Source organism: Triticum urartu, chromosome 3A (assembly GCF_056163025.1).
Source record: "Triticum urartu cultivar PI428250 chromosome 3A, HENAU_Tu73, whole genome shotgun sequence".
Lineage (NCBI taxonomy): Eukaryota > Viridiplantae > Streptophyta > Magnoliopsida > Poales > Poaceae > Triticum > Triticum urartu.
This window is the reverse complement of record NC_141875.1, coordinates 747,909,074-747,980,971: the sequence shown is the minus strand read 5'-3', so window position 1 is coordinate 747,980,971 and position 71,898 is coordinate 747,909,074. Positions and strand designations below refer to the sequence as shown.

The following is a 71,898-nucleotide window of genomic DNA, read 5'->3' as shown; positions in this document are numbered from 1 at the left end:
CAATTCTCTTAGGGTGGCCTTTAGGATACAAAGGTTCCTGAGTCATTCTACCAGTTCTAGTAGCCACTCTAACAGCATAATCATTTTTCTTACTACTCATTTCATTGAGAAAATCATTTTAAGCTTTAAGTACTTGTTCTACTTGAGTGGTAACCATAGAAGCATGTTTAGTAATGACTTTAAGTTCACCTCTAACATTAGCCATATAATCACATACGTGTTTAAGCATATCGGAATTGTATTTCAATTGTCTACCAAAATAAGCATTAAAATTTTCTTGTTTGACAATAAAATTATCAAACTCATCTAAGCATTGTCTAGCAGACTTATAGTGAGGAATATCACCTTCATCAAATCTATAGAGAGAATTTACCTTTACTACCTGTGTCGAGTTATCAAGACCATGAGGTTCTTCAATAGGTAATGGATTAAGATCATATGTTCCTTCAACAGCGGTAAATTAAGACCATGTATTTCTTCAATATGAGGTAAATTCTTAACATCTTCAGCTTTAATACCTTTTTATTTCATAGATTTCTTTGCCTCTTGCATATCTTCAGGACTGAGAAATAGAACACCTCTCTTCTTTGGAGTTGGTTTAGGAATAGGCTTAGTAATTGGAGCAGGAGCTGGCTCAGGAAGTGCCCAATTATTTTCATTTGTCAACATATTATTCAATAGAATTTCATCTTCATCCGGTGTTCTTTCCCTGAAAACAGAACTAGCACAACTATCCAGGTAATCTCTGGGAGCATCGGTTAGTCCATTATACAAGATATCAAGTATTTCATTTTTCTTAAGATGATGATCAAGCAAATCATTAAGTAACTTGAGAAGCCTCCCCCAAGCTTGCGTGAGACTCTCTTCTTCAATTTGCACAAAGTTGTATATTTCCCTCAAAGCAGCTTGTTTCTTATGGGCAGGGAAATATTTAGCAGAGAAGTAATAAATCATATCATGGGGACTACGCACACAACTAGGATCAAGAGAATTAAACCATATCTTAGCATCACCCTTTAATGAGAACGAAAATATTTTAAGGATATAAAAGTAGCGAGATCTCTCATCATTAGTGAACAGGGTGGCTATATCATTTAATTTAGTAAGATGTGTCACAATAGTTTCAGATTCATAGCCATGAAAAGGATCAGATTCAACCAAAGTAATTATATCAGGATCAACAGAGAATTCATAATCCTTATCGGCAACACAAATAGGTGAAGTAGCAAAAGCAGGGTCAGACCTCATTCTATCTTTAAGAGATTGCTTATTCCATTCAGCTAATAACCTCTTGAGTTCATATCTATCTTTGCAAGCTAAAATAGCTGCAGAAGCTTCCATATCAAAAACATAACCCTCAGGAATAACAGGCCTATCTTCATCATCACTTTCATCAATATAATCAATTTCATTAATTTCTTTCTCTCTAGCCCTAGCAATTTGTTCATCAAGAAATTCACTAAGGGGCACAGTAGTATCAAGCATAGAAGTAGTTTCATCATAAGTATCATGCATAGCAGAAGTGGCACCATCAATAACATGCGACATATCAGAACGAATAGCAGAAGCAGGTTTAGGTGTTGCAAGCTTACTCAAAACAGAAGGTGAATCAAGTGCAGAGCTAGATGGCAGTTCCTTACCTCCCCTCGTAGTTGAGGGATAAATTGTTGTCTTAGCGTCTTTCAAGTTCTTCATAGTGTCAAGCAGATATAAATCCCAAGTGACTCAAAGAATAGAGCTATGCTCCCCGGCAATGGCGCCAGAAAATGGTCTTGATAACCCACAAGTATAGGGGATCGCAACAGTTTTCAAGGGTAGAGTATTCAACCCAAATTTATTGATTCGACACAAGGGGAGCCAAAGAATATTCTCAAGTATTATCAGTTGAGTTGTCAATTCAACCACACCTGGATAACTTAGTATCTGCAGCAAAGTGTTTAGTAGCAAAATAATATGATAGTAGTGGTAACGGTAATAAAAGTAACCGAAGCAAAAGTAATATTTTTGGTGTTTTGTAGTGATTGTAACAGTAGCAACGAAAAAGTAAATAAGCGAGAACCAATATAGGAAAAGCTCGTAGGCATTGGATCGGTGATGGATAATTATGCCGGATGCGGTTCATCATGTAACAATCATAACATAGGGTGACACAGAACTAGCTCCAATTCATCAATGTAATGTAGGCATGTATTCCGAATATAGTCATACGTGCTTATGGAAAAGAACTTGCATGACATCTTTTGTCCTACCCTCCCGTGGCAGCGGGGTCCTAATGGAAACTAAGGGATATTAAGGCCTCCTTTTAATAGAGAACCAGAACAAAGCATTAGCACATAGTGAATACATGAACTCCTCAAACTATGGTCATCACCAGGAGTGGTCCCGATTATTGTCACTTCGGGGTTGCCGGATCATAACACATAGTAGGTGACTATAGACTTGCAAGATAGGATCAAGAACACACATATATTCATGAAAAGATAATAGGTTCAGATCTGAAATCATGGCACTCGGGCCCTAGTGACAAGCATTAAGCATAGCAAAGTCATAGCAACATCAATCTCAGAACATAGTGGATACTAGGGATCAAACCCTAACAAAACTAACTCGATTACATGATAGATCTCATCCAACCCATCACCGTCCAGCAAGCCTACGATGGAATTACTCACACACGGCGGTGAGCATCATGAAATTGGTGATGGAGGATGGTTGATGATGACGACGGCGACGAATCCCCCTCTCCGGAGCACCGAACGGACTCCAGATCAGCCCTCCCGAGAGGTTTTAGGGCTTGGCGGCGGCTCTGTATCGTAAAACGCGATGATTTCTTCTCTTTGATTTTTTTCTCCCCGAAAGCAAATATATAGAGTTGGAGTTGGCGTCGGAGGAGCTCCAGGGGGCCCACTGGGTAGGGGGCGCACCCTAGGGGGGGCGCGCCCCCCCACCCTCGTGGACAGGGTGTTGGCCCCCTAGTCTTCATCTTTGGCAAGGATTTTTTATTAGTTTTGAAAAGTTGTTCCGTGGAGTTTCAGGTCATTCCGAGAACTTTTGTTTTTGCACATAAATAACACCATGGAAAGTCTGCTGAAAACAGCGTCAGTCCGGGTTAGTTCCATTCAAATCATGCAAGTTAGATTCCAAAACAAGGGCAAAAGTGTTTGGAAAAGTAGATACGACGGAGACCTATCAGCGGTGCCAGAGCATCCCATGTCCTTCACTGATCAGCTGAAACAGCTGCCGGAGCTGCATAGGGTGGACGAACTAGCCATGAAGGATTTGATAATCCGGCTATGGCCAGCCGAAGCTATGCCAAGCCACTACTTCGGACTCATGAGGCGGATGGTGAACGCATGTCCTCGGCTGGACGTCGTCAAGCGCTCGGCATGCGTTGAAGGTGCACGCATGGCCTTCGCCTGTTGCAAGATGTGGTGGGCGAAGATGGACGTCGTCGAAGTGACCAGAGGGCCACCGGAGGTCAAGGAGCACCGCACACCCGAACGGTATTTTGTGGATGTCCTAAAGGGGCTCGCCTTGCGGCAGCACAATGTTCGCAGGACGTTGTATTTGAATAAATGTATTCATGTTGCCTTTGCATTGTATTATAAAAAAACAAAGCCTGTTTTGTGATGTAATTTTGTTATGCTTTAATTGTTTCCTCCTGTGCGGCCGTGTTGTATGTAATCTGAGGGTTGGCCAGTCGTCGGCTTCTGCCCTCACGTAGGTAGTACGGAGGTGTTCGGAATGGAATCTAAACAATCTTTATCCAATTATATGGTCCTTGAAGGAGTTGTTTAGTGCAACGAATAAGGCAATCGGACTATACGGCTTAAACGCCCTCACTTAGCCATAGGATTTTTATAATAAAGCATGGTCACAGCCCCTGGTTCAAGTCAGGGTGCTGTCAGCATGTGATCGGGAAGTGCCGATCTTTCGCATAATGCGGAAAAAATCTCCAACGATTTGTAACCCTCGAACAGCTGACCGGCTCTCGCCGTATCATGATAGTCAGTTTTCGGCTTTCTCTACTGAGGTGCTCATCTGGTCAAGGCCAGGGCACAATCGCAGTAGTTATCCCTTTACTACCCTAGCCGATTTGGCGAAACGTAGGGTAGCAAGCACAGGAGCCCGGCAACCCAACTATTGACCAAAGACATGATTCGGAGCCAATGCATATAATGCTAAATTCGGGGTGCCAAACTTATCTTTAAGGATTGTTTAGACTTTGTTGCCATATCATGGGGCGGTGTGGAGCCCCTGGGAAATATGAAACGTACCAGAGTGTACGGTTGCTAGAAAATAAGTAATTTAAAGGAAAACAGAGGAAGACCAGAGATAGGATCTGGGGCCCTTGAACTTGGATCAAGAACTGTTTCTATTATAATTGGATTAGTGCATCCAAGCACATAAGTACAAAATAATGCAATAAGCAAACAATTATTTGACATGCCACAACCGGAGGCGAGCTGCGCGTGGGTCCGAGAACAGTTAGAGTAATCGTTGGATTGGCCTCTAGGGCTGCCCCTGTGCGCTTGTGCTCCATGTCGATCCGGTGTATTTGTCCTTTGACGGGACCATAAATCAGGACGTTGAAAGAGGCTCGCATAAGAGAAACCTATAAAAAAGGGGAAAAGGAAATAGTAAAGTTATATGTGTGTCCGGGATCGGTCTAGCCGAACTGTAGATCCCGGGCTAGCTTGTGCCTCCGTCGATGTCCATGGAATTTTGAGTGCGTAATTATGTACGCGTGGTACGAATGCCACTACTTCATTGGGACTGGGACAGAGGCCGAGTTGCTAATCGAGCTCTTGACGAGCCGCGTTGTCCTGTTGCAGTGTACTCCAGAACCTCTTAGTGATGTCCAGGGGCTCGGCAGCCGTACTATGGTGCTGCTTGCGAAGGCCGCTCTGTACCTCTGCTGCTAGGGCGACAGTGTGCTCCTCTGTTCGGAGGGAGTGTTCAGTATTGCCATTGACTGTTATGACGCCGCGTTGACCGGGCATCTTGAGCTTGAGATAAGCATAGTGTGGTACTGCATTGAATCTAGCAAACACGGTTCGCTCGAGCAGTGCGTAGTAGCCGCTGCAGAAGGGGACGATATCGAAGATTAGCTCTTCACTTCAGAAGTTGTCCGGAGAACCGAAAACCACCTCCAGCGTGATTGAGCCCGTACAGCAGGCCTCTACGCCTGGTATGAATCCTTTAAAGGTAGTCTTTGTTGGTTTGATTCATGAGGGGTTAATGCCCATCTTCCGTACTGTGTCCTGATAGAGCAGGTTGAGGCTGCTACCACCGTCCATTAGGACTCGTGTTAGGTGGAATCCATCGATGATTGGGTCGAGTGTTGGGGAACATAGTAATTTCAAAAAAAATCCTACGCACACGCAGGATCATGATGATGCATAGCAACGAGAGGGGAGAGTGTTGTCCACGTACCCTCGTAGACCAAAAGTGGAAGCGTTAGCACAACGCGGTTGATGTAGTCGTACGTCTTCACGATCCGATTGATCAAGTACCGAACGCACGGCACCTCCGAGTTCAGCACACATTCAGCTCGATGACGTCCCTCGAACTCTGATCCAGCCGAGCTTTGAGGGAGAGTTCCGTCAGCACGATGGCGTGGTGACGATGATGATGTTCTACCGACGCAGGGCTTCGCCTAAGCACCGCTAAGATATTATCGAGGTGGATTATGGTGGAGGGGGGCACCGCACACGGCTAAGAGATCAAGAGATCAATTGATGTGTCTATGGGGTGCCCCCTGCCCCCGTATATAAAGGAGCAAGGGAGGGAGAGGCGGCCGGCCAGGAGGAGGCACGCTAGGAGGAGTCCTACTCCCACCGAGAGTAGGACTCCCTCCTTTCCTAGTTGGAGTAGGAGAAGGGGGGAGGAGAAGGGGGAGAGGAAGGAAAGGGGGCGCCGCCCCCCTCCTTGTCCAATTCGGACTAGAGGGGGAGGGGGCACACGGCCTGCCCTGGCCGCCCCTCCTCTTCTCCACTAAGGCCCATGTAGGCCCATTAAACCCCCGGGGGGTTCCGGTAACCCCCGGTACTCCGATAAAATCCCGATTTCACCCGGAACACTTCCGATACCCAAATATAGGCTTCCAATATATCAATCTTTATGTCTCGACCATTTCGAGACTCCTCGTCATGTCCGTGATCACATCCGGGACTCCGAACTATCTTCGGTACATCAAAACACATAAACTCATAATATAACCGTCATCAAACTTTAAGCGTGCGGACCCTACGGGTTCGAGAACTATGTAGACATGACCGAGACATGTCTCCGGTCAATAACCAATAGCGGAACCTGGATGCTCATATTGGCTCCCACATATTCTACGAAGATCTTTATCGGTCAAACTGCATAACAACATACGTTGTTCCCTTTGTCATCGGTATGTTACTTGCCCGAGATTCGATCGTCGGTATCCCAATACCTAGTTCAATCTCGTTACCTGCAAGTCTCTTTACTCGTTCTGTAATACATCATCCCACAACTAACTCATTAGTTACAATGCTTGCAAGGCTTATAGTGATGTGCATTACCGAGTGGGCCCGGAGATACCTCTCCGACAATCGGAGTGACAAATCCTAATCTCAAAATACGCCAACCCAACAAGTACCTTTGGAGACACCTGTAGAGCACCTTTATAATCACCCAGTTACGTTGTGACGTTTGGTAGCACACAAAGTGTTCCTCTGGTAAACGGGAGTTGCATAATCTCATAGTCATAGGAACATGTATAAGTCATGAAGAAAGCAATAGCAGAATACTAAACGATCGTGTGCTAAGCTAACGGAATGGGTCAAGTCAATCACATCATTCTTCTAATGATGTGATCCCGTTAATCAAATGACAACTCATGTCAATGGCTAGGAAACATAACCATCTTTGATCAACGAGCTAGTCAAGTAGAGGCATACTAGTGACACTCTATTTGTCTATGTATTCACACAAGTACTATGTTTCCGGTTAATACAATTCTAGCATGAATAATAAACATTTATCATGATATAAGGAAATAAATAATAACTTTATTATCGCCTCTAGGGCATATTTCCTTCATCGAGGACTAGTGCGACTGAACCGCCATGTCGGATACTAGTTGGGTGATCTCGACGATCGAAGGTGATCGGAAATGACAACCACGGATTGAATTTTGGGGCAACTAGCTCTACCGCGTAGACGTCCCTAAGTGCTCGCTTACGCTCCCTTTTGGGGATGTGTGTAGCATATATCATGTTCACCGTTTTGACTAGAGGGGAAAATTTCTTCAGCCCCCAAGTGTTCGGCTGCTGGGGCTCTTCGTCCTCGTCCTCACTTTGTGATCCCTTTTCTTTGTTTTCGGCATTTAACTTGCCAGTCTGTTTGAAAACCCAACAGTCTCTGTTGGTGTGATTGGCTTGTTTATCTAGGGTACCATGTATCTGGCACGGACGATCGAGTATGCGATCCAGGCTGGATGGTCCCTCATTGTTCCTTTTGTAGGGCTTCTTTCGCTGGTCGGACTTGGAGCCGCTGAATCCGGCGATAACGGTGGTGTCATCGGTGTTGTCGCCATTGCTTCGGCGTTTGTGTCTGTTGCGCTGGAGCTTGCCGGAGCTGCTCTTGGCCTCGGAGGGGCCTGTCTTGCTGGTTGTGTTTTTACTGCAAGCCAGGCAGCTGTCGTCACCCGCGCAAAAGCGGGTCATGAGTGCCGTAAGGGCTGCCATGGACTTCGGCTTTTCTTGGCCAAGATGGCATGCTAGCCATTCGTCCCGGATGCTGTGTTTAAAGGCCGCTAGGGCTTCGGCATCCGGACAGTCAACGATCTGGTTCTTTTTCGTTAGGAACCTAGTCCAGAATTCTCTGGCTGATTCTCCAGGTTGTTGAACTATGTGGCTTAAGTCATCGGCATCGGGTGGCCGAACATATGTACCTTGGAAGTTGTCAAGGAAGGCCTCTTCCAAGTCCTCCCAGCTGCCGATGGAATTCTCGGGCAGGCTGTTTAGCCAGTGTCGAGCTAGCCCTTTGAGTTTTAGTGGGAGGTATTTGATGGCGTGGAGGTCGTCTCCGCGGGCCATGTGGATGTGGAGAATAAAGTCCGCAATCCATACTGCGGGATCGGTTGTTCCGTCGTATAATTCAATATTGATGGGCTTGAATCCCTCGGCGAATTCGTGATCCAGCACCTCATCTGTGAAGCAGAGAGGGTGTGCGGCGCCTCTATATCGGGCCGCGTCACGGCGCACCTCCGATGAAGTCCGTTTGCGGTTATCGGTCCGGGTGTGACTAGGTTTGTCACGTCCGAATAGGTAGCCGTCATCCCGAGTCGGGAGGCGTCCTCGCGATCTGTAGATTGATCTGGTGTGTCCAGCTCCTGCCGAAGGTCATATGTATGGCCCCGAGCTGTTCTGCCCTGTTTTTGCGAGGCGGTGGGGAGGGTTGTTGTTCGGCCCGAGTTGCCGTTTTATCCCGACCGCGGGGTGGTCAGTCCGCCGCACTATCCCGACCACGTGGTGGTCGGTCCGCATTGCGTGAGGGAGGTATGGGATCTGGTGCCTCCTCATCGAACTGAGGTAGCAGTCTGCGCTTTGGGTAACTCTTGGATGGGCGCTCGAGACTGTATTCCTCGGCTGCCAGGACATCAGTCCACCTGTCAATGAGCAGGTCTTGATCAGCTTGGAGCTGTTGCTTCTTCTTCTTCAGGCTTCTTGCAGTGGCTATTAGTTGGAGCTTGAAGCGCTCCTGCTCGAGGGGTGCCTCAGGCACGATGAAGTCCTCATTGCCGAGGCTCTCATCATCCTCGGAGACTGGACGATAACTATCATCGGCTGGGTCATTGGGCATGGCCTGTTTATCAGGGTTATCTTGCCCGTTGTCTTGTTCCTCCTGTTCGGATGCAGCCCCGACAGGGTCTTCATTGTTTTCGGCGTCGCCCAGAGTACTATTTTCTCTGGTGCCAGTGTTGCCATCATTTGAGCGACGAGGCTTAGAGCGGCGTTTAGGGCGCCGGCGCTTGGACTGTGTCTTAGAAGGTTTATTCGCAACTGGATCTCCTTTGTCATCGTTGCTAGCTTTTTTAGGTGTGTCAACCATGTACACATCGTACGAAGAGGTGGCCGTCCAACGTCCAGTAAACGGCGGGTCTTGGCCTTGCTCCATGTTGACATCGTCGTCCATACTGTCGATGTCTTCGGAGCCGTAATCAAGCACGTCGATTAAGTCATCGACAGTGGCTATGAAGTGGGTGGCGGGTGGGAAGCGAAATTTCCCATCATCAGCCTCTGGCTCGAAGCGAACATAGTTCGGCTGTGAGTCCTTCTCCAAGGACAAGTTCTTTAAAGAGTTTAGCACATCACCCAAAGGTGAGTGCTGGAAGATGTCTGCGGCGCTAAATTCGAGAACCGATAACCGATCCAGCTTGGTGTCCGCAGGCGTACCCGGTCCGGGACTTATAGCTGGAGACGAGTCCGGAGTTCCATTGACGCAAATATTGCGAGGTGTCGGGTCCGTGTGCGGCTCCAACGCCGCGGACTCCATGGTCTTGGATGGCATGATCTGCTCCGTTTCTAAGGCCATTGCAGCAATAGGGATCATCTCCTGGATGTGATCTGATGACAGATTTAAGTCATGTTCATCGAGGCGAGGGGGAGCGATCGCTGCGGTCTCAAATCATTGAAGATCAAGTCTCCACGGATATCCGCGGCGTAGTTCAAGCTTCCAAATCTGACCTGGTGGCCAGGGGCGTAGCTATCGATCTGCTCCAGATGGCCAAGCGAGTTGGCAAGTCGTCGAACACAAAAATCTGTCCGGGGAGGAAGGTTTCTCCTTAAACAGCGTCACTATAGATGATTGAAGGGATCATCGAACCTTTCGTTGATGGCACAGTGGAACTCTCAATGAAATCACCAATGTCGGTGTCAAAACCGGTGGATCTCGGGTAGGGGGTCCCGAACTGTGCGTCTAGGATTGATGGTAACAGGAGACGGGGGACACGATGTTTACCCAGGTTCGGGCCCTCTCTACGGAGGTAATACCCTACGTCCTGATTGATTGATCTTGATGAATATGTGTGTTACAAGAGTTGATCTACCACGAGATCGTAATGACTAAACCCTAGAAGCCTAGCATGTATGACTATGGTAATGAATATATATCCTTTCCGGACTAACCCCTCCGGTTTATATAGACACCGGGGGATCTAGGGTTTACATAGAGTCAGTTACATGAGAAGGAATCTTCATAGTCGGTCGCCAAGCTTGCCTTCCATGCCAAGGAGAGTCCAATCCGGACACAGGTACAGTCTTCGGTCTTCATGTCTTCACAGCCCATCAGTCCGGCCCATGGTTAACAGGCCGGACGCCCGAGGACCCCTTAGTCTAGGACTCCCTCAATGTCCATCATGTTTGCTGCTTCTTGTTGCTTGCTGATTATAAGGGTGGGTGATCTATGAGATACTTACTAGACAGGAAGGAAGGAGAAGAGGAAAGAGGCACGGTTAGTATGCAGGTAGGTAGAGATTAGCGGAGTTTGTTTTGTTAATTGTAGAGCCAGCCATCCATCCATGGTGTTGCCAGTTGTTAATTTGTGTGAGATGTGAACCAGTACGTAGCAGCAAGTTGTGAAGATTGATCGATGCCTGCTTGGTAATTCCTCTGCCTCTGCCTGCTGACATGCCATCCCACTCTACTTTGGTACTCTCTCTATAAAGAAATATATTTTAGTAGGTGTTATATTTCTTTATAGAGGGAGTAGTAAGCACTGAGTCAAGATGCATGGTTTAGCTAGTGTAGGAGAAGAACATTCATTTTAGTAGGTTTTTGTTTTGAGACAAAGTGCATTTTAGTAGGGTTTTTGTTTTGATATAAAGTACATTTTAGTAGGTGTTGGTATGGTATAACACTCTCCAGGAGCACATATGCCCGTGTGTAGCAACGGAAGAGATTTTTTTTTGCTAGAAGCAACGAGAAAGATAATTAATGTATCATCCAAAAAAAGGTCTCCAGAATGGTAGGCCACTGAGCAAGGAGTTATGGTATTCTCGCTGGACATGCTTGACACGCTAAATTGTGATAGTGATGGAGTTGGTCGGTGTGGTGGTGAGCAACCAACTCATGCTTTTTTTGTCCTCCAGGTCTGCCTCCATCTCGGGGGTGTGCCTGTCTCCTCATTTGGTGGTTGCGCGGCGACCTTCGGGGCACAGTTGATTCGACCACTATATCCTACTATAGCGTAACCGGATGGACTATTAATTGCAGCACATAAATCACGTTTCATTAGCATAATCAGGCATGACTATCCCTTCATTTTAAGGGTTATTCTATTTTTATGATTTTACTGCTTAAGTGTCCATAATTTTGCTCTAACTAAAGCGAAACAACATATTCTCTTTTATTGGCACGTGCCTACAATTTGTTTCATCTATAGTCAACCATTATAGAACGAATGTGCACCGCTAACCAATGGTCAACGCGAATATTTAAAAAAACATTATACCGTCAGATTAAAAATATGTTTTCCATATTTTAGAACTATAAAAAAATATGAATTGGTGAATATTCTTGGAAACGTGAACAATTTTTTAAATCCTGAAATATTTTCTAAAAAATTCCAAATTTTTTGGAAAAACACGAACAAAATTAGAAACATGAATAGTTTTTGAAATTTATAAAATATATTTTGAAAACATGAAAATTTTATAAAAATACAATTATTTTGAATATTTTATTTGATTAAAGGGGAACATTCAAAACAATTTTAGAAAATGTTTTCTTAGATTCAAATATTATTTTGCATTTGTGAACAATTCGCTAAATCAATTATATTTTCAAATATAGAACATTTTATAAAATTTAATTTTTATTAAAAAAGTCTCGAAGTATTTTTAAAAACCGATTTTTTTTAAATGAGAACATTTTTGTATGTTGAGAAAATGTCGAACAGATTTTTTTTAAAGTTTCGCACATTTTTCAAAAGAGGAATATAATTTTGGAATTCTGACTATTTTTTGAACATTTGAACAATAATTGAAATCATGAATATTTTTCTAAATTTTTACTTCACAGGAAAAATGAAAGGAAAAAATTGAAAGATATATATAAAAGAGAAAGAGAAAGGAATAGAAAAATAGAAATAAAAATAGTACAACGAAAAAGAGGGCCGGCCCAATCTTAGGCGCACTGTGGGAAGTTTCAACTATTTATCGCTCCATGCGACAAATAATGTCTTCCCAACTGCATGGGCGATAATAAGTTGGTTGGCTTTGTTGGGCGGAAGCACGCGTGCCCAGATACGGACTTCTGGGCAATCCTATTTCTTTTCTAGCGGATAGACGCACTAAAATTTAGTACCACCTTGAATAGAAAAAAAACTTTTTGATGATGAGCGGATGAAAAAAAATGAAGAAATGCACCTTGCTTTATTAGCGGTATAGAATAGGTATAGTTGGGTAGGGGGCAACTTTTTGCAGCTTATTCTAGAAGCCATCAAAAGAACTGGCCCTAAGGGGGGAGACTGGAGGCGTGCTGCCTGGCCCGTCATCTCCTCCAAGCAAAAACACAAGGAAGGTATATATGCATATATGTCACTATGTCCTTTGCTCAAGTATTAGCATGTTACTAACTTTTCTATATATATGGAAATTAATTATGAGATCCCTCCATGTTTGCTACCCAGCAGCGGTTCTTTCTCCATTCGTCACATTCTCTGGCCACTCCCCCCCCCCCCCCCCCCCCCCCCTCTTATTTTCAAAAAGAGCATGAATTCTTTCTTATTACCTTGCTGTTGTGCCTGTGTGTGCATAATTTCAGATAATAAGGAAAGAGCAGCCGCACACGGAGACGGAGCCTCTGATCTCCCCCTTGTATGCCTCCAGCAAAACAAAAGTGAAGACTGTGGTGCGTGACACATCAACACTTGCCAGCAAAAAGGCAATGAAGGTATGCATATATATGAGCTTTCTGGCCAAGTATTAGCATGGTGTTAACCTTTTTTTATTTCGCATCTATCTATACTAAACCCTTGTTGTGGTAATTATGAGGTCTCTCGTGAAACTGCCTTAGGTTTATTTGGAAAAGAAGGCGAATTGTTTCTGATTACCTCGCTAATGTGTGTGCATTTTAAGTAACAAGGAAAGAGCAGCCGTTGATCTCCCCCTTGTATGGCTCCATCAAAACAAAGGCGAGGACTGGAGACGGGGTGTCGGGTAGCAAAAAGACAAGGAAGGTAAATATATCTATCATGTTTGTGGCAGGCCTGTTTTTGCTACCCCGCGGTTGTTTCCTCATTTGTGAAACTGTCTTGGGTTATATTATTTCTAAAAGGGATGGTGAAACTCTTGTTGTCTTATTTTGTTGCTGCTGTGTGTGCATGAATGAATGAATGAATTGTGTAGGTAACAAGCGGCGGCGGCGGCAGGGGCAGGGAAGAAAAGAGAAGGCAGCCATAATGGAGGAGATGAGCTGTGATGAGGAGTCGTCCCCGGTACCGGGTGAGGATTTCATCATGGAGCGGAGCGGAGGGCCTACTTTGCAGAGATTGATGCGTTGGAGCTGGTTGAGGAGTTTGTTTTGTCGGGGAGCGATGCAGATGCAGAGTAGAGGATGTCCATCATGTTTGCTGCTTCTTGTTGCTTGCTGATTATACTCCTAGATACTAGAAAGTCGATAAGGTAAGGGTGGGTGATCTATGAGATACTTACTAGACAGGAAGGAAGGAAGGAGAGGAGGAAAGAGGCACGGGTAGTATGCATGTAGGTAGAGATTAGTGGAGTTTGTTTTGTTAATTGTAGAGCCATCTATCCATCCATGGTGTTGTCAGTTGTTAATTTGTGTGAGATGCGAACCAGTACGTAGCAGCAAGTTGTGAAGATTGATTGCTGCCTGCTTTGGTAATTCCTCTGCCTCTGCCTGCTGACATGCCATCCTACTCTACTTTGGTACTCTCTTTGTAAAGAAATATATTTTAGTAGGTGTTATATTTCTTTATAGAGGGAGTAGTAAGCACTGAGTCGAGATGCATGGTTTAGCTACTGTAGGAGAAGAACATTCTTTTTAGTAGGTTTTTCTTTTGAGACAAAGTACATTTTAGTAGGTTTTTGTTTTGAGATAAAGTACATTTTAGTAGGTGTTGGTATGGTATAACACTCTCCGGGAGCACATATGCCCATGTGTTGCAACGGAAGAGATTATTATTTTTTACGAGAAGCAACGGGAAAGATAATTGATGTATCATTCAAAATAGGTCTCCAGAATGATAGGCCACACAGCAAAGAGTTATGGTCTTCTCGCTGGACATGCTTGACATGCTAAATTGTGCTAGTGGTGGGGTTGGTCGGCGTGGTGGTGAGCAACCAACTCATGCCTTTTTTCCTCCAGGTCTGCCTCCATCTCAGGGGTGTGCCTGCCTCCTCATTTGGTGGCTGTGCGGCGACCTTCGGGACACAGTTGATTCGATCACTATATCCTACTACAGTGTAACCGGATGGACTATTAATTGCAGCACATAAATCATGTTTCATTAGCATAATCGGGCATGACTATCCCTTCATTTTAAGGGTTATTCTGTTTTTATTATTTTAGTGCTTAAGTGTCCATAATTTTGCTCTAATTAAAGCCAAACAACATATTCTTTTTTATTGGCACGTTCCCACAATTTGTTTCATTTATAGTCAACCAGTATAGAACGAATGTGCACCGCTAACCAATGGTCACCGTCAATATTTAAAAAATATTATACCGTCAGATTAAAAATATTTTTTTTCATTTTTTAGAACATTAAAAGATATGAATTGGTGAATATTCTTGGATTTAAATCCTGAAATATTTTCTAAAACATTCCAACATTTTTGGAAAAACAGGAACAAAATTAGAAACATGAATAGTTTTTGAAATTCATAAAATATATTTTCAAAACGTGAAAAATTTATAAATATACAATTATTTTTAAAAAATTTATTTTATTAAAGGGGAACATTCAAAGCAATTTTAGAAAATGTTTTCTTAGACTCAAATATTATTCTGAATTTGTAAACAATTAACTAACACAATTATATTTTCAAATATAGAACATTTTATAAAATATAATGTTTATTAAACAAATCTCTAAATATTTTTAAAAACCGATTTTTTAATGAGAACATTTTTTTGTTGAGAAAATGTCGAACAGAAATTTTTTAAAATTCCGCACATTTTTCAAAAGAGGAATATAATTTTAGAATTCTGACCATTTTTGAACATTTGAACAAAAATTGAAATCATGAATTTTTTTTAATAATTTACTTCACAGAAAAAAGGAAAAAAATGAAACATAAATATAAAAGAGAAAGAGAAAGGACTAGAAAAATGAAAATGAAAATATTACAACGAAAAAGAGGAAACGGGCCGGCCCAGTCTTAGGCTCACTGTGGGAAGTTTCAACTATTTATTCTCCATGTGACAAATAACGTCTTTCCAACTGCATGGGCAATAATAAATTGGTTGGCTTTGTTGGGCCGAAGCGCGCGTGCCTAGATACGGACTTCTGGGCAATCCTATTTCTTTTCTAGCGGATAGACGCACTACAATTTAGTACCACCTTGAATAGAAAAAAAATCTTTTTGATGATGAACGGATGAAAGAAAATGAAGAAATGCACTTTGCTTTATTTGTGGTATATAGAATAGATATAGATATAGATATAGATATATAATATGACCTGGGCCGTGGGAATGAAAAAAACGATTGGTGTGGTGTGGCGTATATATATGCATGTTCGTGTGCTTGCCTAGTTGGTTTTGGTCTGGTCTAGTTTGGTTTGGAAATTAGAAGGAAAAAAACGCATTTGATTACTACAGTAATTTGCTAAGTTCATGACTACAAGTCTTGTATGTATGTCTCGTCTCTGGTGGCTTTAGGGCCATGGCGGCAGGGTGGATATCAGCCCTTGCTGATGAAAGGGCTCCGTTTTTAGATGTTTTTTCAAGTTTTGTTAGAATTGAAGACGAGACGGCGGCGGCTCTCTGAAGATGGAATAAGGTCTTCCCCGCCTATCCTCTGTTTCCTGTGGTGTGTTTAGCATTGTAAGTGGGCGTGTGGAGGTGTGTCTTCGGCGGATCTATCCTTGGTGGATTTGCTCGGATTTGGTCATAGTTCGTCTACGTTTGTGTTTTTGGAGGTTGGATCCTTTCGATCTACGCTACTCTTCATCGACGGCGTTTGCTGTTCTGCTGCGCTGGTCCTATGGGGTCTTAGCACAATGACTTCCCGACTGTCTAGTACAACAAGTTTTGTCTGACTTCAGTGAGGGAGGGGCGATGAAAGCGACACGCCTTCGGCTCGCTTCAGTGCTTGTAGTCGTCGCTAGATGGTCTACGGACCTGGATGTAATTTTTATTATTTCTGATGTTCATTGTATTGTCATGATTAAAGATGAATAGATTGAAAGTTATTTTAAAAACAGAAATATGATGTCTCCTAGCTTCATCCATGATGACATGCATGTCGAATTCATCCATCTATCTAGTATCTATTACTCCTAGGTTTTTGTTTCGCACATGACATGACATGCATGTATGTATGTATGTAATAATAAGTAGGTAGAAGAAAGCATGCGTGTTTTTGTTTCTATACTAGTTTTTCTTTTTGAAAGCATGCATGTTTTTGTTTCTAGTCTGTCTGTCTGTCTAGTTATACTACTATAATGACAAAATGATGGTGGGAAATTAAGAGGATGCGGAAAATATGTGTACGCGCGCGGATGGCCGGCCGGCCGTACGTGTGAATCGGATCATTATTCCATGGGATTCATCGACGGAACAAGGATGCAAACCAAAGCAGCTAGCCATGCCATGGATGGAATCGCCTCTCCAATCCTTAATTATTTGTCTCTCTCTCTCTCTCTGGCCTGCTTGCTGGCTATCTGGCGATGAGTTTGTCGACGGAGACAGAGACACAGTATTATCTTATTAGCTGCTGCAACCTGCCTGCACCTGCAAGGCAGCAAGGCCGGCCATCACCTTCTTCACCTCGGAATTAGCACGGCCGGCCGGCCGGACACAAACAAACAGAGCTAGCTAGGTGGGTATAGCTGGAACGGAAGGGATACGCGCATGCACGCACGTACGTATGCATCAGCCGGCCATGGGTGCGTCGTATCTCCAGCCCAGCCCAGCCCAGCCCAAGCCAGCCATGGAATGGATCATCACATCTTCTTCTATATGCTACATATATAAACCTCCGCATCACCACCGACCCTAAACCCATTCAGATTCAGAGCAAGAAACCAAGCTAATATAGGGAAAAGAAAGAAAGAAAGAAAGAAATATAGCTAGGGAGAGTGAGGATGGCGGAGAAGAACAGTAAGAAGGCGGTGCGCATGGCGCAGCAGGAGCTGGAGGACCTCTACCTCGCCGTCCCCGACGGCTCCGTCGACCTCACCTTCCGAGACTTCGTCGTCGCCCCTGTACAACCACCCACCGCCTCCGTAGCGCCTGCTCCCACCTTGGCCCCCATCCACGAGGTGGAGCAGCCCGACGAGGACGATCCCACCGAGCGCAGCAACAAGGCGCTGCTCAGCAGGACCTCCACCAACATCTTCACCTACAAGATCGAGTCCGCTTCCTCTTCCGACGACGACGGCCAGCGCCAGCAGGACACCGCCACAGCAGGCTTCCAGCTCTCCCCTTCCCCCTCCCCTCCTCCGCCCGGCCGCTCCCACTCGCGCACCACCACCACCACCAGAAGCAGCACAGCAGGACAGCAGCAGCAGCTGAGCCCTCCTCCCGCCCACGCTGGCAGAAGACGGCAGATGCGCCGGGCCGGCATCCCGCACTCCAACCTCTGCGCCACCTGCAGCCGCTACATGCACGTCTTCCGCCACCGCTGCCTCGTCTGCGGCCGCGCCTACTGCCGCCGCTGCGTGGGCGCCGGCATGGGCGACATGACCGAGGGCCGCAAGTGCCTCGGTTGCCTCGGCCGCAAGTACAGCCACCGCTACATCCACCGCGCCGGCCGGGGCGCCACCGCCGCCGCGGGCCTCCTCTGCCTCTGCTGCTGCGCGCTCCACGCCTGGGGCTCCTCCTCCTCCGTCAGGGCGGAGGAGCTGCTCTGGGCTGAGAAGGGCCCCGCACCGCGCCGCCGGCCCTCGTCTTCCTCCACCACTTCCATCTCCGCGTCCTACAGCACGGCCGCGGGTGGCGGCGGGGGATACTCGGCGTCCATGAGCATGACCATGATGAGCATCAACAGCGGCGCCAGCAACAGCAACGGGCACGGTCACAGGAACAGCAACGTCGTCGTCGTGGCGCCGCCGCCTGCATCCTTCTCCCGCGGCAGCGCCAACCCGCACGCCTTCCCTCTCTAAGTCTCTAGCTAGCTAGCTAGGACTTGACACTTGAGCTGCTTAATAATAATACTCTGCTCTGCTCTGCTATGTGATACAATTCCATTTATTCGATTTTCTTTTCTGTTTGATTCCACCGGCCGGTTTTGCTTTGCTTGCATCATTAATTTTCCAACACATGTAGTATGCTCTCTGCCGTCATGTGTTGGTAATAACTAGTCCCTCCATCCCATAATACAAGACATTATTACATCCAATATACTACTCTTCTCTTATGGGACGAAGGGAGTACTTAGGTTGCTTGTGAAATCGTGAAAACATCAATAATGTACTACTCTTCTCTTTCGATCCAAAATTGCGGCGTTGCTTAAATCCCTCTTTCTTTGGTTCAAGATGATCGCCGATTGAGTCAAGAATCAAAAATCAACCAGTGGTAGAAAAGTTAGGATGATCGATGGTTCATTGTATCCAAGCCTGCAGCCAAGGAAAGGATTAAACCTAGCTTGGATCTGACAAATCTATGTTTTAATTTCATCAAGGCGGAATATTATTTCTTTCGCTGGAGGCGACATTTGTGTTGATATTGACTCGCAGTGCGGTTGTTCCTCGGTTTTTACTTTTTAGTAGCCACCATGCATGTAACTATTGAACTCACTGTTTATTTATTCAAAAAAGAAAAGAATAGATGAAGACCAAGTAATTAGACACATGTATGCATAGACCTCATTCTGTTCGGCCCCGTCTGTTTGAGGTAAAACGAACAAATGAGACGGTCCAGCGCGCGACGGTCCGGACCTATCTGGTCCATTTTGTGTCCGGGCCGACCCATTTCGAGCGCAAATTTGCGTCGGGCTTGGGTCACGGCGGACACCAAACGGACGCGCGCCTCGTCCGCGTCGGGGCCGCGTGGACGGCGGCCACCTACCTCCTACCCGCCCCATCAATGCGCACACGCGGGCGGCCCCGCCTGTCATCCGCCCAGGCGAGGGGTCGCGGTCCTTTTTAAATAGGAACCGTGGACCGGTCATCGTCCACACTGCCCCACGCCACCCCGCGGCCTCCTCGAAACCCGACAGCCCCAGTCCCAAACACTAGCCAAGAACTCGCCGGCCGGCCGGCCGCAGCCATGGGGCTATGGAACTACAGCCGCAAAGGCAAGCACGACCGCGAGGTTGGCTCCTCGTCGGACGCCGCCGCTGCTCTGTAAAGAAGGAGGAGCCCGCCTTGCCATCGCCACCGCGTCGGGCCCCCGCGCCGCCCGCGTTCTTCATCGCTCCCACGGCCGCCAGCGAGCGCGACCGGCACTACATTGAGGCGGCCGTCTGTCGCTGTTATTGGGAGACGAGGACGCCGCTACCCTGGAGCGACGTCCACCTCCCCAATAACTGGCACCTGTCGGCCGACCTCGTGCCGATCCCGGCCGCCGGTCCCGCTGAGCGGCCGTGCGCGCCTCCAGGAGATCCAGCGCCGCCGCCGCCTCCTCCCGGACGACCTCTACTACGACGAGAGGTACGCCCCCGACTCGCCATTGTGGGACACTTGGTTTCGCGATGAGCACGACATGCAGCGGGCGTCCTTCTTCGTCGGTGGCGTAGGTGGGTGCGCGGCCTCACGCCCACGCCATCGCCGTCGCCATCTCCATCTCCTCCACCATCTTCTCGCATGACAGCGAAGGAGGAGGCCATGCTCATGGCGCGTGTCATGACGGACTCCATGAACATGCACGATGAGCGCCAGTGGCCGGGCCTCGAGGAGACGATGGCCCTCTCTGCGGTCGGCGACGTCGCCATCCCCGAGGTGGAGATGGTGCCGAAGGAGGAGGTGGTGAAGGAGCCGCCGGTGGCCGCGTTCCACCCTGGCCTGGTGGACCAGGGGTGGAGCTGGTCGTGCATCGCTGAGCAGATGGCGGCCGCCGTGGGGGTGTGAACTGGTGCCCCACGCCGCCGCGGTCGCCGGAGCGAGATGCCTCGCCTTGGGAGGAGGTGGTGCAGGCACCGGCCACCTTCCAGCCCGCCGCCCCCGTGCACCGTGGACCGCCGGCCCACCTGTGGACGACGCCGGACTATGTCGACCTCGTCAGCGACGACGACGACACCGGCTGCCAGTGAATACGGCGACGGCCACGGCATCGACGGGCGCGGCAGGAGCGCGCAGGCGGCGTTTTTTATTTTTCTTTTTATGTTTAATTATTGAACTGGGTTGTTTAATTGGATTATGAAACTAGATCGTTTTATGACCGTAACCTTTATATATGTTTTATATTTTTTAAGTGCGTTTATTTACTTTTTTAGGCATTTTATTTAAGTTTTTTGTTTTTTTAATCACGTCCACTCCGGACATGATTTGAGGGAAGGCCGCGCGTTGGACACACCCACAACCCAACGGACAAACGCGGACATGGACGAACCCATCGCCGTCCCAAAGGGACAAAATCCGGTCAAACCGGACGTCCGTTTGGGATTGTGTGGTGGAGTTGGCCTAACTGGGTCTTGTGGTGGTACCTCGTTGCCCCTCGTCCTCCTATCCATACCATACGCGGTGCCGTTGATGTGCAAGCTCTGAGGCCCGTCCGGCCCCATGGTTGTGTTGTAGTGAGTTTCGTGTCCTCCATGATGTGGTCTTGGCAGATCTCTGCTCTTGGATGGCGCATGCATGACGTGCACCTCACCTTGCCTGCAAAATGAGTGGTGGGTTGTCTCCTTGCATTGTGGTGGAGTTTTTGAATTAGCTAGCTCCAGTATTACATTTTTGTAGTGGTGATAACCAATGACCATGTGGCAATTTGCAAGACTTTGATGTTGCCAATTGCACTCCTCCATACATGCACTGCATGCATGTGATTACTTCTTCTTGTTGTGATGATCATATGTGAGTATATATATATATATATGGTCTAGGCGCTGCTTCGTCATGGCACCCCCATTCCAAATTTCCATTGCTATTCCCTAATTAAGACCCTAACCCGAAGTCTGTAGAGCGGGTCTTGTGATGAGCCCCCACACACGAGAGAAGGCCAATTTTTTTTTTTTTTGAGACAACGAGAGAAGGCCAAATGGCTAGATATATCATGTTCCCGGGCTGATCGATTTATCTCATGCGTCCTTGATAGAGAATGGGCCGGTTAGTATGGGCCTGCACCGTACCCAAACTGAAAAAGAAAAAGAAAAAGAAAAGAAGAAGCAGAAGCAGAAGCATCGGAGAGGGGAGGGGACGAAAAGGGAGCGCCGTCGGCCTGTGCTGTCTTCTCCAGCCGCTATATATGTATGCTGCTTCTCCATCCATCCATCCATCCATCCATGATCTTATCTTGTCCACCAAATCGCCACGCTTACGTACATACTCCCTCCGTCTGAAAAAAGTTGTCCGCGCGTTAGTTCAACTCTAATTTTGCAAAAGGCAGGGCCATGCAAGTCTTCCCTGGTGGCGGGACATGCCGCTGCCGCTGCCGTCCGCCCACCACGTACTGCTGACGCTGCCGCCGCCCGCCACCTACTGCTACCGCTGCAGCCCGCCCGATCGACTCCGTGCGGACCTGCTGCTGCTGTCGGCGACTGCATCTACTGCTGCTGTCGGCGATTGCCTCTGCTACTGTTGTTGGCTGCAGGTACTTTTCCTGAAAAATGATGGACCTGTGTCAATTGCAGTTTCAGTTACAGTGTCAATTGTGGCTGATTGATCTGAACTTGTGTCAATTGCAGTATCAGCACACTTATGTAAGCATTGTACTTTGTGAAATCTTTGCTGTTATATCAGAGTATTGTACCTGAAAATTAGTGAAGTTGATTTACACCAAGAGTACTCCAAAATTGTGCTGTAAGGAGTTGCTCCTTGTGTTGCTGTTGTTGCTCCTGTTCCGGGAAATGAGCATGTCTTGTTGCTAAGGATGTCAGGAAATGAGCATGTATTGCAGAGTACAACAGTAAAGTTGTCATGGTTTAGATTCAAAAAAGGCATAAAACAGAAATAGTGACATCAACACGGAAGCATCATATTGCAACAACACATGTCCAGAATACATGGAACTAACACATGTCCAGAACAACATCCAGTGCTAGGCAAAAAAGAGCAAGAGTAACAAGAGTATACGTTCAGTACTGTCATGGTCTCTACTGCCATATTGTACAAAGAAAAAAAAATTGCAGTTGTGTCAATTACTTGAAGCAATACGTAGTTAAACTATGGAATTCAATCTGATGGAGTACTCCATTTTAAAATCACTGAAAATTCAGTTAGAGAATTCAATCTGATGGAGTACTCATTTACAAATTGAGCTTGAGTAGTTAATTACAAAAGCAAATCCCCATGGACCCGAGTCTTTATTATCACAAAAGGAAGCCATGGAAGTTTTACCTCAACTCCTCAGCCAGTATTTCAAATAGATAAGTGACTTTCAGTTTGATCTGTATCTCCAGTGCAAATAGATAAATGACTTTCACCTGGAGTAGAAGCAAAGCAAAAGTAAGTTGTAATGACTGAGAGAAAACATCGTTGAACTACAATTAGAGAATATTATCACAAAAGGAGTAATTTCCATCAAATTTGCTTCAGGAGTAATTTGACTCAGCAACTTACACTTTAAGTTTCTATTCTTCAGAATATTGTCTAACTTAGATGGGCTGTAGTCATGTCCAAATTTACATCAAAGTACATATTCAGAGTTAAACTGAATTTACTACATTTAGTCAAGCTTAACTAAATTTGAGCTTGCAGCATTCGAAATGCTCGAACAAGGACGTGGTCGCTGAGATTGCAGCATTCGAAATGCTCAAGGCCACGTTCTACCCGTTGCATATATGGTGGTTATGGAGATCTTTGACAAATCTTGTGCATCATCTGTAACAAGCAAGCCATGGACAGTAAGGCCGAAACATGTTCATATTGTGTTAGCTAGAACCACAGGAAATCATCCAATTGTCTGAATCCCAAAATGCCGAGAGAATGAACTCACCTCGTCAAGATTTGCAGCATCGGCAATGTCATCCACGGTGAGGTAAGGCTCGGCCAGGTCGTAAATGCTGCCGGCGGCGGAGCTGGAGGGCGCCTCGTCGTCCATGCTGACGGTGCGGGCGCAGAAGCTCCTGCTTCGCGAGGAGGCCCCGATTAGTGCCCCTGCGGCCAGGAAGCCCTCGCCGACACGCCACGCCGAGGGGCGAGAGGAGAGCATCAGGAGAAGGGGCGGGACGCCGCCGCCGACCAGGGCCGGTCCTTAGATTTTAGGGGCCCGGGACGAAACTAAAACTTGGGGCCCTTTAACTTTCAAAAGCTACTTTCTGTATAATATTTCTGCAACTTTATTTTTTTGCTTGTACAGCATACTACTGAGAAAACATGCAGTAGGAATGATTATGATTTTCTATAGAGGAATAATTATTTGGTCACTAACCTTCAATTACTTCATGTGCACTTGTTTGCATATTAGCATGGTCATGTTTTTCTTATTTTATTGCAGATGCGCCAACTAGTCCTAATTGAGTTGTATCTTGATATTTCGTCGATGGTTTTCCAGGAAAAAAGTGAATGTAATTTCACATTGCAAGTGCATTCGAACACTACCTTTCATCAAACAATTTTACCCAGACAAGATGTACAAAGCTGAAAGCTACAAAACTTCCCTTGCAGAAAAACTCAAGAGTTTTACATGGTATCTAGTACATACCTTGATGTGGCAGTCCAGCGATGTATCACTCATCTCTGTAAAGACCCTTCAAACTGTCCACGGGCTCCCACATTTGGTTCCGAGGACGGAGGACCATGGTCAAGGAGACCATTGCTTTCACTGTGCAGCACTCGGGCGGACAAAAGCGTTCACCATGTCAAGCAAAAAAGGTAGGGAATAAGCTAAAGTGTTTTTTTAGGCTAACTGGCAGGTGTTCTGCCTTTTCATTAAGATTAAGAGTGAACAAAAATTGTTACAAGAAGTGCGGGGGCATGGAAGGAAGAGGGTCCAGTAGCCTTAGGCTCTGGCTGTACATCCAGAATGGCTACATTTCCTGATTATGGGAGAACAACAAGGATAGGTCATCGGAGGTCAGGCGTGAGACAGCGGCAGCCGAGCTAGAGGACTGCCTAAAGATCCTTTTGTTGCGTTCGTTCCAGACATGCCATGCATGGTAGGCAGCGGCAGCAGCAGCGTGTTTGCTCATGGAGGAGAAGTGGAGCCACCATTCTTCAGTTCCCTGGAAGGGAGGCATTGGTAGCAGATGTAGCGTTGGAATGGCAGTTCCAAGAAGGTGCCACACCTCCTTGCTGTACGAGCAATGGGTAGTAAGGTGCAGTGCCGTCTCAGGCTGTTGATCACATAGCACACAGGTCGTCGCCTGCGTACCACCTCTGGTGCGAAGTCTATCAATACTGGGAAGCCTGTTCAGCATCAACAGCCAGGCAAAAAATTTCACCTTGGCCTCCATTCTCATTGACCATATCTTTGCAAGCGGCGGCTGGGCAATGGTACCAAAGAACTGTGCATTATAGGCCGTTTTTGCACTATAGACACCATTAGTCGTCCAATTCCAGCAGATGGAGTCCTCAGTGTTAGATAAAGTGATATGCTGGATGAGGCCCCAGACGTTGATGAATTCATGAAGGGCGTCAGGCGAGTTTAGGCGCTGGAGCCCTTTCATCCACCGGCCATCAGTCAATGCTGCAGGAACCGTTGCACATTTACGTGCAGCCAGCGGAAAGAGGTTGGGCGCAATATCTTTTGGTGCAGAGCCATTCAGCCACCGGTTGGACCAAAAAGATGTTGTTTCTCCGTTGCTAAGGGTGACAGTGATAGATGCGTTAAACAACTGGTAACCGTGGCACCACCGATGCCGCAGCTCCAGCCTACGCCTTCCGCCGCACACCATAAGCTAAAGTGTTAGGGGAAATCATCAAGAAATAGGACAACTTCTATGAAACTGGCGGCGGAAGGCGTAGGCTGGAGCTGCGGCATCGGTGGTGCCACGGTTACCTGTGGGTGTCTTCGCGTCTGCTGCCTGGCGGCCGCCGCAGCCTTGCGGCGATTAGGTTTCCAGAGATCAGGCGAAAACGGAAAGGAGGCGATTTCATCGTGTGTGATGTGAACTTCTGAAATCACTCCCTTACGATGCGCCGCTGAGCCCGCTCTTGCTCGATGTCGATCGATCGATCTCTCCCAAACGTGACTTGTGCACGTAGAATTAGCCCAGTTGTCACTTTTTTTAGAGCAGCCCAGTCCAGTCGTATCAATGCTAGAGCACGAACCTGGGGCCCCCTCGTTTCCGGGGGCCCGGGGCGGCCGCCCCCTGCCCCCCATCAGGGCCGGGCCTGCCGCCGACGCAGCAGCGGCCTACGACCATGTAGGGGGAGCAGAGCGACAGGGCTGGGGGCGAGGAGAGCAGGAGGTGGCGGAGAGGGGCGCGCGCCATCAGCGGCATCTGTACGGCGGCGGCGGCTCAGTCGCCAAGAGTCGTGGTCGTCTTCCCCACGTCGTTGACTTCCGCAGCTGCCGCTTGGAGTCTGGAGGGAGGAGGTGGTGGATGACGAGCTCGAGGACCTGCCATGCCTCCAGATCGATCCCCAACCCCCTGCAGGACATGAGCGCCGCCGTCGGAGCCGACAAGTCGCGGGCTTTGCCGAAAAGGGTATCTGTTTCCTCTTTATCTTCTGGTGCTGATGAAGAGAAGCGGCGAGACGAGGCGGAGAAGGCGGATGGCGCGTGGCGAGGCGCCGGAGCAGGCGGCGTGGCGACGGAACAGGCGGCGAGACGGCGGAACAGGCAGCCGGCGCGAGGCAAGGCGACGCAGAGAGGAGAGACGAGGCGCAGTGGGCTGCGTGGCTTGTGGGAGGAAAAAGAAGGGGGTTTTCGTAAAATATCGGCGAAGACAACTTTTCCCGGACGGAAGGCGTATGTACGTACCTAGGGTTTGATTATTTTACAAGCAATGCTAGACGCACGGAGTTTTACTTGAGGACTTTCCGGGCTAACTGAATTGAACCAATAGAATTGAAGATTAGAGAAGGCTGGGCCCCACCCCGGCTGAAAATCAGGGGGAGAAAGATTAGTTAGTTGAAGATGGTGTAAAACCCCGTAACACGTTCGTGTGTGTAGTATTATTGTTATTTTACCACCTAGCTAGGTTGGTTTTGCCTAGTAATTAAAATGATTGATTGATTGATTTTGTTTGTGTCATATTATAGCTAGTCTCCATCAGAGCAGATTAATTTACTCTAAAATGATCCATCTGCACATCAATCTCCTTGTATTAAGTACTAGTTAATTTGTTATGTTAAAATCACTGCCAAGTTCAGACTGCTTCTTTATGGAGTATCTATAGTCTGTTTATTACTGCGTGTTCTGAACCTCATCATAAATTAGTTCTTGTTTGATTACTCAAAAAGAAGAATTGAACCCATCCAAATTAAATCTACCTTTTGCTCCGTATGCATGCCCACCTCTCCTCCTCTAGCTCGATGCTCGATGCTCGATGCCAGGGTTCGGTTCACCGAAAAAGCTACCAACATGCATGTAAACTCATCGACACATACTCCCTCTGTAAATTAATATAAAAGCATTTAGATCACTAATACATCTTGATGGCTCTTCCTATATATGGCCAGCTCATCTATTATCACTGCGGATTGTGCCATGCGTGTTGTGGATGCCTTGTCCGGCACCGAGGTTACATATATCTCCACATCTTGCATTGAGCAATGATTTTTATTTTATGGGTAGTAAGTATTGTGGCATGTTAATATATAGCTCCCCTCGCATCTCATCTGCCAGCTCCCCCCGCATCTATGTCCTCATCAGCACTCCCTCATCCCTCTTTGATTCTTCTCAGCTGGAGCTTCCTGTACAACTGTGCAACAGATTGTGCCATGGAATGATGCGCTCATCGCTATGGATTGTAACAGAACCCCTAGCCTCCCGGGTCGCTTTAGACGACTCCAGAGGCGCCGCCGCGGCAACCTTCGGAAGCCCTCCCTCGCAGCGCCGTTCACCATGCCGCCGCCGAAGGAGGTCGGCCGCCCGGCGGATGGCAGATGCTTGTACAGGCTGTCGGCTAGCTGCAGCACATATTCATGGCTGCTTGGTCACCTAGGTCTTGGCGGGCAGCGGCATGGCCGGGTCTTCACGACTAGGTGGAGTTGGCAGATCTGCTTTCTCGCTTCTGATTGCGTCACCGGGAATTGGATCCGGGATAGCGTCGGTCTTGCTGTGGTTTGTGGTCACCATCAAAAGATTTTCTGAGAGTTCATCTTCAAAATCCTGTGGTTGACTTCGGCGGTAAAATTCAAACTATGGACGAAGTTTTGATGCAGAGGGATGGTTGTGCGGGGGCGGCGGTCACACCGCATGTTGCTGCTAGGATTGTGGAAAAGTGGTGGCGACAACACATGAATGATTTCGATGGTGGTGTTACTTGAGCACCCGGTCTTGAGCTTCGGGGTGAAAGCCTAGGTTTGGCCCGAGTTGGGTATACCTGGCAATGGCGATGTTTTTACGTCGTTACCTTGTTGAAGGCATTGTTCGAAATACTCGGACTGATTCTTGAGGGTGAAAACCTTAGATTGTAGCCTTGGGTGGCTTGATCCGGTGACAACGACATTCAAGTGTTGCTCCCTTTCTGAAGGCGTTACTGTTGAAGAACCTTATTGTCCGTGTGGTGTTATGAGATGGTCGGTGCAGATATGGTCATTATTATAGTTTGTCGACCCAGGATCGGATTGCTTTGGGCATTTTTTTCTTTTTTCCTCGCCTATACGAATAGCTTTGGTCTTATATGACTTTGCTATTTGCCAGCGTGTTTTTTGTGTGTGTGCGTTGGTGTTGGCTGTGTGCATCCTAACTATGCAGAGACCAGGTGTATGCTCATCGTGTTTGTATCTTCTTAATACTTTATTTTGAGTCAATAAAATCCACTCTTTATCGGGAAAAAATCGCTATGGAGTATCTATAGTTTGCTTATTACTGTGTGTTCTGAACCTCGTCACAAGTTAATTGTTGTTTGATTACTCAAAAAGAAGAATTGAACCCATCCAAATCTACCTTTTGCTCCGTATGCATGCCCACCTCTCCTCCTCTAGCTCGATGCTCGATGCCAGGGTTCGGTTCACCGCAAAAAGCTACCAACATGTAAACTCATTGACACATACACACCACCCTCCGCTGTCAAATGTAGGATAACGCAGCAGAAAACAAAAAAATTCAGACCTACGCACCAGCCCAGGATTACTATAGAGATTGCATACATGGTTTGATCTTTTTTGTTACCGACTCGTAGCGCAGCGGGAAGTAGAGTCGATGACGATCTGCACGTGCAGATCCCCGTAGTTAGGATTTACAACCTCCCAACTACGATGATGTATACCTCATCTGACCCTCGGACAGCCCTCTGGGAGGTGGTCGGACAGTCCCCCGGACGATGTCGCGAACAGCCCTTCAGGAGGACCTTCGAAACTCGGACGGTCACACGGACAGCCCTTCGGGAGGCACTCTCGAACTAAGACCGAAACTACGATCTCTCTACAGAGTTGCATACATACGGTGTCATCTATCCGGTAGGGCTTCGCCGTCCAGAACTAATTCCTGTCGGAACCCAGACAGCCTTTCGGCTCTATGAAACTATTTCGTTGGGAGGGAGAGAGAGAGCCAGATCATGCATGGCATTTGTATGAGAGCAAGAATGTGTGTCTTTAGGTAGCCCCCTCTACCCCTATTTATAGGCCAAGCCCAAGGATGGCTTCTCCAAGAAGCCAAGGGGATAATACCAAAAGGCCCTCAAGGTGGCTTCTCCAATAAGCCAAGCAAAAATCATTTTCACTATTCATGACGACATTTTTCAGCGTCGGTTCGAACTGAAAATATTTATGTGGGCTCAGAACATTTCCAGTACCCACTAAAATAATTTTCAATGCATTGCGAAACAATTCCGGTTTAGTGATTTTCATCTACGAAAAGAAAATAAGAATGCGTTTTCATTATTCATGAAGACAATTTTTCGCGTCCATTAAATCCGAAAATATTTTTGTGGGTCTTAGAATAATTCCAGTACCCACTAAAATGATTTTGGATTCATTCTGAAACAATTTCAGATTAGTGAATTTCATCTGCGGAAAACAATCAAAGTGGTATCGGTAGCTCCGAAACATTTTCGGTTTTTATCCCAAAAATTCCCAGAAGTTTTCAGAATAATTCTGGCACCCTCCAAGAATTATCAGGCGTGTCCTGAAACCAATTTGACTTAATGGTATATCCTGAAACAACTTTTCGGTGTTACGAAACTATTTCGCTATTCTCTCTCCGAAACTCTTCCATTGTCTTCAAAACTTTTTCGGCAAATTTCTCTCAGAATCCCTGTCTAGTATTCAGCAGATAGATGACCCTTAAGCGTGTGACCCTGTAGGTTCGGTGAAGCATAGACATGACCGGAACACTTTCCGATCAATGATCAACATCGGAGCCGTGGACACCCATATTGACCCCTATACCCACACGAATGAATATTCGAGTGAACCTCCAGTTGCAGTGAGCTATTCCTGTTGCTTCGTGATATTTCACAAACACCCGAGGTGAGATTTATTGCATCCCCGTGGACGAACAATTTGTCCACCATGCAAGTTACCTTGTTACCGGTTTTGTTCTCTTTTCTCGTTTCCGTGTTCCGGCATCCCTGTGATCAAATCACATTGCATCTGGCCAGACGATGATGGATACCGTAACACCAAGAGGGCCCGAGAATACCTCTCCATCGTCGGAGGAGCAAATCCCAATCTTGAGCTATCAAGTTACTTGACACACTTTTTCATGAACCCGTAAGCCGTCGTAATAGCCACCCATTTACGGATGACATTTAACAAACCCCAAAGTTCATGAAGCAAGTATGAAGAAACTCGACACTCTCATGGTCTAAGGAATTATGCAAACATTAACCATCTCTGTGTTATCAACCATAAACTTGTGACGAATGAATCTCATAGCATAACATCAATCCGGGTCGATTCAACACAAATGTTCTCTTAACATTGTGCCCTCAAAGTTGCTGGCATTGACATGCCCATGATCAGGAAAACAGAACCATCATGCAACACTTGAGCTAGTCTTAGAGGCCAGACTAAGAATACTTATTACCGTTTATTATTCCACACGTGCATATGAGTCTTCCTCCGAGCCTCGTGTTATTGCAGATTCGAGGACCATAACAGTTATAGCATGGAACATAAACATAATTATGAACTTGGAGATAAATAATATTATTTATTATTGCCTCTAGGGCATATCTCCTACACCAAATTCCTCAACAAGCCCTTGACCACGTGATACATCTTCCTATGGCCGAGAAAGCTCATCTATTATCACTGCGGATTGTGCCATGCATGTTGTGGATATATGCCTTGTCCGACACCGAGGTTACATATATCTCCACATCTTGCATTGAGCAATGATTTTTATTTTATGGGCAGTAAATATTGTGGCATGTTAATATATAGCTCCCCTCGCATCTCATCTGCCAGCTCCCCTCACATGTATGTCCTCATCAGCACTCCCTCATCCCTCTTTAATTCTTCTCAGCTGGAGCTTCCTGTACAACTACAACAGATTGTGCCATGGAATGATGAGCTCATCGCTATGGGTTGTCTTTCGCATATATAAACTCTACAGCTAGCGCCCCAGCTTAGCTTGGCCTGCACAAGATATATAGCATACAAGAGGTCGCCTTCTACAGCAACACCATGGTTAGCGCGCGGTGTGCGGTGACATGCTTGTCATTGTCATGCATTGCCATGCCTTCCGCCGTGATATGTCAACCTAGCCCGCGGAATGGGTAGAGGTGAATATGGACAACTGGGCACTCTTTGAAGCGGGTTATCCGATTCGGAGGAGCACGGTACGTAGTTTCTTGCATGAGCCCGGAACGATGGGGAGGAAGGAACCACTAGTAGAATACAGGGTTTTGGTTGAGGCCAGGATAAGGGCATTAATCCTGATTCACTCACGAATCGGGACCAAAGGGGGCATCAGTCCCGGTTCGTGAGGCCAGGCCATCGGCCGGGCCTCGAGGGCCATCAGTCCCAGTTCGTCTGACCCCTTTTGTTCCGGTTCCAGGCACGAACCGAGATCAATGGGCCTCGCTCCTGGCTCACAACCTTTATCCCGACTGGTGGCTGGAATTGGGACCAAATGTAGTCCTTTAGTCCCGGTTTTAGCCACCAACCGTGACTAAAGAGAGGCCTATATATACCCCCGCCCCTCCCCGCTAGCAGAGCAGTGCACTGCTTTGTTTTTTGGCCGGCCGTGGGAGAGCTTTGTGGTGCTCTAGCTCACCTCCTATGCACATGAGGTGTACGATGAAATGCCCGAGCAACATTTAAGCTTTCTCCTCTCGAAGCTCCTTGTTCAAGCTCCATTTTCCTCAAGATTTGTCTAGATTTGACAGTCCGTCCTGTTACGTCCCCGTCCTCACCGCCGTCGATCGCCCATGCCGATCTTGTCGCCGACACCACCGTGGTGAGCCTCTTGTTCTTATCTTCTTTAAAAAAAATGTACTTGTATGATTTAGATAGATACTTGTATAATTTTCTTACTTTTATTATTGTTTGGTATTATATAGTGCGATGGTTTTGGTATCCGCCTCTGTGGGCCCTCGTCCTGTCTATGATTCGGATGTGGTATATATTATCTTTTATAACAATTTGTTTCATTTAGTGTTTATGACAATTATGCCGACCAACGTGACATAGATGTTTTTATCTAGAAGGTATGTGAACCGAAAATTCTAGCCGACCCATATTGTCTTTTTTTTTTGCGGGTGAACCTAATCTATTGTCGAGAGGTTAAATTTAGTTGAAAAAGAAAACAATTACTTGAATTTCTTTTTGAAAAGAATTGAGGCCCTCTGGAACCGGGACTAGTTCCATGTGTTTCTACTAGTGAACAACAACCATTTGTACTATGCACATAGACCTCACCCTTGAAAACCCGAGCACTCCCATGCCGAAATTATCGCCGATTCGCTCTCAGGACGGCGCTATTTTCAGCCCCTGGGAGGTCAAACGACTGGAGATGCTCTTAGCTTTAGAGGGCATCAGTGAACAAGCCCTCTTCGCACGCACACGTACAGTAAGGCAAAAATAATTTGCAAGCATGGTGTCATCCCCCCTCGGAAAAAAAGAAGAAGTACAATTCTGTTTCTACCTCTCGCACTCAGCTCCCTCTCGATCCGATCTCTCGCTCACCAACCGGATCGTTGAACGTCGCGCGCTGCCTCTCTCCCTTGCAGTCTCTCTCCCTCGCATGCATTTCTAAATTTGTTTTGTCAATATTCTAGCTAGCAATGTGTAACCTCCATGTGTATAAGTAGTACAGATCCTGGGAATGCCAGCTTTGAGAAAAAAAAATAGGGCCATAAGCATATCTCGCACGTCACACTCTATCTAGTTTGATGTATTTGCATGATAATATGGTAGCAGAATCATTCATGATTAATGTTGCTGCCGAATTATGCCCTTCATTTAATCCCAGAATGAAACTAAAGGCATTTGTTTTAAACAGATTTTTTTTGTTTGCGGAGGGTAAAAAGAAAATCCATGAATAAGAAAGAATATTTCACAGGTAGGAGTTCATCCCGCATCTAGTGCCTTTTTCACCTTAAAAGTGGTGCCGGCCCATTTAGTGCCTTTTTCACCGGTTTCTCATTTTTAGTTTTCAATTTTCAATTTTTAAATTATTTTAATTTAAAATTTTCATTTTGTTAATTTCTTGAACGTTTTCACAATTTTTTAAACTTGATTCTATTCAATTTTTTGTGAACTTTTGAATTTTTAAAATTCGTTAAATTTTTTCCTTAAACTTTTTCAATGCTTTTTAAAATAATTCATGATCTTTTCAATTTATCGAACCTTTTTGTCAATTTTCATGAACTGTTTTAAAATTTTTTGTTTCTTAATTTCTGAATTTATTTTTCAAATTTCATGAACTTTTCAATATATTGAACGTTTTTGTCATTTTTCATGAATTTTTATCAAATTGGTTGTTTCTAAGTTTTGTGAATTGTTTTCCCAAATTTTCTAAACTTTTCCAATTTATTGAAATTTTTAAAAAAGTTATGAACTATTCTTAGTTATTTATTATTTTCCCATTTTTGTGAATTTTTCCCAAATTGAAAACTTTCTAAGTATTGAAGTTTTTTTTTAAATTCTTCAACCTTTTCTCAAATTTGTTAACTTTTTTCAATATTCGAAAACTTTTTTATACTTATTGAACTTCTTTTTCAATTTTCACGACATACTTTAAAATTTGGTAAACTGTTTTCGTTTTTGTGAAATTTTATATTTTTCAAATTCATGAAATATTTTCAAATCCAAAAACTTCTTTTGAACCCATGATTTTTCTGATTTTTTTAAAAAATCACATTTTTTATTTTAAAAGTCAACAATGGACTAGTCAACCGCGACCGATGAACTATGGACCGAGCTACCAGGAAAAACTGTGCATCACAGAGTGAGCGCTCCCCTATTGTTTTGTACCGGCCGACAGGCGAAGGCACTGCATTCGCTAAGTCGCGCTTAAGGCGCCGAAGAGGAGGGCTCTATGAGCTCACAAGGGGCCCATGCAAGGACTAGCAACTGATACAAGGCTGAAGTGTGATGCATTGAACAACTCGACTCTCCTCTAAGAACAGCTGAATCCATCTTTTTTCTTAATACTCCCTCCGTTCCGAATTAATTGTCTTAATTTTGTCTAGATACAGAGATATCTAGCACTAAAATGAGTCTAGATACATCCGTATCTAGACAAATCTAAGGAGTAATTCGGAAGGGAGGGAGGGAATAGGTGATCTACTCCCTCTCTTACGAAATATAGGTCGTTTAACGATCTACAGTGCAAATTTTGCCAAGCTACGAATTTTCGCGACTTTTCCTTTCTACCCTCACCAGTCGCTCCCCGTCGCCGCTCTCTCCCCACTCGCCTCTCTCTCTCTCTCTCTCTCTTGCGCGACGCTGTCCTCCCCGTCACCGCCCTCTCCTTGTCGATGCTCCATCTCCCCCCCTCTCACCGGTATCTTGCTCTGCACCGCGGCCTAGCTCACAGCTCCCCACCATCCTGATTCATGTCGCACCGCTAATCCGCCTGCAGCAGTAGAGACACAAAGCTTCCATTTTTATGCGCCGGCGATGCGCTGCTGGGCGAGGAGGAGCTGCATCCGCGTGCGCTGGTGCTAGATCTCAATGCGCCGGCGCTCGATCTGCTTTGTGGAGAGGCGTGAAGGAGGCGCTGAAGCGGAGCCCGAGCGGCGCCGGCGCGGGCGTGAAGACGGCGGCGTGGGGAGCTGGAGCCCGAGCGGGAGGAGTTGGAGCCGCATCTGGACGTCGCCGTGATGAGGAGCTGGAGCCTCATCTGGACGCCGCCATGAGCTGGACTTCCCCCGACCACGACGACCCCGACGCCTTGAGGTTTGTTGATGCTTGAGCTTGCTGTAATGAATGGATTCTTCTTGTACTTCAGCTTGACTGTACTCCAGAGGCTGGATGGATGATGGGGTAGGATTAGTTAGTGGATGCGTTAGTGAGTCTGGATGGAGTAGGATTAGTTAGTGGATCAGACCCAGATTAGTTAGTGGATGCATTAGGAGTAAAATTCAGTAAGATGTGTACTGTCTCAAAATTTAAGAAGTCCAGCTCTGAAATTCAGTAAGATATGTACTGTACTCTCTGAACTCTGAAGTTAATGGATGGAGTATTTGAACTCTGAACTCTGGAATTTGTACTGTCTCAAAATTCAGTAAGATTTGTATTGTACTTGAGCTCTAAAATTCAGTAAGATTTGTACTATACTTGAGCTCTGAAATTTAGTAAGATTTGTACTGTCTCAAAATTCAGTATTTGTACTCGTTAATGTATTGCAGTAGCTGATGCAAGCTGATTTAGGAGTACATCATTTAAAGTAAAGAATGTGTAAGTTTACTGTCAAGTTTCTGGAGTTCCTGTAGTAGCCCTACTGTCAATTTCCTGTTAACTTGCTACCCCTGTCAGTTTCCTGGAGTTCCAGGAGTAGAGTAGTGCACTGCTCTTGTTTGAGTAATTAACTGAAACCTTTTCAGTTAATTAAAATTTGTTGTATACTGCTTGCTTGCATCAGTAGTGCACTACTCTTCTTGCTTGCACTTGAGTGCGCGCACACACACAAGGGTAGCTTCAGGCTCTCTCCTGGCCATGGAGCCATGGGCTGTGAATATTAAGCACGAAACAGGGGTCTCCTTTCCTCTTAAGCAAAGTAAGTACTCCATTATGATGCAAATTGTTGGAATATCTTTCTGAAATTTTGAAAAAGGAATCAAGACCTACAGTTTTACCCAATTTGTCATTCTTTCTGTATGCACACATTTGGCATTCTTCTACTCTTATCATATTGGCGTATTTGTATACTCCATTTTGGCATTTTTGGCATTCTTCTGTCTACACACATTCTGAATTTTGGCATTTGGGAGTATTGATATACAGTTTTACAGGGAGTATTTTGCACTGAAAATTCTGCCAAATTAGTAGCAAGTCTGTACACCGTACAATAATTTGAACAAATACTGATGGAGTATCACTTGAATCATTGGCAACAAATATCTTGAATTACTCATGTCTTGAATTATTGGCAGCAAATACTCCATCAGTACATCTATTGAATCACTGGAGTATCTCTGAATTGTGATACTGATGGAGTACTCTTGTCTTCAAATTATCAGTTCAAATTTAGTGATATCTCTGAATTATACTCCATCAGTACTGCCAGATTCAGTTAGCTTGTTCACATTATTTGTTGAATTATCGGCAGCAAACATCTCCTGAATCAAATGCAGGCAGCAGCTCAGGTTGAGGAGATGAACCTGGGCAGCTGCCGAGCCCAGCAACAGCTTGAGGAAGAGCCTCGACCTGGGCGTGCACGTGCCAGGAGGAGCTCCTGGACGTGGGAGAGGAGGAGTGTCTGGGCTGGAGGTGGAGGCGCCTGGACCTAGGCGCAGTCGCTGGATGTGGGGGCAAGGTGAGGGCGGAGGTGGAGGGCGAGGGCGGAGGTGGGGGCGGAGCTGGAGGGCTGAAGGTAGAAGACGAAGCAGGATTCAAGTTTAAACTCGGGGTAGTACAATCCTTTTGCACGATTTCACCTGGTCGGAACAAGGTCGCCAGCGACCTATATTTCGGAACGGAGGGAATATATTACGTACTCCTAGTAATTGAATGGTTCCATGATTTCTCGCACGTGCTTAATTACCATGCAGATGCAGATGTGATGTGAAGTTGGATTAAGGTTGGTTTAATTATTCGGCATTGTCCTGTCCCGCGTTTTATTAATACTCCCTCTATTTCAAAATATAGTGCGCCCGCGCTTTCCGAGGTCCAACTTTGATCATAAATTTAACCAATGAAACCAGTGATCGGTCTTGGTAGTTAAATTTACGGTTAAAGTTGAAGCACGAGGATAGAGGAAGCACTACATTGTGGAATGGAGGGAGTGCCTCATTAATTATTAATGATGAGATGGCTTGGAAGGAAAATGCGTATTACAAAGTAGTGAGACGGGTGGATGGGCAGGCCGCTATTTGACTGCTTCGTCCTGTTGACTCTTAAGATTTTACGAAGTCACTGTAGGCGTCTCGTAGTTGAGGAGAACGTTTCCTCCCATTGAAAGCGTATCGTCGGAATTTCTGAAATAAATCCAAGATAAATGCGAGCACCAGGATTTGAACCCTGATGGATTGGGAATACCACTGTCCACCTAATCATCTCAATCAGAGGTTGGTTCGCAATTTACTTTTACTTAGAAAAAAAGGAAGATAGTGTTGGCATGGTTTTGTCATGTGAAAGAGGGTATACTCCTTGGTTTGCATAAATAAATAAATAAATAAATACAGTAAATAGTTAGGGTTTAATTTGTGTGACCAACAAACACATCACATTGTGGTGCGGGAGGGAGGGACCCAGGTGTCACTCAGGTGAGACTAGCATCCATCCTACCTCCCTCACCCAACCCTACCCACTGGCCACTGCGCGACCTGAGGTTGGGTTGTTCCCGTCGTGGTGGGATTGCGGCGGCAACGGTAGAGAGGGAGCATGGGCAGTGGCGGCGAGACTTCAGGTATTCCTTCCCATGCCCCCTCCCCCTCTCCCTCTCCCTCTCCCTGTTGACTCCGTCTTATTCTGCCTGCCTGCTGGTATTATGATAGGGTTGTCAAAGTTGGATTAGATTAGGTTTGTTTTGCTGGCCATTGATGTATGGAGGGAGGGAGGAAGCTACCTTGCTTGGTTCGGTTGACATCAATATGAATATGAATGGGAGGGATGGATGGATGGATGGATTCAATGGCCGGCCAAAAGTACTAGGGAGTATTACTAGTCGTCGTCTGAGGTGGGTGGTGAGGTCAGTCAGGGGAAGCAGCAGGGGAGGGGAACAAATGGTGAGGCAGGTGCCACCAACCACGATTACCCTACTACATTAGTAGGGTAATAACATTAGTCAACAATTGCCCTGCCTCCCTCACTTTTCAATTGCTTGCTTTCCCAACTTCATTTTCAATGCCTTTTTTTTGCGTGGAAAGAAAAAAAGAAAAAGGATTGATTTGTTCCTCCTTTGTCTTTGTGGTTGGTTGGATTGATTGATTGATTGATTCAAAGCAAGGACAAGGAACTGGTCTTCACTTGTATTGGATTGGATTGGATTCAACAAATTGAGCAAGAAAGATCAGAGAAAAAAAAACGGCTGTCCCTTTCCTCCCCATTAATCCCCTGCTCTGCTCTGCTCCCCAACCGATCACAATAGAATACTTGACAATTCTCTACTCGACTCCCTCCATCCGTGTTTGTTGCTTACTTACTCCTTGCATTTTTCAATCATTCTTCTTCTTGGTGCATCCCCAACCATCCCTCCCTTCTTCTACCCTTTGCTTGCTTGCTTGCTTGTCCTTTCTGCTGCTGCGGAACCCTCGGCCTATCCCAGTCCTCAGTTTTCCGGTTCTTACCATTACCAGGTGAGTGAGTCCAGCTTCGTCCGTTTCATCGTTCATCTCTATGCTTCCCTCCTTCATGCCATGCTATATATCAAACAATCAATCTATCGATGATGCTGCCTTTCCTTCCATGATTGCTTGCTTGCTTGCTTGTTACCTTCCTTCGCGCTATCTCACAAGGATTTGCTTGCTTGCGCTGCTCTCAGCAACACCAAAATTATTTTCATTCTTTGTATGCTTCTTCCTTCCGCCAAATTCTCCTTTTTATGTGTATTGCTCTTACTTTGGGGTGCTCGCCAAATTCTCCTTCCTTAGAGACTGCATGATTTTCCCTCCCACACAACCGCTCCTTACACAACAAAACCCCCAAATACTACTATAAGATCAGCACAACCACGCTGCTTTCTGTATCTCTGGATCATGACAAGTAACTGTTGTTTCTCCTTTTTTTCAGAATATGAAGACCGCCATCACAGAGAGCCTCCTGCATTGCTGAAACCTGAATATTACTTACTGCCAACAACTTGGGGGAATTTTCTCCTCTCCTCTGCAACGGCGCCATGCTGCCCTTGTATATCTGCTCTGCTATCTTCACATTATTATATTTCGCACATGTGCAGCAACCGACGGCTGCACAGATCACAGCACCATGGGAAGGTAAAATCCATCCATCCATCCATCTTAACCACCACCATACATACCTCTTTTAAATTTTTGTTTGGTATTGTACATATTCTTCTTATGTTTACATTCTTCTATATCCTCCTTGCATTATCATGAGAGCTAGAGAATGACTAACTAGTTGCTCTGCATTTCATTTGGTTCAACTGCAGTCAATGCTTTGAGAGCTATAAGAGGCAGCTTGAGTGATCCAAATGGATTTCTCAACAACTGGAACCGTGGAGATCCATGCGTCGCGAATTGGACCCGTGTTATCTGTTACAACGTAACAGCAAAAGATGATGGTTACTTCCATGTGCAAGAACTGTATGTCATCTCTCATATATATCCTTCCTGTGATGGAAATATGTTTCACTTGGTGATTGATATATTTTTCCTCCTACTATATATGTGGTTACAGGCAGCTTCTACGGTTGGGTTTATCCGGGACTTTAGCTCCTGAGCTTGGCCAGCTTTCCCGCATGAAAATTATGTAAGTGGAGTCGGTTCAGCTGCGTAATTATCGCATGGATTGCACAATTAATGAAGGGGGGGACTGACTACTTCTTTTAATTTCCTTTCAAAGGGATTTCATGTGGAACAAAATCACTGGGAGCATTCCTAAGGAGGTCGGCAACATTACTTCTCTGGAACTATTGTAAGTCGCTCCAAATCTACACCACTGATTGATTTGATTACAAACAAACATGGTCTGCCTGAATCAGTTTCCTTCATATCCTTCCTGTTGGACATGGTGGTTATCATTTTCCAATAAATACTTGTTCCTCTGACCCTGAGATGATTGCACAATTGATGTTGCTCATGTAACAATGTGTCCATTGCTTATGTTTGCAGGCTCGTAAATGGGAACCAGCTGTCTGGTTCTTTACCAGATGAAATTGGCCTCCTTCCTAATCTTAACAGGATTCAGATTGATCAGAACAATATATCCGGACCCATACCTAAATCATTCGCTAACCTGAACAAGACCAAGCACTTGTAAGTAGAATATGTTTTTGCCTCTCTGTTAACTTGTAATCGTGATCCTTGTTACCCTAATGGATTTCCAATTTCTGTGCAGTCACATGAACAACAATTCATTGAGTGGTCAGATTCCACCTGAATTGTCAAGGTTACCTTCACTTGTTCACATGTAAGTACCTGACCTGACCACTGCACCCACCATAATAATTGTTTTTCATATATACCCTACTGACAGTATAATTCATTTGCAGGTTGTTGGATAACAATAACCTATCGGGCTATCTCCCTCCAGAATTAGCGCAGCTACCGAAACTGCTCATCATGTACGAAGCCTACTATTGTGCAGTAGTTTGAATATTATTCAATCCTTGATCATGAATCGGACTAAAATTTTCGGTTGTAGATGAAGCTCATGAGAAGTAGTTCCTCTGTATTTGTTTTTCTGTAGCTTAAATTAATACTAGTTACTAATCGGACTAGTGTTCTTTATGATAACTTGCTCAATAGTAATACTGGGAAGTTGCTTTAACTGGCATTAGCACAGTTATTAGTTGTTTGGGATTACTTATGATTTCACCCTGACCTTTACGGCTTTATTTCCTGCCATCAGTAAACCACTAGTAATTACGTGTTTTCAAAATGATTCCAGCCAGCTAGACAATAACAACTTCTCGGGAAGCTCGATTCCTCCATCTTATGGCAATATCACCACACTTCTGAAATTGTAAGTATGTTGTATATCTGTCTGCCTTGTTTAGCTATCTGCTCACATGACTAATGGATATGGTCCCTCCATCAGGAGTTTGAGGAACTGCAGCTTGGAAGGCCCTGCTCCTGATGTCAGTGGAATACCGCAGCTTGGCTACTTGTATGCATCCAATTCTGAAACTGCATATTACAGTACCTTATATGGAACAATCTTATACTTGCTCTGATCTCTCTTTCTTTCTTTCTTTCTTTCTTTCTTTCTTGTGCTGGTGTTTCTTTCAGGGATGTTAGTTGGAATCAGTTGACGGGTCCCATACCATCCGGCCAACTAGCAAGCAACATAACTACAATGTATACAACAAATAAAGCTTGTGCCATTTTGTTTCATAGAAACTTCCATTTTAAGTTTGCACTCACTTTTGCAAGCTGTGCAGAGATTTTTCCCACAACCGTCTTAACGGTTCTATTCCTGCAAGTTTCTCCGGCCTTCCTAATCTACAAAGACTGTAGGTCTCACAGTGCTCTTCTTCATTATTTGATATGTACCAAGGAGAACTTTAGAGGGGGGATGCTCTTCTTCATTATTGCTCATTCGGTCAATAGTAGTGATAATATAGTTAACATCAGTCTAACAAAGAAGTTGACTAATCATTGTTACTCCTTAGGGCCTGCTCGTCCATAATAGAGCACTGTTGATGAATGTTCAGTCGAATCAGACAGCTGACCTTATTTTATTTTTGTGGTGTTGATTCAGGTCATTGGACAATAATAACTTGGATGGCTCTGTTCCATCTGATGTTTGGCAAAATATCGATTTCAGTGGAAACAGAACCCTGATATTGTAAGGCCATCACAAGTTGAACCTTTTGTTTCACCTCTTTGACTCCCGAGAACGGTTTAATTAGCATATTTCTTTGGAACTGATAGTCTAATACTCTCCTTTGAATATTTTGCAGGGATTTCCACAACAACGGTCTCACGAATCTGTCAAATCCTCTTACGCCCCCTGCTAATGTTACCATCCTGTATGCATTTCTACTGAACAATTTCTTTGTTCATTTTAAAATTAGAAAAAACTTGACCTACTTGAACCATTAGAAAGATTCTATGTTGACACCCTGGAATTGGTCAGACAATCTTTGTTTGATAAAAGAAAAAAATCTGCTGTTGACTGGTACTATAGCTTGAATAGTAGTCTTAACTTCCACATGTTATCTACGACTATATGCTGCAACTACATACTGGATATTTAACCTCACAATTCGAAAAAAGAGTTTCATTCACACGATTAAGTGGAGAAACAATCGTGTTGGAGTTTTCAGACCCATTTATTTGCTGCAGCAGATTTATTTGACGTTGCCAGTACCTCATATACATTTCCTTTATGCACATGGCATGTTTAGGTTATCTGGAAACCCCGTATGTCAATCCCAGAACCAACTGAACATAGCTCAGTATTGTCAATCAACTCCAGAAGTTACCGCCGAAGGAGGCTCCATAGATAACAGCACACTTTGTGCGCCATGCGCAACCGACTTTCCTTTAGAAAGCGTACTCAAGGCTCCAAATCCATGTTCATGTGGCGTTCCACTGTACGTCGATTATCGGCTGAAGAGTCCAGGATTCTGGGATTTTGTTCCCTATGAAGCGCAGTTTCAGGAGTACCTGTCGTCGGGGCTCTTTCTCAACTCGTACCAGCTGGAAGTTACCACTTTCATGTGGGAAGAAGGCCCAAGGCTGAAGATGACGCTGAAGCTGTTCCCAAACAACACCATTCTTTTCAATTCGCGTGAAGTGGAGAGACTGAGATACATGTTCACAGGGTGGCTCATCGCGGACTCGGATATATTTGGGCCCTATGAGCTTATCAACTTCAACCCAGGGTGGTATGAGAACGGTATGTATGCATGCTATTTTATCTTCACTCCACTCCATATTCCGTTTCGTTGCAATCTTTTGTCGCGATGTTTGTATCAGTGATCAACACGTGCCTACAGCCGTACAGCAGAGCAACATATAGTAGCTTGTTTTCTTAAAATCTTTTCTAGTTAGGGTTACTCGTGGTAGAATTATTGAAGAGATAAGTCACATTTCCCTATGCTTTCTTTTCAGTACTGTCGCGTGGTACAAAGAAAAGTCTCAGTACAGGTGCCATTGTTGGTATTGTCATCGCAGCATTTGCTGCAGCGGCAGTTCTGTCATCACTCATTACTCTCATCATATTGAGAAGGCGTTCAAGACAGTTTTCAAAGAAACGCACCGGTAAGCCCCTCATTTCTACCTTCTTTGGTCTAAAACTGTTAGATGATTCAATCTCGTTTTCAACAAAGTGTAATAATAATGTTTCAGTAGTCCACTTTTATTTATTTATTACTCCCTCCGTCCCATAATGTAAGAACGTTTTTGAAACTATACCAGTGTAAAAAACGTTCTTGTATTATGGGACAGAGGGAGTAGAACACACTTCTTTTTGCTTCTGATTTTGTTAATTAGTACAGAGTTGCGGCACTGTACATATTGTTCTTTTGACTTTTCAATATGAGTTTGCTATTCAGTTGCACGATGAAAATATTCTATTGGCTTTGCAGCGAAAAGGATTCCGATGAAAATTGATGGCGTGAAAGACTTCACTTTCGAAGAATTATCAAACTGTACAAATGATTTCAGTGAGTCGGCACTAATTGGTCAAGGAGGGTATGGAAAAGTATACAGGGGGGTGTTGGCTGATGGAAAAGTAGCAGCAATAAAACGTGCACAGGAGGGATCTCTTCAGGGTTCCAAGGAGTTCTTCACGGAGATAGAATTGTTGTCCAGGCTGCATCACCGAAACCTCGTTTCTTTGCTTGGCTATTGCGACGAAGAGGATGAGCAGGTTGCTATTTTCCCCTGCAACTTTTGTTTTTCTATAAACTAATAATCAAAACTACAAATGTTGCTATGATGATACAAACATACTAATAAAAAAACATGTATTGCAGATGCTGGTGTACGAGTACATGCCAAATGGTACTCTACGTGATCATCTTTCAGGTTAGAACTTGTTTTCGATCTGTAGCCACCTCAAAATTATCATGCTTTTTTGGTCGCTTGCAAACTATTTTTGCCTGTCCTGTGTCGAAAGTTGCTCTAACTTGCCGGTGCTTCATTTACGTAATACTAACAGCTAAAGCTAGAGAGTCTCCAAGTTTTCCCATGAGGCTACGAATCGCACTGGGATCATCACGGGGCATCCTGTATCTGCACACGGAAGCCGACCCTCCGATATTCCATCGCGACATCAAGGCCAGCAACATCTTACTGGACTCCAAGTTTGTAGCCAAGGTTGCTGATTTCGGCCTGTCGCGGCTTGCTCCGCTGCCAGACACAGAGGGGAGCGCCCCTGGCCACGTGTCCACCGTCGTCAAGGGCACTCCGGTGAGCAGACTCTTCTCTTATATATATATATATATATATATATATATATATATATATATCTGCATTATTGATTGGTTGAGTTGGCTTTGTGTACAATTGGCAGGGTTATCTTGACCCGGAGTATTTCCTGACGCACAAGCTGACGGACAAGAGCGACGTGTACAGCCTGGGCGTGGTGTTCCTGGAGTTGCTTACAGGGATGCAGCCCATTTCTCATGGGAAGAACCTTGTGAGGGAGGTTGTGGCGGCGAACCAGTCGGGGATGATCCTGTCGGTGGTGGATCTGCGGATGGGGGCCGTGCCGGGGGAGTGCGTGGAGCGGTTCGCCGCGCTGGGGCTGCGGTGCTGCCGGGACGAGACGGACGCGCGGCCGTCCATGGCGGAGGTGGTCAGGGAGCTGGAGACCATCTGGCAGATGACGCCCGACACGGACGGTGTGCCCTCGGAGTCGGTGGCCATGGACCCCACCCACACGCCGGCGTCGTCGTCGACAGCAACCGGGTCTCGGACGGGCAACGAGCAGTACGACATGTCGACGTCGGACGTGTCTGGCAGCAACCTTCTGAGCGGCGTGGTGCCCAGCATCAACCCTCGCTGAGAAAGATGAATTGTTTGTTTGTGTGGAGCCTGCATATGTATATATATGGTTGCTGGTGTATGGATGTGTGTAGTATGTGTCGTTTGTGCTTTTTTAGGAATTGTGCTCTGCTGCTGCTGATAGAGATTTTCGTTAGAAATTTGTGATTGTTCAAATTTCCATTTGTGTTTTCGCTGCTAGTCAGGAGTATTAGGAATTTGTGAGCTATTAGAAATTTGGTTGAAATTTGTGATCGTTGATGTTTCTATTCCCTTGTGTAATTTGCTTCATTTGGTAGAAATTTCCATCTTCTGGAAAGTGCGTGCATTAGGAAGGAATAACAAACTCGCCTACTTTTTTTTTTGAAGCAATCGTATATTTCATTAGACAATTTGTTCACAGAGATTACACATATGGTCACCGTACGAGACAAAAAGGCTTGTCAAATGAAGCTCACAAATTTCACAAGAAGTAAAACTATTATTCCATCCAAACAAATGAAGCTCACAAATTTCAACCAAATGAAGCTCACAAATTTCTAATAGCTCACATTGCCCTGTAAGTTGTGAAAATAGGAATAACAAATGAAGTGTGTTTAACTAGTAGGACTTTTACAAGCTTGCATTGTGTTTGAAAATAGGAACATGCTTATGTGTAATCTTGGGGATCCTCAGATACAATTCAGATAGATATTGGCATTGCCTACAACTCTGCTCAAGCAGCAACACTAAAGAGTCTATGCATGCTCTGTGCTGCCGCATGACTAAAGAGTGTGCAATGGCAAGTCAAGGGGGTGACTTCCATATTTCAGCTTAGGACTTAATTTATTTTATACTTTATATATAAAGTTAATGAAACTGAAAGTAAAAAAATGAAAGGAATGATTTTTTTATACTTTATATATACACGGATTTCAGTGTTTATACTTTATAAATTTCAACCGGGTCTCGGCCTGGTCTCGGCCTGGCGACAATCTTCTTAATTTATTTTATACTTTATATATACATGGATTTCAGTGTTTTCACAAGGTTACTGATGATTACTAGCAGGGATGGCATGCAAATAGTTACTTTTCATAAAATTAAGAGAAAAGTATACTTTTCGTCCCTCAACTCTTCGCAAAGTTTAGTTTTCGTCCCTCAACTCTAAAACCGGATAAAGTGCACCCCGAACTCTCAAAACCGGTCACTTTTTGTCCCTGCTGCTGAGTCAACCCAGTTTTGACCGCGCGTAAACAGTACACCCGATGAACAGTAAATTCGAAAAAAATAGCAAAAATATTCAAAAAAATCTGAAATTTTATGGCATCGAAAATACTCAGGTGCGCCACGTGCGTGCAAATTTGCATCATGTTTGGAAGTTCGAGAAGCACGCAGCAAAAAAACAAAAGTAAATGTACACTAAAGTGAACAGTAAAATAAAAAAATAGCAAAAAAATTCAAAAAATTCTGAAATTTTTTGGCATCGAGGACGCTCAGGTGGGCAAGGTGCATGCAAAATTTTGTGGTAAAATGACATCCGAGAAGGTCGTGCAAAAAAAAACAAAATAGCGTACGTGTGCGTGCCGCTTTGGGTGGTTTCCAAACCCTCGGATCTTATTTTACCACAAAATTTTGCACGCACCTTGCCCACCTGAGCATCCTCGATGCCAAAAAATTTCAGAACTTTTTTTATTTTTTTGCTTTTATTTATTTTACTGTTCACTTCAGTGTACATTTACTTTTGTTTTTTTTGCTGCGTGCTCCTCGAACTTCCAAACATGATGAAAATTTGCATGCATGTGGCGCACCTAAGTATCTTCGATGCCATAAAATCTCAGATTTTTTTGAATTTTGTTGCTATTTTTTTCAAATTTACTGTTCATCTGGTGCACTGTTCACGTGTGGTCAAAACCGGGTTGACTCAGTAGCAGGGACGAAAAGTGACCGGTTTCGAGAGTTCGGGGTGCACTCTGTCCGGTTTTAGAGTTGAGGGACGAAAACTAAACTTTGCGAAGAGTTGAGGGACGAAAAATATACTTTTCTCTAAAGTTAATGAAACTGAAAGTAAAAAATGTGAAACAGAAACTGGTAGGTGTATCAAAGTTAATGAAACTGGAAAAAAAACTGGTATGTGTAATAATTTTTTGAAAACCCAGTTTTTAAAATGGGCGAAATTGGTTTTGAAAACATATTAAAACGGTTTCTTGGAATTGAGAAACTTTTATTTAAATGAAAGGAATGATTTTTTTCAAATTCAAATATATTTATAACAGATTGCAAATCAATTTAAAGTGAGAGAGTTTGATGTATTGAAGAAAAACTTGTATTGACACTATATATGAAGTGAGAGAGATTGTTCGGTCGTACGTGTAAAGTGAGGGGCATGGCTGAAATCACGTGCGTGGGCCCTGTCTGATGAAATATGGTGAGTAAAATGGAGAAAAGAGTGAAATACAAATATACAAATTTTGAGTTGACAACATCCTATTGGTGGGAGAACCACCGGTAGCTACCGGAACCGGTAAAAAAACACTTTGCGCGCCACCACCACAATAGGAGTTGGACAAGCCTTGTTCATCCCCCTTAGCACCAACAGTTGGGCATGTGTGAGCGAGGCATCATGCCCAACAGTGATGCGGTGGGGAGAAACGCCAAACCTCCAAGGAGTAGGCCGTGTGCGGCCATCCCTTCCTGGTGCAGTGCTCGAAGAGAGCAGGGTACATTGTCGTCAATGGTTCTCCCTCAAGGCATCGGCAATGGTGAGATTCTTCCTGATCTAGTGCTCGAAGAGAGCATGGTACACCGTCGCCAGGATCGTGCGTTGAAGCCAGTGGTCCTTCTAGAGCACGATTCGCCTACCGTTACGGAGGTGGAAGATAACCGAGGCGTTGAAGAGTGCCCCCACCTTCTGGTGGATGGGCAGCTCTAGCCCATGCCACAACTTGTTGTGATCGGTCCAATACTGCCATGGCAAATTTTAACATGCTCCCTCTTACCTCGTCTTTTTACATGTGAGGTAGAGAGTTAATCAAACCACTAATTAATGAGATCAATGGCTCAGATGCATTATATACTCTTACCTCTCATGCGAAAAGAGGAGGTAAGAGCCGGCGAGTCATGTCGTGAGCGCCTCTTGGCCGTGCTCGTTGCCTACAGATTGAAGATGCCGAGGCCGCTAAATTTTTTCTGTGTATATTTCATTTTTCTGTTCCTTTCTCCTTTTCTTTTTTTGCCTTCCAAGTTTAGTTTTCCTTTTTTCATTTTTTGAAACTTCAATTTGAAAAAATGTTCATAATTTCCATTTTGTTTAAATTTTCGAAAATATTCAGAATGCCAAAATTATGTTCCTATTAAAAAAATATCGGGAACTTTAACTTTTTGTTCTCCTTTCAAAATATATTCAGCGTCCAATTGTTTTTCCAATCTTTCAAACATGTTCCGTTTTCAATAGTTATTAAAAAACTCGTGTTTTCATAAAAATATCATGTTTTCAACAAATGTTTACTAATTTCAAAAAATGTTCGTATTTTGATTTTTTTTCATGTTTTTCCAAAAAATACATGAAATTTTCAAAAAAAAAGGTTTTTCTAAAAATATTCGAGAATTACAAATTTTTTTGTTGCCAAGAATATTCGGCAATTCATAATTATTAATGTTATTGCAAATTTTAAAAAGAATCAATACAAAAATCTTTCAAATCTTAGACTGCAGTATGTTCTTAAATATTCACACTGGCCACGGGGTAGAAGGGCGCGTTTGTTCAAGTGCCTACCAACATGTGGTTGGGTCTTTGAAGTCATGAGTTCAATTCTTCAACGCGTTTTTCTTTTGGATTTTTACTCGCGCATTGCAAGCAAACGTCGTTTTGGTGTGTTGGCCGAGACGTGAACTGTTGTGTGTTGCATGCGTTTTTTGGACCGTTTACCATGGGAAAAAAAAATCTATCCAAAACAATACAAAATTTTGTGTGTCCTAGAAAAGGAAAAATAGTTTGTTCGCAATTTCGTATGTGGGCTGCGCGCGCTGTGGCCTAGCGAATCAGCCCACTTATTTTTCTGCCCATGCAGTTGGGAAAACCCTATTTGCCGCACCATATGTTAAATAGTGGGACCTTCGCACAGGTGACCAAGACTGGGCCAGACCGGTTTTATTTTTTTCTGTGTTCTATTTCTATTTCTAGTTTTCGGTTCCTTTCTCTCTTTTATCTTTTTTTGTAAATTAAATATTTTTTGTAATTTTTTTGGAATTTCCATTTTTGATCACATTTTCGAAAATATTCATAATTCCCAAATAAATCCCGTTTCAAAAACTATCCGGATCTTTAAATATATTTTCCCTCTATCTGATTTTTTCAAAATTCAAAAATGTTCTCAATTTTCCAAAAATATTTTGATTTTGCATAATTGTTCAAGATTTATAAAATGCATATTTTTCATGTTCGAAAAATATTCTGTTTTTAGTGGAATTTTGAAAAGTTCCAAATTATGTTCCTGTTTAAAAACACATTTCTAATATGTTTTAAATATGTTCCGGTTTTAAATAATTATTCAAAAAATTTGTTTGTTTACATCATATATATATATATATTCTTCTCTTTTAGATGATGAACTAACTTTTGGCGATCAGGTACGGTAATGGAATATCTGTAAAATGCCTCATCTACAATGCCACCGGTGCGACTCTGAGCTTGGCTACCTACAGCGATTGGCACGGGCATATCTATGATACACCCTACCCATCAGATATTCAGAATGGGCAGTGGGGGGCATTTCTCCACGTCCACCCACGTGGAGCTGCGGCTGGTTCAGCTGGTGCCGTTGTGTATCGTACCAAGCTCCCCTCCGGCGACGACGGCTCCTGCGATTGGTTGTTCAGCAACGGGGTAAATACTGCATGCATACATACGCTTATCTCAAAAACATGGCCAAACTCTACTATGTACGTAGTGCATATTCTTATATATTTTATGTATGCAGGCGTACACCGAAATCCGTGAGGAAGACCACTACCCAAGTGTTGGAAGCTGGGATTTTATCTACAATGAGAAGCTGGAAAATTCAAATGCCAACTCTACTGATGACAACTATGGATATGTTTCCAAGACTGACATCGGTGAAGGCAGTACCATGAACGCCCCTGGAGTTTTCCAGTTTCCCTACTAGCTAGATCTCGTTGCTAGCAGCGAGTGATTTTTGTGGTCTTCAAATCCTTGTGTGCCGAGGTAGTTTGCAGGTGTTATTTTCCTTTACTGTCTTTGTGGTGAATTTTCTAAGATCCGGTGGTCCGTGAATAATCAGGGAAGAGGACAACCAAATAGACATGTTATGTAATTTTATTTTATTTATCAGTCGTTTTGTATCAAGTTGTCCTTCTTTTGTACCGCCTATTGTTTTCCTTAATAAATACTATGTCTGTACCAAAATATTAGATGTTTCAATAATATAACTGTCAAATGGTACATACATTATGGATATTGGTAACTTCAATAGTATTAATCCAGAGATTTAATCGAACCAGTGATGATTGAATCAGATCGGTTGCCTTCTGAACCTTTGGCGCGCGCGACAGCCTTCCAATCTTTGTTCCTTCAGCCTACCGAATACAGTAGAGCCCGGCCGTTTGCAACATTTCTAGTGTTGTGCTCGCCAGTTTGCATCACCAGCCTTGTTGCGTTCGTCCAAAAATGTTTTCTGTCGTTTGCAACTTGGTTCATTCGCAGGCGTCTAGCGAATGTGAAAGATTCACGAAAAAAGTGCACGCATGGAGTCAAACTCCCGACCTCACCCTGGATAGCAGCGTTGCTAACCAGTGAAGCTGGCGACTTAGTGTGGCTAAAACTCAGCGCTAAAGTTGAAGTACCAAGTACAACGGTAGATCCTCTTTTTTTTTTTGCTCGGCTTTTATTTCGAATTGTTTGTGTGGAGCCTGCATATGTATATATATGGTTGCTGGTGTTTGGATGTGTCATGTGTGTGTCGTTTGTGCTTTTTTAGGAATTGTGCTCTGCTGCTGGTAGAAATTTTCGTTAAAAATTTGTGAGCTATTCGAAATTTGGTTGAAATTTGTAATTGTTGACGTTTCTATTCCCCTGTGTAAGTTGCTTCATCTGGTAGAAACTAGCAAAACGGTCCATGCATTGCAATTGGAGGAAAAAAATCATAATCTTTTGTTGCATCACAGAGATACATTATCACTCTAAATTTTGTGAAATCATGAACATTTTTTTAAACTTGTGAACATATTTTAAACCATGAACAATTCTCAAATTCGTTAACATTTTTATTTTTTTTAACATTTTCTAACATCAAGAACATTTTTTGAATTCATGAACATTTTATACTATTTGCAAACATTTTTCAAAAATCATGAACACTTTGTTTAACAATTTTTTTGAATCGGCGAACATTTCTAAAATGGACGAACCTTGTTTTGAAAATTGGTGGAACAAGTTTTGAAATTCACGAACATTTTTTTGACTTAACAAACATTTTCTAAAATGCATGATCATTTTATGAATCAACAACCATTTTATGAATGAATAAACTTTTTGCAAGTCACGAACAATTTTTTAAAATTTTAGGATATTTTTATACTCATGAACACTTTACTGCATCACCGAGATACACTAAATCATAATCTCCACTATCACTCTTGATATCGTGAAATCATGGACAAATTTTGAAATCATGAACAGTTTTTTGAAAACTCATGAACATATTTGAAATCGTGAAAATTTTACAAATTCATGAACACTTTTACAATTTTTTGAGCATTTTCTAAACTGAAGAACATTTTTTCAAGTAAAGAATATTTTAAAAAAATTGAGCATTTTTAAAGAACAAGTTTTTTTACAAAATCATAAACATTTTTTGAATCCACAAACATTTTATGTTTTATTAAACATTTTATTTTAAAATTCTCATTTTTTAATTTTTGGAACTTTTTTGAAGTCCCAAAATATTTAAAGTAGAAAAAAAGAAAACAGAAAAGAAAAATAAAAAATAAAAAACAAAAATTTAAAAACTGGCCGCCCTGACATGTGCCAGCCCAAACGGATCCAAATGTTCTTTGAGTTTATGTTGTGGTGTCAAACTTTCTTTGTTGGTTTGATTCTTTGAGTTTCTGTCCTCGCAGATCCAAATCGGATATGATGAGTTTATGTTGTGGTATCAAACTTTCTTTGTTGGTATGATTCTTTGTGAAGTTGAAATTTTTCATCGACACCATGGTGAAGATATCGTGATCCGATGTCCTGCACTTATAGGGAATCATCCCCGGCCCAAGTACGTTCATCGATCAAGGCTTTCGGATGGGCAACTCAAGGTGCTTTCAAAAACCATTATTGCTAATGTTTGTGCGGGTGAAAGAGTGACAACATTGTTGCTCCAGTTCAATTGCAACCTCTTTACCAAAGTTTTTGGAGTAATTCTTCTAGCAGAGATTGATACAGTTAAGACGGTGTTTCCAAGAAATTTCATTGTAATCTTTGTCATAGAAGTTACTTTATATTTTCTTGGATCTTAGATCCAAATCAGTGTACCTGTAATTGCTATGAGCATGAATAAATTATATGTGTTTCTAAAAAAAGGGTGGCGTTGGTGGGTAATATTTTACAATTTTGAGGGCAATTTTCGTGACGTACTGCCAGAAGTAATAACCCCTTTATTATTAGAAAGGTATAGATATAGATTTCCATCTTATGGACCGGCTCAACCAACATCAACAGGCAAGTGCGTGGATTGAGAAGGAATAACAAACAATCGCCAACTTCCAGCGGATCCCGCAAACAAATGAAGCTCACAAATTTCAACCAAATAAAGCTCACAAATTTCTAATAGCTCACATTGCCCCGGAAGTTTTGAAAATCTATATCTATATCTATACCTATTAATAAAAAGGCTATTGTTTTTTATCACCATGAATTCGTCCGTCCTTGATTTCGTCCGTCGCCGACCCTTGCTAGACTGGGCGAGGCATCGTAGGTTCGCCCATCGCCACACACCATATGGGTCGTACTGGGCCGGCCCTAACTTTTGTTTAAAAAAAGACGGTGCTAGAGGGATGTGGTTCAAACTCACGACCAGGCTCTTTCTCGGGCCAGCAGCCAACTGAGCTACCCAAGTTCTTTGGTCAAAAACAAGGTTGACTTAGTCATTAAATAGTCCCACCTCGGCCCCTTACATGAAATCATCCCAATTTATACTGCGAACACTAAAACTCCTACCATCATCGATGGCGGTGTCGAACATGAAAAGTGGCAACATGAAGGAAGTACTAAACACATGATTTTTTCTTCTTCTGATGCAACACATGGCAAATTAAATTGCATCATACAAAGGTTAAAGGGAACCTTCTTTTGAGAATCATAGTACAACCAAAAATATACATACACTTATGCCTAGAGAGACTGAGCTGACGGGTCTTCAGATTGATGAAGTCACCACAAGCATTTCGCTATCGACCCAAATGTCACCTCCCACTCAAAGAAGAATCCGTGTCTTTACGACACATTAAAGTGTCAAACCTGATTTTTAATTCCTGATCAACATGGCACTGGGTACCCGCAACTCGCAAACCCGATGGGTAAAAACCCTATTAGGGTAAGGGTATGGGAACAGTTTGAAACCCGAGGTGCAGGTACGGGTACGGGTATGGGTGAAAAATAATGAGACGGGTATGATTTGGGCGACCATTACTCGCACTCGAACCCGGTGGGTGCCATGTTGAATTCCTGATGGTATTGGGGTACCACCGTCCTATTAACCCTTCAAGCAAAGGTTGGTTTTAAGGGTTAAAGCGATTGGTCAATCCATACATGGCCACGCATGCATGCGCTGCAGTAATGGACATTAAAGTTGGATATCCATTTCTTCTATACATCGGCATGCGCCTCCATGCTCTTGCCGTGCTGCGCTGATGGGTGTTTTGGTGAACACATCACTCATTGCTATAAAATACTCTTCCAAACCAAACAACTAATCATCTCTAAAAACAACATAATAAAAATCGTGTAATTTTGTAGATACAATTCAGATATGCATGCTCTGGGTAATTGTGCTTAACTACAATCGTGTAATTTTTCAACCACAAACAGTTTAATGAATCTTTGACATTTTTCATTTATCAGGAACTTTTTTATTTTGGCAGTTTAATTTGATTTTTGATTTTTTCGATTTTAAAATCAATGATGTTTTTTTAATTTCCAAACATTTTTTGAAATCATGGACATTTTGTAATCACGAATAATTTTTTATTCACAAATAATTTTTTGAAATTGCCAACGGTTTTTACTCGTGAAGATTTTTTGAATTCCGCAAAGAATTTTATATTTTTTGGATTTAAATCCATCATAAATCAGAGCCCTTTTTTTAGCCCAAGCGCCTGTGAGAAAACAAGAGCTGGCAAACAGTTCTCTGATTTATGATTTTTTAAAGGGCTGGCACAAATGTTCATAGGCGCCTTTTTTTTTTGAAGAGCTGGCAAAAATGTTCATAGGACTACTAGTTAAGCATTTCCACTCGTGGTTTCGCTGCTAGGCAGGAGTATTAGGAATTTGTGAGCTATTAGAAATTTGGTTGAAATTTGTGATTCTTGATGTTTCTATTCCCTTGTGTAATTTGCTTCATTTGGTAGAAATTTCCATCTTCTGGAAAGTGCGTGCATTGGGAAGGAATAACAAACTCGCCTACTTTTTTTTTTGAAGCAACCATATATTTCATTAGACAATCTATTCACAGAGATTACACATATGGTCACCATACGAGACAAAAATGCTTGTCAAATGAAGCTCACAAATTTCACAAGAAGTAAAACTATTATTCCACCCAAACAAATGAAGCTCACAAATTTCAACCAAATGAAGCTCACAAATTTCTAATAGCTCACATTGCCCTGTAAGTTGTGAAAATAGGAATAACAAATGGAGTGTGTTTAACTAGTAGTACTTTAACAAGCTTGCAATGTGTTTGAAAATAGGAACATCAGTCTTTGTGGCATTGCCTACAACTCTGCTCAAGCAGCAACACTAAAGAGTCTATGCATGTTCTGTGCTGCCGCATGACTAAGAGTGTGCAACGGCAAGTCAAGGGGGTGACTTCCATATTTCTAGGCCAGCTTAGGACTTTGGCCTGGTGACAATCTTCTTAATTTATTTTGTACTTTATATTTACACGGATTTCAGTATTTTGACAAGGTTACTGTTGATTACTACCAGGGATGGCATGCATGGAGTTATTTTTTTCATAAAGTTAATGAAACTGAAAGTTAAAAATGTGAAACAGAAACTGGTATGTGTATCAAAGTTAATGAAACTGAAACAAAAACTGCTATGTGTATTAATTTTTTGATGGGCGAAATTTGTTTGAAAAACATATTAAAACGGTTTCTTGGAATTGAGAAACTTTTATTTAAACGAAAGGAATGATTTTTTTTCAAATTCAAATATGTTTTGAACTGATTGCAAATCAATTTAAAGTGAGAGAGCTTGATGCGTTGAAGAAATTCATGATCTGACACTTTATATATGATGAAGTGAGAGAGATTGCTCGGTCGTACGTGTGAAGTGAGGGGTATGGATGAAATCACGTGGGTAGGACATGGCTGAAATGACGTGCGTGGGCTCTGTCTGATCAAATACGGTGAGTAAAATGGAGAAACGAGTGAAATACAAATATACAAATTTTGAGTTGACATCATCAATAGGTGGGAGAACCACCGATGGCTACCGGAACCGGTAAAAAGACACTTTGCGCGCCACCACCACAATAGGAGTTGGACAAGCCTTGTTCATCTCCCTCAGCACCAACAGTTGGGCATGTGCGAGCGAGGCATCATGCCCAACAATGATCCGATGGGGGGCATACACACATGCAAGGGCACGCATGCACCGGTTTAGGGAGAGACGTCAAACCTCCAAGGAGTAGGCCGTGTGCGGCCATCCCTTCCTAGTGCAGTGCTCGAAGAGAGCAGGGTACATCGTCGTCAATGGTTCTCCCCCAAGGCATCAGCAATGGTGAGATTCTTCCTAGTCCAGTGCTCGAAGAGAGCAGGGTACACCATCACCAGGATAGCCCATTGAAGCCAAGGGTCCTTCTAGAGCGCGATTCGTCTGACGTTGCCGAGGTGGAAGATAACCGAGGCATTGAAGAGCGCCCCCACCTTCTGGTGGATGGGCAGCTCTAGCCCATGCCACAACTTGTTGTGATCGGTCTAGTACTGCCATGGCAAATTTTAACATGCTCCCTCTTACCCCGTCTTTTTACATGTGAGGTAGGAAAGTAAGAGTTAATCAAACCACTGATTAATGAAATCATCGGCTCAGATGCATTATATACTCTTACCTCTCATGCGAAAAGAGGAGGTAAGAGCCAGCGATTCATGTCCTGAGCGCCTCTTGGCCGTGCTCGTTGCCTAAAGGTTGGAGATGCCGAGGCCGTTGAATTTTTTTCTGTGTATATTTCATTTTTCTGTTCCTTTCTCCTTTTCTTTTTTGCCTTCCAAGTTTATTTTCCTTTTTTCATTTTATGTAACTTCAATATTTTTCAAAAATATTCACAATTTCCATTTTTATTTAAATTTTCGAAAATATTCAGAATGCCAAAAATATGTTCCTATTTCAAAAAATATCGGGAACTTTACCTTTTTGTTGTCCTTTCAAAATATATTCAACATCAATTTTTTTTCCAATCTTTCAAACATGTTCCGTTTTCAATAGTTATTAAAAAGCTCATGTTTTTATAAAAGTTTCACGTTTTCAACAAATGTTTACTAATTTAAAAAAATGTTCCCATTTCAAATTTTGTTCATGTTTTTCCAAAAATGCATGGATTTTTTTAATCGCATTTTCTAAAAATATTCAAGAATTCCAAAATTGTTCGTTTTCAAGAATATCCGGCAATTCATAGTTGTTAATGTTATTGAAAATTTTAAAAAGAATCATTTTTTTTTCAAAACTTAGACTGCAGTATGTTCTTAAATATTCGCACCGACCTTGGGTTAGAAAGACGCGTTTGTTCGAGTGCCTACCAGTATGTGGTTGGGTCTTTGAAGTTGTGAGTTCAATTCATCAACGCGTCTTTCTTTTGGATTTTTACTCGCGCATTACAAGCAAATGTTGTTTCGGTGCCTGCCAGTGTGTTGGCCGAGACATGAACTGTTGTGTGTCGCATGTGTTTTTTGGTCTTCCATGGAAAAGAAATACAAAATCTATCCAAAATAATACGAAATTTTCTGTGTCCTAGAAAAGGAAAAATCGTTTGGTTGGAATTTCGCATGTGGGTCGCGCGCTGTGGCCCAGCGAACAATCCCACTTATTTTTCTGTCCATACAGTTGGGAAAACCCTATTTGCCGCACAATACGTTAAATAGCGGGAGCTTCGCACAGGCGACCAAGACTGGGCCAGACCTGTTTTTTTTTTCTGTGTTCTATTTCTATTTTTAGTTTTCGGTTACTTTTTTTTTTGCATTCCAGGTTCTTTTTTTTGTAAATTCAATATATATTGTAAAATGCTCATAATTTCCAGTTTTGTTCATTTCGAAAATATTCTTAATTCCAAAATATATCCTGTTTCAAAAACTATCCGGATCTTTAAATATATTTTCCCTCGTTCCACATTTTTTCAAAATTCAAAAAATGTTCCCAATATTTCCAAAAATATTTTGGTTTTGCATAATTGTTCAAGATTTATAAAATGCATATTTTTCATGTTCGAAAAATATTATGTTTTTATTGTAATTTTGAGTAGTTCCACATAATGTTCCTGCTTAAAAACACATTATCTAATTTGTTTTAAATGTTTAAAACATGTTCCCGTTTTCAATAATTATTCAAAAAATGTTTTTTATAAAAGTACCATGTTTTCAGAAAATGTTTACTAATTTAAAAAATGTTCATTTAGTTCGTTGTATTCCAAAAATGTATGAAATTTCGAAAAAAACTATTCTCATTTTCTACAAATGTTCGGGATTTCAAAGATTCTTCACGTTCCCTAGAATATTTTGGAATTCATAATTATTAATGTTTTTAGAAAAGTTTTAAAAGAATCAATAAAAAAATGTATCGAATCTTACAGTACAGTATGTTCGCGCTGGCCTTGGGTTAGAAGGACACGTTTGTTTGAGTGGCTAGAAGCACGTGGTCGGGTCTTTGAAGTCGTGAGTTCGATTCTCCGACTCATCTTTCTTTTGCATTTTTACTCGCGCATTACAAGCAAATGTCGTTTCAGTGCCCGCCAGCATGCTGGCCCAGACGCAAACTGTTGTATGTTCCACTCACTATTTGATGCTACTAGCGTTATATAGTAGCCCATACGAGAGCTAGCCCAAGAAAAGCGAACTAATTGCTCTGTCCCCCATGCTGTATTGGGCCTCAGCCGCACTCCCTTACTGGGCCACCTCCTCATCCGAACTACCGATCCTCGTCGAGGGAGGCAAAAAATATTTTGCGGCCGTAAGGAACCAAACTTACGACGACCCATCCAGTTCTTCGAGCGGATGCTAACTGAGCTAGGTAAGTTTTGTTACATAAAAACGACCGGTCCTCCTATTAAAATATGTATGGATTTTGTTTCATTCGTTCCGCACATGGTTCCCTTTTTTTTCGTTTGTCCCCCGGGTGAGCTGAACTGGGCCTATCAGACATTTCTTTTTCTGTCGGACGGGCATGTAACAAAAAGTTTGGGTCACGAGGGGATTGAACTATGGACCTTCTCTATTGTACCGATGGACAAAAACAACTCAACTAGCTTTCAATTATGATAGGATTGGTCCCACCTAGGATCTTTATACTAAATCCCACTTGTTTTTATATGTCCTCAGGTTGTTTGGAAATAAGGATGTTGTCCGAAAATATGGAAATTGTCTCAAGAATCATGAGTAGAACGATGGACTCCATGACTTATTCTGCACTCTAGGAGGGGATCGTAGTTTGGCCGCATACACATCAACCGTGATAGGGTGGAGGGCCATGCCAAGATCATGAGAGAGACTACTTTACTCTAAATCCAACCGCACTTTTAGATGCACACAAGTCTTTTCCTAACCATTGCAAAAACGTTGAGAAGTATGATGACTGGTTCAAGTTCTGGAGAAATGACGAGGTTCTCCCCCAAGGCATCAGCAATGTTGAGTTTTTTCATGGCGCAGTGCTTGAAGAGAGCAGGTTACGCTGTTGCCAGAATCGCTCGTTGAAGTCTGGGGTCCTTCTAGAGCGCGATGCGTCTGCCGTTGCCGACGTGGAAAATAACTGAGGCGTTGAGGAGCACCTCCACTTCTGGTGGATGGGCAGCTCCTCTAGCCCATGCCACGGGGCAAAATTGACAAATTTGACCTCAAAGCGAAAGTATTTCACAAACTAAACTGCTTTTGAAAGTATATCACACTGCTGACCATTTTGTGTAGCGTCCGACAACAAGGCGCTGCACTCTACTGTGCAACTCCTTACAGCTAGGCGCTGCACAGTGTAGTGCAACTCCTTAGAGTTAGGCGCTGCACAATGTGACGCCTAAGTGTTAGGCGTTGCACAGTAGAGTGCAGCGCCTTGTTGTCAGGCGCTGCACATTAAAGATCAGCCGGATGAAATACTTTCAAGAACAATTTAGTTTGTGAAATAGTTTCGATCTAAGGTCAAATTTGTGCCTTTTGCCATGCCACGGCATGTTGTGGTCGGTCAAGTACTGCCATGAAAAATTTAACGTGCTCCCTCTTATCTTCTATTTTTTCATGTGAGGTAGGAAGATACTCCCTTCATCACAGTTTACTCTTACCTCTCATGTGAAAAGAGGAGGTAAGAGCCAACGAGTCATGTCCTGAGCGCCTTGGCCGTGCTCGTTGCGTGTAGGTTGGAGATGCCGAGGCCGTTGAATTGTTTCGGCTTGCAGGCCGCCTTCCAGCCCATAGGAAGCCACGTCATAGGATGTCAATGGGCTTGATTGGGCATGTGCATGGCAATCATTTAGAAGATGGGCATGGCCGATAGGAAACATGTTGAGGAATGTAGTATTTCAAAAATTTTCTACGATCATAGAAGATCTATCTAGGAGAAGCATAGCAACAAGCAGGGAGAGTGTGTCCACGTACCCTCGTAGATCGAAAGCGGAAGCGTTTAGTAACGCGGTTGATATAGTTGAATGTCTTCACGATCCAACCGATCCAAGTACCGAACGCACGACACCTCTGTGTTCAGCACACGTTCAGCACGATGACGTCCCTTGAGCTCTTGATCCAGTTGAGGTCGAGGGAGAGTTCCGTCAGCACGACGGCGTAGCGACGATGATGATGATGTTATCGACGCAGAGCTTCGCTTAAGAACTACGACGATATGACCGAGGTGTGAAACTGTGAAGGGGGGCACCGCACACGGCTAAGAGAAGACTTGGTGTGTCTTTGGGGTGCCCCCTTTCCACGTATATAGGGGGGTGGGGGGGAGAGGAGGCCGGCCCAAGGAGGGGCGCGCCAAGGGGGGGAGTCCTACTTGGACTCCCGGTCCAAGTAGGATTCGCCCCCTTTCCTATTCCAATAAGGGGGAGAAAGGGAAGGAGGAAGAGGGGAGAAGGAAAGAGGGGGCGTCGCCCCCTCCTAGTCCAATTCGGACCAACCCATGGGGGGGGTGCTGCCTCCCCTTGTGGCCCTTCTCTACTTTCTACTAAAGCCCATTAAGGCCCAATACTTTTCCGGGGGGTTCCGGTAACCTTCCGGTACTCCGAAACTTATCCAATACTTGCCGAAACCATTCCGTTGTCCGAATATAACCTCCCAATATATGAATCTTTACGTCTCGACCATTTCGAGACTCCTGGTCATGTCCGTGATCTCATCCGGGACTCCGAACAAACTTCGGTCATCAAATCACATAACTCATAATACAAATCGTCATCGAACGTTAAGCGTGCGGACCCTATGTGTTCGAGAACTATGTAGACATGACCGAGACACATCTCCGGTCAATAACCAATAGCGGAACCTGGATGCTCATATTGGCTCCTACATATTCTATGAAGATCTTTATCGGTCAAACCGCATAACAACATAAGTTGTTCCCTTTGTCATCGGTATGTTACTTGCCCGAGATACGATCGTCGGTATTCTCATACCTAGTTCAATCTCGTTACCAACAAGTCTCTTTACTCGTTCCGTAATGCATCATCCCGTAACTAACTCATTAGTCACATTTCTTGCAAGGCTTATAATGATGTGCATTACCGAGAGGGCCCAGAGATACCTCTCCGATACACGGAGTGACAAATCCTAATCTCGATCTATGCCAACTCAACAAACACCTTTGGAAACACCTATAGAGCATCTTTATAATCACCCAGTTACGTTGTGACGTTTCATAGCATACAAGGTGTTCCTCTGGTATTCGGGAGTTGCATAATCTCATAGTCAGAGGAACATGTATATGTCATGAAGAAAGCAATAGCAATAAAACTAAACGATCATTTGTTGGGGAACGCAGTATTTCAAAAAAAATTCCTACGATCACGCAAGATCTATCTAGGAGATGCATAGCAACGAGAGGGGAGAGTGTGTCTACGTACCCTCATAGACCGAAAGCGGAAGCGTTAAGTAACGCGGTTGATGTAGTCGAACGTCTTCGCGATCCAACTGATCAAGTACTGAACACACAACACCTCCGCGATTTGCACACGTTCAGCTCGGTGACGTCCCTCGAACTCTAGATCCAACTGAGGCCAAGGGAGAGTTCCGTCGGCATGACAGCGTGGTGATGGTGATGATGAAGTTACCGGAGCAGGGCTTCGCCTAAGCACTACGACGATATGTCCGAGGTGTAAAACTGTGGAGGGGGCACCGCACACGGCTAAGAGATTGTCTGTTGTGCTATTGGGGTGCCCCTGGCCACGTATATAAAGGAGGGAGGGAGAGAGGAGGCCGGCCAGGTTTGGGCGCGCCAGGGGGGAGTCCTACTTGGACTCCTAGTCCAAGTAGGATTCGCCCCCTTTTCCTTTCTTCCACCAGAGGGAAAGGTAAGGGAGAGAGAGAGGGGGAAGGAAAGAGGGGCGCCGGCCCCCTCCCCTAGTCCAATTCAGTTTGGGCAAGGGGAGGGGTGCCCCTCTCACGTGGCCCTTTCTCCTCTCCTCCAGTAAGGCCCACTAGGCCCAATACTTCTCCCAGGGGGTTCCGGTAACCTCCCGGTACTCCGGAAAAATGCCCGAACCACTCGGAACCATTCCGATGTCCAAATGCAACTTTCCAATATATGAATCTTTACCTCTCGACCATTTCGAGACTCCTCGTCATGTCCGTGATCTCATCCGGGAATCCGAACAAGCTTTGGTACATCAAATCACATAACTCATAATACAAATCGTCATTGAACGTTAAGCATGCGGACCCTACGGGTTTGAGAACTATGTAGACATGACCGAGACACATCTCTGGTCAATAACCAATAGCGGAACCTGGATGCTCATATTGGCTCCTACATATTCTACGAAGATCTTTATCGGTCAAACCGCATAACAACATACGTTGTTCCCTTTGTCATCGGTATGTTACTTGCCCGGGATTCGATCGTTGGTATCATCATACCTAGTTCAATCTCGTTACCGGCAAGTCTCTTTACTCGTTCCGTAATGCATTATCCCGCAACCAACTCATTAGTCACATTGCTTGCAAGGCTTATAGTGATGTGCATTACCGAGAGGGCCCAGAGATACCTCTTCGATACATGGAGTGAAAAATCCTAATCTCGATCTATGCCAACCCAACAAACACCTTTGGAGACACTTGTAGAGCATCTTTATAATCGCCCAATTACGTTGTGAAGTTTGATAGCACACATGGTGTTCCTCCGGTATTTGGGAGTTGCATAATCTCATAGTCTGAGGAACATGTATAAGTCATGAAGAAAGCAGTAGCAATGAAACTGTAACGATCATAATGCTAAGCTAACGAATGGGTCTTGTCCATCACATCATTCCCCTAATGATGTGATCTCGTTCATCAAATGACAACACATGTCTATGATTAGGAAACATAACCATCTTTGATAAACGAGCTAGTCAAGTAGAGGCATACTGGGGACACTTTGTTTTGTCTATGTATTCACACATGTACTAAGTTTCCAATTAATACAATTCTAGCATGAATAATAAACATTTATCATGAAATAAGGAAATAAATAATAACTTTATTATTGCCTATAGGGCACATTTCCTTCATAATTATGCTAAGCTAACAGATGGGTCTTGTCCATCACATCATTCTCCAATGATGTGACCCCGTTGATCAAATGACAACACATGTCTATGGTCAGGAAACTTAACCATCTTTGATTAACGAGCTAGTCAAGTAGAGGCATACTAGGGACACTCTGTTTTGTCTATGTATTCACACATGTAGTAAGTTTTTGGTTAATACAATTCTAGCATGAATAATAAAAATTTATCATGATATAAGGAAATATAAATAACAACTTTATTATTGCCTCTAGGGCATATTTCCTTCAATCTCCGACTTGCACTAGAGTCAATAATCTAGTTCACATCGTCATGTGATTTAACACCAGTAGTTCACATCTTTAGGTGATTAGTTCACATCTCCATGTGACTAACACCCAAAAGGTTTACTAGAGTCAATAATCTAGTTCACATCGCTATGTGATTAACACCCAAAGAATATTAAGGTGTGATTATATTTTTCTTGTGAGAGAAGTTTAGTTAACGGGTCTACCACAATCAGAGCCGTATGTATTTTGCAAATTTTCTACGTCTACAATGCTCTACACGGAGCTACTCTAGCTAATTGCTCCCACTTTCAATATGTTTCCATATTGATACTTAGTCATCCAGATCAGTGTCAAAGCTTGCATCGACGTAACCCTTTACGACAAACTTTTTGTCACCTCCATAACCAAGAAACATGTCCTTATTCCACTAAGGATAATTTTGACCGCTGTCCAGTGATCCACTCCTGGATCACTATTGTACCCTCTTGCCAAACTCATGGTGAGGTACACAATAGGTCTGGTACACACCATATCATACTTTATAGAACCTATGACTGAGGCATAGGGAATGAATTTTCGTTCTCTTTCTATTTTCTGTTGTGGTAGGGTTTTGAGTCTTTACTCAACTTCACACCTTGCAACATAGGCAAGAACTCTTTCTTGGACTGTTCCACTCTGAAATACTTCAAAAACTTGTCAAGGTATGTACTCATTGAAAACACTTGTCAAGGTATGTTGGGGATATGACTACGAGATATGACCCGCCTAGGAGGGGCCGGGTCAACCACAATGGCGGTTTACCTAAATGAAGTCCAAGAGTATACAAGATGAAGGTTTACAATTAGGCTTATAATAGGCCCAATCCTGGAGGTGGCTTAAGGCCCGTAAGTATAAACCGCCATGTATGAATAGACTTGTAATACAAGGCATGTAAGATACGTCACCGAGCCGGACACGTTGGATGAGTCGGCCGGGACTCTGTAGGCCGCAGGGCGTCAACCCATGTATATAAGGGGACGACCCGGCGGCGGCTTAGGACAAGAAACAATAGATCGAGAGCCAAGTTAAGCGTATTCGCTCCTTGGTCATCGAAACCTAGCAATACCATATCAACTGGACTAGGCCTTTACCTTCATTGCAAGGGGCCGAACCAGTATAAACCTCTCGTGTCCTTTGTCCCGTTTAACCCCTTTAAGCTTCCTAGTTGCGATGGATCCACGACTAAGTCCTTTCACTAGGACATCTGCCATGACAATTCCACGACAGTTGGCGCCCATCGTGGGGCCATCACACAGTGGATTTGAGTTCTTGAAGGGAAGCTTCGAAGGGCTCTAGGGATACGCTGTGGGCCAGATGACCAAGAGTCGTCGCGGCAAGCTCTACATCGACGACGCAGGCTGGGGCCCTGACGCCGGCTCAATTGAGTACGGATACCGGGTCCCCTTCGGCGGGATCCACGTCTTCATCGGCCGGATTGGCGAGTAGGGTCCTGAGCCGGACATCTGCACCGACATCATCGAGACGGCTCAGCGTGTGAGACCCGCCCGGGCTCGGTCGGCTGTGAAGCCTGCCTTCGTGGGATGCATCCATGGAGGGGAATTTTCTGAAGGATCTGTGTCTGGTGGCGAGACGGCCGTCCAATCTGATGGCGAGTCATCCATGGGTGAGACAGATTCGTTGTATCAACTGCAAGATGGTGGGCTTGGGGGCTGTTCCGATGGCAGCAGTATTCCAGACCCCTTTGAGCCGCCAAGCAGAGCGGGGATGTTCATGACTGGCACGCAACCCACTCAAAACTCTACAGCTGCGGCAGCGATAACTACCGGGTCAGCAGCGGCCGGGGCAGGAGGCCCAACGCGCCCGCCGGCTCAGGTGCTGATGGATCTCATGGATAGGATGACAGCCCTGTTGACTGTCGTGGTTGACCCGGCGGATCCGGCTCAGCACGATGCAGAAGTGGCACGGTTACGTGAGGAGGTAATCCAAGCCAAAGAAAACTTAGCGGCGGAGGACGTCAGGATGGCCACAGAGCGAGCGGCTTTGGATGCTCGAGCTCAGCAGCTTCAATCAGAGGCTTTTCGGCTCACGATGGATCTAAACGCATCAAACGAGGTCATGAGGAGAAGACACCAGAAGACTCAGTCACGTCTGCCTCTGACTTATGATCCTAGAAACCTCTTCCACACACCCGGTGCAGGCCCCAGTAACCCGCCAGAGGTGAATCGGGTCGCAACGCCTGGGGCTGGGGCGCCGGTTTAGCCACGGGCTATGGAACCCCCTCGTGTGAATACTGCTACTCCTCATTATGTACCAACACCACCGGGTCATTTTTCTAACCCTTTGGAGAACATGATCGCTGCGGCGGCGCGATTGGCGGCTCTCCTAGCGAAGGGTGACTCTCCAACGGCAATTGAGACCTGAAGGGTCAGAGAACTTCTTCAGACGGCTCTGGCATAGCAGGAGGCTTATTCTTATAGTCGAGACATGATTCATTCGACCCCTTGCCCAAGCCGGAGCCCGAGTTATAGCAGGCACATGGATTCAGCAGCCGTTTCAAGCAACGCCTGATGCCGTGACCAGCTGCGCGGGCATGACCCGGCGCGGGATGGAGCCCTTAACTTGGTTGACCAGGATAGGATCCGCCAAGAAGCTGAGCGGGCGGTTCAACAGACAGCTAAGCAGGCGGCTCACCAGGCTTTTCCGGTTTATCCGACGACCTCTGTTGAGGTAGGCGTGGCCACAAGGACAGGAGGTGTCCCTTGCTTGGTGCCGGCTCTGCGTAATGAGCGTTTGTCAAAGGATTTCAAGGGGCCTCGGAAGGTGCCCAATTATACGACCGATTTACAGCCAGTGGCATGGATTGAAAGCTATGAGATGGCCATGGAGTTATTGGAGGTCAGTGACGCCACAATGGCCAAGTACTTCACTATGATGTTAGATGGAATGGCTCACACTTGGTTAAAGGGGCTGCCACCCAATTCCATCGGCTCATGGGCAGAATTAAAAGCCTGGTTTATTTAGAACTTTAAAGACACTTGCAAGCAGCCCATGCCAATTGTGGATTTAACTAATTATAAACAAGAGGAAGGAGAGTCCACGACCCATTGGGTGCACCGGGTCAAAGCCATAATACATTCATCCGATAAGATGGATGCCGGCTCTGCAGTCTTAATGTTGGAGAAAAAAATGTCATTTTACGCCTCTAAAACAGAAGCTGGGACGGCTCAAACGCGATTATAATGACATGGGCCAGCTGATGGCGGCTCTAGTCAACTATGCCGACTCTGATAGTACCAAGGATACCGAGTCCGATGAGGAAAAGACAGGGAAGGGGAAGAAGAATGGCAAGGGTCATCAGCATAACCCGACAAACCAAGGAGGCAATAATAAACGTAAGGCTAATGGTAGTTTAGAGTTTGTGGCTAACACCAACGCATAGAGAAACAATCAATGACGTAAGGGGAGGCCACCTCCTCGGTCCGGCGGGTCAGGCCCCACTCTTGAGCAGCTGTTAAATGAGCCTTGTCCAAGGCACGACACTCAGTAGAAGCCAACCACTCACCTGTGGAAGGACTGTACAATCATGAAAGCTTTCAAGAATTCTAACATGTTCAATAGCAATAATGGGCCGGGCGGTGGCTCAGGTGGTGGCGGTTTTCATGGTCCGGCGGCGGTTCAAATTCCAATTTTCAAGGCTCCCAAGGAAATCAAGGTGGGTACAGTCAGCAATCTGGTCAAGGTGGTCAGCAGCAGCAACATCAATCTGGATACCAGAGCAATCCAAAGCAGTTGAGTAGTGGACAACATCATGTGTTCACCACCAGTTTGTTGGAGATATGCCCTAGAGGCAATCATGTATGATGATATTTCCTATGTGTTTATGAATAAAGATAGTCCTTGGACATTATCAATGATGTGTATCAGCAAGTACGTGACTTGTTTGTGGGACTATGCATTGCATGATGACTGTCCTAAAAGGTCCATAGTCGAAAGGGCTGTGTGGACACACAGCCAACTAGACTAGCATATGACATGGTCGATGGCTTGGTCTCACTAGCTGAGGGAGTCCTGGATTAGGGGGTGTCCGGATGGCCGGACTATACCTTCAGCCGGACTCCTGGACTATGAAGACACAAGATTGAATACTTCGTCCCGTGTCTGGAAGGGACTTTCCTTGGCGTGGAAGGCAAGCTTGGCGATACGGATATGAAGATCTCCTACCATTGTAACCGACTTTGTGTAACCCTAACCCTAGCCGGTGTCTATATAAACCGGAGGGTTTTAGTCCGTAGGATAACATACACATCAACAATCATACCATAGGCTAGCTTCTAGGGTTTAGCCTCCTCGATCTCGTGGTAGATCTACTCTTGTACTACCCATATCATCAATATTAATCAAGCAGGATGTAGGGTTTTACCTCCATCGAGAGGGCCCGAACCTGGGTAAAACTTCGTGTCCCTTGCCTCCTATTACCATCCGGCCTAGACGCGCAGTTCGGGACCCCCTACCCGAGATCCACCGGTTTTGACACCGACATTGGTGCTTTCATTGAGAGTTCCTCTGTGTCGTCGCCGTCAGGCTCGATGGATCCTACGTTCATCAAAAGCGATGCAGTACAGGGTGAGACCTTCCTCCCCGGATAGATCTTCATCTTCGGCGGCTTCGCACTGCGGGCCAATTCGCTTGGCCGTCTGGAGCAGATCGAAAGCTACGCCCCTGGCCGTCAGGTCAGATTTGGAAGTTTAAACTACACGGCTGACATCCGCGGAGACTTGATCTTCGACGGATTCGAGCCACTGCCGAGCGCGCCGCTCTGTCACGACGAGCATGATTTAGCTCTGCCGCCGAACAGTGCCCTGGAGGCCGCACCCGCGTCAGCTCCGATCCCTAATTCGGAGCCAACTGCGCCGATCGAGGATGGGCGGTTGGACGCCACCTCGGGGGCTGCGACCCTAACGATGATTGAGCCGAACACCATCCCCTTACTCTGCGAGACTCGTGACTCCAAGGAGCCGGACTCTTCTCCGGACTATGAACCCTCCGCGCCCCTGCCGATCGAATCCGATTGGGCGCCGATCACGGAGTTCACTGCCGCGGATATCTTTCAGCACTCGCCTTTGGGCGATATCCTGAAGTCACTAAAGTCTCTCTCTTTATCAGGAGAGCCCTGGCCGAACTACGGTCAGCAAGGTTGGGGTACGGACGATGAATAAATTCAAAGCCCACCCACCACCCACTTTGTAGCCACTGTCGATGACTTAACCGACATGCTCGACTTTGACTCCGAAGACATCGACGGTATGGACGCCGATGAAGGAGATGATGAAGAACCAGCGCCTACTAGGCCCTGGAAAGCCACCTTGTCATATGACATATACATGGTGGACACCCCAAAAGAGGAAGATGGCGATGGAACAGCGGAGGATGACCCCTCCAAGAAACAGCCTAAGCGCCGACGTCAGTGGCGCCGCTCAAAATCCCGCCAAAACAAATACGGAGATTCCAGCACGGGAGATAATAATAGTCCGGAAAGCGCCGAAGAAAACCCCCTCCAGCAAGATTTAGCACATGAGGATGGCAAAACCAGCCCTCATGAGAGAGCGGCAGACAGAGAGGTCGAGGACGATAATTATATGCCTCCCTCCGAAGACGAGGCAAGCCTCGACAACGACGAATTCGTCGTGCCAGAGGATCCCATCGAGCAAGAGCGTTTTCAACGCAGGCTTATGGCCACGGCAAGAAGCCTCAAGAAAAGACAGCAACAGCTTAGAGCTGATCAAGATTTGCTAGTCGACAGATGGACTTAAGTCCTCGCGGCCGAAGAGCATAAACACGAACGCCCCTCCAAGAGCTACCCAAAGCGCAGGTTGCTACCCCGATTAGAGGAGGAAGCACTTGATGCGTCCGACCGACCACCTCGTGGCCGCGACAGAGAGGCATCTCGGCCCTCCACTCAAGCCGCACCCCGTACCAAGGCACGGGAATATGCGCCGGACTTACGAGACATGTTGGAGGACAAGGCAAGGCAAACAAGATCGATCTACGGATCGCGTGGGCGCCCCACGGCTCGAGACGGCATCCGTCACGCCGGCCACAAATTCGGCAGGGCCGAACACAGTAGACAAGGCTCACTGGAGCTACGTCATGATATAGCCCAGTACAGAGGCGCCGCACACCCACTCTGCTTTACAGACGAAATAATGGATCATCAAATCCCCGAGGGTTTCAAACCCGTAAACATCGAATCATATGATGGCACAACAGATCCTGCGGTATGGATCGAGGATTATCTCCTTCATATCCACATGGCCTGCGGCGATGATTTCCACGCCATCAAATACCTCCCACTCAAGCTTAAAGGACCAGCTCGGCATTGGCTTAACAGCTTGCCAACAGGATCAATCAGTTGTTGGGAGGACCTAGAAGCCGCATTCCTTGACAATTCCTAGGGCACTTATGTGCGACCCCCAGACGCCGATGACCTAAGTCACGTAATTCAGCAGCCAGAGGAATCGGCCAGGCAATTCTGGACACAGTTCCTAACAAAGAAAAATCAAATAGTCGACTGTCCGGACGCTGAGGCCCTATCAGCCTTCAAGCACAATATCCGTGACGAGTGGCTGGCCCGACACCTTGGTCAGGAAAAGCCGAAATCTATGGCAGCACTCACGACACTCATGACCCGCTTTTGCGCGGGAGAAGATAGCTGGCTTGCTCATAGTAACAATATGACCAAGAACCCTGGTAATTCAGACACTAGGGATAGTAGTGGCAGGTCGCGTCGCAACAAGCAGAAGCACCGCATTAACGGGGACAATGCTGATGATACGACAGTTAATGCCGGATTCAGAGGCTCTAAATCTGGTCAGCGGAAAAAGCCATTCAAAAGGAATCCTAGGGGCCCGTCTAGTTTGGACCGGATACTCGACCGCTCGTGCCAGATACATGGCACCCCCAAAAAGCCAGCCAATCACACCAACAGGGATTGTTGGGTGTTCAAGCAGGCAGGCAAGTTAAACGCCGAAAATGAAGACAAGGGGCTGCATAGCGATGACGACGAGGAGCCCCGGCCGCCGAACAATAGTGGACAGAAGGGTTTTCCCCCACAAGTGCGGACGGTGAACATGATATACGCAACCCACGTCCCCAAAAGGGAGCGGAAGCGCGCGTTAAGGGACGTATACGCGGTAGAGCCAGTCGCCCCAAAGTTCAACCCATGGTCCTCCTGCCCGATCACCTTTGATCGAAGGGACCATCCCACTAGCACCCGTCATGGCGGATTCGCCGCATTGGTTCTAGACCCAATTATTGACGGATTTCATCTCACTAGAGTCCTTATGGACGGCGGCAGCAGCCTGAACCTGCTTTACCAGGATACAGTGCGGAAAATGGGCATAGATCCCTCGAGGATTAAGCCCACCAAAACGACCTTTAAAGGCGTAATACTAGGTGTAGAGGCCAACTATACAGGCTCAGTCACACTTGAAGTGGTCTTCGGATCTCCGGATAATTTCCGAAGCGAGGATTTAATCTTCGACATAGTCCCGTTTCGTAGTGGTTATCACGCACTGCTCGGGCGAACCGCATTCGCTAAGTTCATTGCGGTACCGCATTACGCATACCTTAAGCTCAAGATGCCAGGCCCTCGAGGAGTAATTACGGTCAATGGAAACACCGAACGCTCCCTCCGAACGGAGGAGCACACAGCGGCCCTTGCGGCGGAAGTACAAAGCAGCCTCTCCAGGCAGTTCTCCAGTCCGGCCACTAAACGACCGGACACCGTCAAGCACGCCAGGAGTAACCTACAACAAGACCGCCTGGCACGATCCGAGCAGGCATAGCAATGCGGCCCCGACCCCAACCCTCGCAAAAAGGCGACGCCAGTACTTCGCGTACATAACTACGCTCTAGAGATACCATGGGCACAGGGGGAGGGGCACCATCACGGCACGCCCAAAATACGGCTTAAACCATAACATGGGCTGCCGATTTTTTAAATTTTCTCTTACTTTAAGGACTCCATCCTTCGGAAGGCCTGTTCGGCAGTTCAATTGCCGCACAAACGATGCAAGAACCAAGGAAGCAGACAAGCCACGCCGCATTACGGAACTCCCAGGTGGTCTCTATCACGAGCAGTATACCCGTTCCGCATACTATTCCGCAGCTTGCCCCTGAAACGGACATGTTAACTAGTCCAACCTTCCACTTATCACATTACTTGTATCGTTCTGCCTTGATCGCACCCCTTTTTTTAATAAACAATGCATAGCCTTCGTCTATTTTTGCATTACCTTTTTTCTTTATATATGTTCCTTAACGACATGTTGCACCCGTACACGTTGGTACGGCCAAAATACGCCAGGGGCTTTAGTACCCCTCAATATGGTGTGAGAAGTCCGAACACTTTAACAAGTGCGGCACCCTGAACTTATAGCATTATATGCATCGGCTCCGAATCATGTCTTGGGTCAATAGTTGGGTTTGCCCGGCTCCTATGTTTTGGTGCCTTACGTTCCGCTATATCGGCTAAGGTAGCACTAGGAGAACCACTGCGATTGTGCCCCAGTTGAGCTGGGTCGAGCACCTCAGTGGAGAAAGCTAAAACTGACTGTCATGATGAAGCGAGAGCTGATCGCTGTTCGAGAGGTTTTTTCGAGTCCCTAACGACTTATGCCGCTTAGGGCGAGGAGCCGGCTTTATCCGGCCAAGGTGTGGATAGCACCCCGAACTCGGTCTTCCGAATACTAGGGGCTTCGCCGAAATTTAAAATTATAGAATTCTATGGCTAAGTGAGAGTGTTCATGCATTATAGTCCGATTGCCTTGTTCGTTGGGCTGAGCG

General features: G+C 44.8%; 3 protein-coding genes across 5 annotated transcripts; all 3 read left to right on the top strand.

The window, feature by feature from the left end:
* Positions 1-17,235: 17,235 nt before the first annotated feature.
* Positions 17,236-18,373, top strand: LOC147982648 (uncharacterized). Its single transcript, XM_087514477.1, has one exon. It carries the CDS (start codon positions 17,311-17,313, stop codon positions 18,328-18,330), a length of 1,020 nt encoding a protein of 339 aa, XP_087370603.1. The 5' UTR covers positions 17,236-17,310; the 3' UTR covers positions 18,331-18,373.
* A 15,856-nt stretch (positions 18,374-34,229) lies between these two features.
* On the top strand, positions 34,230-44,875 carry LOC125527594 (putative LRR receptor-like serine/threonine-protein kinase At1g06840). 3 transcript variants are annotated; one of them, XM_048692112.2, is made up of 20 exons: positions 34,230-34,725; positions 38,719-38,921; positions 39,098-39,251; positions 39,346-39,417; positions 39,511-39,582; positions 39,780-39,923; positions 40,006-40,077; positions 40,160-40,231; positions 40,558-40,632; positions 40,708-40,776; positions 40,899-40,967; positions 41,051-41,122; positions 41,371-41,457; positions 41,573-41,641; positions 42,020-42,513; positions 42,729-42,878; positions 43,205-43,488; positions 43,595-43,646; positions 43,780-44,030; positions 44,134-44,875. In XM_048692112.2, exons 2-20 carry the CDS (start codon positions 38,825-38,827, stop codon positions 44,626-44,628), a joined length of 2,850 nt encoding a protein of 949 aa, XP_048548069.1. In that variant the 5' UTR covers positions 34,230-34,725; positions 38,719-38,824; the 3' UTR covers positions 44,629-44,875. The 3 variants fall into 3 exon arrangements, with proteins under 3 accessions (XP_048548069.1, XP_048548068.1, XP_048548067.1); XM_048692111.2 differs by lacking the exon at positions 34,230-34,725 and adding an exon at positions 37,246-37,396; XM_048692110.2 differs by lacking the exon at positions 34,230-34,725 and adding an exon at positions 37,803-38,285.
* Positions 44,876-46,971: 2,096 nt separating this feature from the next.
* LOC125527593 (23 kDa jasmonate-induced protein-like) lies at positions 46,972-49,750 on the top strand. Its single transcript, XM_087516374.1, has 3 exons — positions 46,972-46,985; positions 49,215-49,470; positions 49,565-49,750. The coding sequence occupies exons 1-3, from the start codon at positions 46,972-46,974 to the stop codon at positions 49,748-49,750; spliced, it is 456 nt and encodes a 151-aa protein (XP_087372500.1).
* The last annotated feature ends 22,148 nt before the right edge of the window (positions 49,751-71,898 follow it).

Excerpts from the sequence above, each read along its gene's own strand:
- LOC147982648 (XM_087514477.1), top strand. The coding sequence starts at position 17,311 with ATGGCGGAGAAGAACAGTAAGAAGGCGGTGCGCATGGCGCAGCAGGAG.
- LOC125527594 (XM_048692112.2), top strand. The coding sequence starts at position 38,825 with ATGCTGCCCTTGTATATCTGCTCTGCTATCTTCACATTATTATATTTC. Across the intron at positions 39,583-39,779 it reads ATTACTTCTCTGGAACTATT|GCTCGTAAATGGGAACCAGC; the intron begins GTAAGTCGCTCC and ends TTATGTTTGCAG. Across the intron at positions 40,078-40,159 it reads TTACCTTCACTTGTTCACAT|GTTGTTGGATAACAATAACC; the intron begins GTAAGTACCTGA and ends ATTCATTTGCAG.
- LOC125527593 (XM_087516374.1), top strand. Across the intron at positions 49,471-49,564 it reads ATTGGTTGTTCAGCAACGGG|GCGTACACCGAAATCCGTGA; the intron begins GTAAATACTGCA and ends TTATGTATGCAG.